Raw genomic sequence first — 72,089 nt, forward strand, 5'->3', positions numbered from 1 at the left:
GTGCCATCCTCCAAGTCATCTGAACATTTGTTGCACTGAGCTACAGCCCTGATCTCCGAACTGATCACCACCATCTGAGGTACTGATTAACCATAAGTCCGACTCAGGGTTCCGAAATAAACGGAACTGGAAGATACATCACCATCATCATCAGACAATCTCTGAGCAGATAACCACAACAATCTCTGAATTGGCCCGGGGAATCCTGAAATAAACGGATCCCCACTGATAAATATCACTGACGGAACTCCGGCGTCTCCGAAATAAATGCCCATAAATCCGACTCATAAATATGACTCTGATCAACGGAACCAAAAGTCACCATCAAAGTCACCATCTGAACATGCATCTGTAAGAATCAACCCTCCCCTCACAGGTAAATTCTAATCAGGTCATCCTAAGGCGGATAATAGTCTCGACAATCGGGCAAAGATACTCAATGGGTTTGCCCTTTCGGGTGTGCCATTGTAGCTCTCTTAAGATCGTCTAAACCAAAGATCCGGGAAAGATCGGTCACCGAAGTCAACAGCTCAGATGAAGTAACTCAACCAAAGTGGATACTCCACAAAGGAAGAGTTCCCTACAAAGAACCTCGTCCGGCTTATGGTACATAACGTTGCCAAAAACATTTTGACCTAACATGAGGGAGGCAACATGAGACCACAGTAATCCTAGGTGTATACTCGGGCCTGGGTTTTAGCCCCACTCAGAACACCCTCACCCCAAAAATAGAGGAACCACCTGTACAGAGGACAGCAACATGATAGTATGATGCATGCAAATATTTATGCAAATATATACACAACAGAATAATAAATGCAATAAATGTAACAAAACAAGCAACCTAAACTATTGTAGAACGCTAGGAAAGACTCGTTTAGGGAAGATGGACCAGCAATAGGTCAACTTCTATGTCCCCAGCAGAGTCGCCAGCTGTCGCATCCGCGAAAAACAACCGGAGGGCTAAAACAAAACAACACAGAGCCGCCATCGTGCGTTATTTATCCCAAAAGAGGGAAAGGAAACGCTCTAAGTAAACCTGGGAAAAGCATGGTCTCGCGACCAAAGAGAATGGGATTGGGAGTCGGTTATGCGAAGGGAATGTATTAGCACCCCTACGCATCCGTCGTACTCGACGGGATCCACGCTCAAAAGATAGAACAAGGTTGCTAAAACAAACATCACACACACACACTGAAGACAACACAGGTGGAGGAAGAGGGGAGAGGGCTCGCTAGGATATCGCATCCTATGCCTACGTATCTCATCTGGAATGAGAATCAGAGCTACCGTAGTTCGGCTCACGCACGCCAAACAAAATACACACAAAACAGGCAAACATGGAACCCGAACGCCAATCACTGGACTTACATCAGCTTCCGAACCAAACAAACCCACACTGGAAACCAGATGCCACTTGATGGACTTATACCGGACTCCAAGCATACAACAAGAGGATACGGAATGCCAATTACTGGGCTTACATCCCTCTCCTACACACACAAGAAGAAACAAACAACAAGTTACTAAGGAGTCGGGAACTCGAGCCTAGCAACTGTCAAGAAAACACACACAAAAAGAAAAAGGGTGCCCGGAGAGATCTCGTACGACCTCCTGCCTACGTACCTCATCTGGTATGAGGATCAGGGCAACGTAGTTCCCCTTAACAGGGGAGAAACTTTCTCCTAACCAGAGACTGGGAAATGACCAACTAGAAGGGAGACTGACTCGAGCCTAATAGTTATCATGTATTCCACAATGGTCCTAGGTTGAGTTTTCTATCTACTTGCACAGGCTGCAAGCTAATCCTAAACAGGCAAGGCAAAGCATGCAAGCATAATCGAAACAAAGCAAACATTAACAATTAGCACACACTATATACAGACAAAGGTGGGCTCACACAAGGGTTAGGCTGCAAAAGCAAGCCAACTGTATCAGGGTGATGTTAGCTCTTAACCCCAACATTGAGAGTTAGGGTGAAGCAGATGAAATAGGAAGTGAGGGGTGTGCCTCACAGCTCTTATCCCTGACCAGGGAGAGCTTTAGACAAAGGAAGTGTGGGTTCAGAAAGTGGGAACCCTTCTACACTTATGACACTGACTCAACTGTACAAATGTACAAGGATCTTGGGTTACTATCCACGATGCATCAACACCAGTTGTGTGAGCAAAGGGATGACTCAACTGAATATCAGGAGATGGATTGCACATCTCTTGTATCTGCCAATTGCCTTATTCAAGGTCTTTTCCTGCTTGGGGACAAAGATAAACAAGCACAAACATTGCCTCTTAAGGAGGACTTCAGACAGGTGCCTGGCCAAGTAACAGGCCAGGTCTTCAAGACTACATGGAGTTAGTGATGCTATACCTCAATTGGTTAAGCAACCAAGCAACAGCAAAAAGCAAGTTCACAATGAACTATAGCAACTAATGTACCTGAAAACAATCTAACATAATCAGTACACAGCTCAAATAGTCAAACAGACAAACTAATGGTCAACAGTTAACTGTACACAAGCAATAAGCAAGCAACAAGTGCAAGCACAAGCTCAACTCAAATGACTTATAAGTCACCTCCAAAACAAACTTAATGTTAATCAACATCAATCAAACAAACAACTCAAGCCAAGTGAATTAATTCCTCCATGCCATATGCCTTTTGTCCTGAAAACACAACTCAAACATGAGAAGCAAACCCCTAGGACAAGGCCTAGGGTCAAAGAGGAAGAAATAATTCAAAACAGAACATGAAAATTGGCACAAATTAAGTTCAATCAACTTAGAACAATGTCCAAGTGGTCTCACATTCATATCACACACCAATTTCATTTCATGAAGCATTTAGTGCAAAGCATGCAATTTCAAAGCTCATTGGACCAAACAGAATGAATCAATCCAAATCCAATCAAAAATAATTCAATAAATCCCAGGAAAAATCATGGCTAAACAGCACTCATTAAAGGATCATCACACCAAATTTCAAGCCATTTGGACAATTGGAAGCATGTCAAATAAAATCCATAAGTCAAGGTATGCATATACAAGCTCACACAAGGCACAAAATCATGCATCAAGTTCAAGCAAGCATAAAACAGAATTGGCATAAGATAAATGCACCAAACCAAAGCCATGGCAAACTTTAAAGTGTCTAGAATCACTCCAAAAAATTTCAAGTCCATCCAATACACAACAAGAATTTCACAAATCATCTAAGATCATGACTCACAAAAGGTCCACAATTGGTCAAACAGAAAGGAAATTCTCAAACAAATTGGAAATGCATCCAAAAATTTCCACAAAAATTCACAAGTGATCTTAACATCCAGAAGAGTCAACATGCAAAAATTCAGATCATTTCAAGTTCATATGGCATGGTAAAGAAATTCCACAAGTTGGACAAGAAATGGTGTGACACACATTGTCACACCTTCATTCAAATGATCATATCTCACAAACCAGGAATGATAAAATCACAAACTCAATGCCAAAATGTCCCTAAAGGTGTCTAGTTTACACATGCAAAATTTCAAGAATTTTGGATCAAGCATCATTATTTCACAATCAAAATGGTAAGCAAGGTGCAAGAATACATAAGCATGAGTAAACCCTAGGCCATTCAAAAATTCACACGTGCACAAATTCTGGAAAAATTACCATAAAATAGTAGACATGGCAAGGATCATGGCACAAAAAATCTCATGTAAATTGGATCATTATTTTGAGAGATATGAATTTTCTAATGAGAAGAAAAAATAAAAAAACATGTGGAATCAAGCATGAACATGTGAAGCATAATGATGGAAAAAATGCTAAAACCAAAAATGTGAAACGCTGGAGCCAGGAATCGATCCACTGGCGAATTCAAATATGGCGTGCTACAGTGAAGCGCAGCGTTTCACTAATACAGGTGGCACGGTATTACTGGTCGCATGGGACAAAAACAACCAACAGCGTGCAAACGCGGATCCTGAAGATCAAAGTAATTCTGGAAAACTAAACCTAACAAGTTCATCGCTTGTTCATCATGTTCATCCAGGTCAAGAACAAACCATCACCAAAATTCATGAAACATACATCATTCGAATCATCTTCTAACACACATCAATAATCCAGGCTTATTTTATGCTAATTTTTCCTAGGTTAAAAGATTCGAAGACAAACATATTCATGCGTCAAACTTCCAATCCATGTAACTTCCTCAATTCGTGATAAAAATCAATGAAACAAATTGCAGTTTACTCTACTAAGAAAGATCTACAAGTTACCTCAATCAATTTCATGAATTGTTAAAGTCGAAAACTAACCTTCACATATTGCAGAACTGGATCTTGGAGTTTTTAGGCCTTGCAAGATGAAAACAGAAACTCTTCAATGCTCAGGTAGTTGATTAGATGAAGGAATGTTGATCAATCTTACTCGATCTTGCTCAATTCCATATTTACCACTGATGAAGCTCACTTTGACAGTTCCAAATTCAGCTTGAAAACCTTGTGATCTTGCTTCCAACAGCCTCAATAATGCACATGGATGAAGGATTGATGAAGATCTTGGCACGGTTTGTGAAGAAAATTGCAGAAAAAGTGAGAGAGAAAAGATGAGAAGTTTTGGATCTAGATCTCAATTTCCAAATTCTGTTATGATTAGCAATGAAACAGTTATGATTTAGCTTTTATATGTGATGTTAATGATGTTGGTAATTACAATTAGTGCTAATGCAAGTGATTAAGTGATGTCAAGTTTTATGCTAAATTGCAAATTGGCCAATTCACCCTCACATGAAAATCAATGTAACAGTACCAATGTTCTGGTTTGGATCAACTTCAAATGATGTTTCTAAGCCAATGCAAGTGGAATTGAGTGAATGCCATGCCTAATTTTCAAAATGCCCTTTTCCCTCCAATTTTCAAAATAGGTTCAAGTGAAAAATGCACTTTTTGTGTGATGAGTTTTAATAAAATGCACTTTTTGGTTGACTTTTGTTGACTGATAGATGAATTGGCTATGCATAGATGAAATTGAGCCTCAATCTCCTGATGAAATGGCTCAAGCATGAAACCCTAGCTTCCATAAGCTCCTTAAAACCATATTATGATCTCTCATCTCAATGAAGACCTCATCTCCTTGACAAGCCCTGATTGGCACAATGCAGATGATTAGGGTTGACCAGAGGTCAAAACCCTAATCTCAAGGAATCTGATCAAGCACAAGGAATCTCTTGGATGATGACAAGACCATGATGATGATGATAGACCATTTCAACCAAGATAAAGATCAACCTCCTTGAAGGATCAAGAAACCCTAATTTGAAGCACACATCCTCAGATGGCTAGTGATCAATCCAATGAAACCCTAGGGCTTGAATCCTTTAACCTCTTTATCTTCTGAACAAGACTTAGGAGGATGACTTACCCAATGTTGCCACATGATATGCAAAGATGCAATGCCTAATGACCTACAAAATGAAATGCAATATGCAAAGCTAGTCCCAAGAGAGGAGGGCAAATTTTGAGGTGTTACAGGGAGTGATTGACTTCTCGTGCTCTGGGGGTGGCATGCCCCAATATGAGTCTTGAAGTAACTTTGCCCCTATCCGGCTGATTCAGAGAGATTTGTAGAATCTCGACGTGGTTGCCCCAAATTGGATGTCTTTTGAAGAGATATGAGTGATGGGATATCAGGAGTTTGATCAATTTTCCCATATGTAAACTTCCTTGATGTTAAATGATTATTCGAATGTAAAATTTTCATTTTAAGAATGATAATTGTAATGTCATGCTCGTGCAAGTTTTGAAAACTCAAGTGTGTTCACTAAGATTATGACATATAGTGAATGAATCACTGATTAGAATGTCATATCAGTATCAATACAAATGACAAGAAAATAATTAAGAGTCAGCTTAACGTGATCTTACCATAGTATGCTTTCGAAATAAACCCTGCTTCAATTAGGTTTTTTTAGGGTTGTAACATGGCATGGTTCACGGTTTTAGAAAGAAATGATATGAGGCTCAAAACCTAACCTAACTCACCCATTCTCCGTGATATTCTCTAGTCCTACGTTCAGTTAGCTTAAAACAAACGTTCGTCTTTCAGAAAAGGGTTTTGAATATCAGCAATGATGGTTAAGGAACCCTGTGAGAGTTTGGAGTGATAGCCACTCACCTTCTGTTTTTGTTTATAGTTACATGGATTTGCTCTTACTGAGGATTTGGATATTGATCCTCTAATTCTGTTGTCTTTGCTTACCCTTATTTTTGCCTAGGCTGATACTTTGGGTCTGCAGCCTACTGGGATACCCTAACTTTTGCATAAGTCAATCTTGTTTTCAAGTTTTTGACTTTGCGGGCTTTTCACTTGTTTTTGATTTTTCATCTTTTCTTTTTGTATTGGAGCAAATCCTATGACACTGCTTTCTCGATTTTTTGCACGGTTCGTGACTATCTCACTCCTTTTATGGGTAAGGGATAACCATTTTGAATTTGTGATTCCATCCTCTCGAGAGGGATATGATATGATTGATCGCTTGATGGGATATCTTCCTTCTGAAATTTGAATACAAGTTCAAACTAACTGAAGACTACCCTTCCCCTGGTTAAACATGAGGGTTTGTATGTATAAAGAAAGAAATTCTTACTTCAAGGCCCAAAGGGGATGACTAGGGATTATCTTCCTTACATCTCCGGTGTTTAGGGATTGAACAATGCCTTACATAATCAACACAACCTTATTCAAAAGCATACATACAATGATTTTGTGTATTTTATTTGCGTCATTCTCTTTTGATTTTATTTGACAAACAGTATGATACTGACAAAATAAAATATGAGTGAACACGAATGGATTTAAGCAAAACATGCACGTTTATTTCATTATTATTATCATCTAAAAACCAGACAAGTTTTACAAATGAACCACAATTAACAAGCAAGAAAATATTACAAATGAGACATGATTGAATCAATATGATATTTCTAGCCTTGATACTCCTCTGAAGAAGCAACTGAATCTGAGTAATCTTCACCACTAACCATGTTCATAATTTGTCCATAGTGGTCTGACAATGGGTAGGCTATGACATTAGGTTCTACCTCAGAGAATGACAAAATCTTCTGATCAATTAGCTCTTGTGAAGTACTGGTGTCGAAGACTCGTCGTCTTTCTGACTAGAGAAAGGACAAAGTGAGCTTTTTCTGGTTGATAGGCAAGATATGTGTGTAACACCTCAAAATTTGCCCTCCTCTCTTGGGACTAGCATATCATATTGCATATCATTTTTAGGTCATTAGGCATTGCATATTGCATATCATGTGATTACATTGTGCAAGCCATTCTCCCAAGTCTTGATCAGAAGATAGGAGGTCATGTGCAAGCTAGGGTTTTATTGACTGATCATTAGCCATCTGAGGATTGGACTGTGAATTAGGGTTTGGTGGTTCTCAAGGAGATTGGTCTTTATCTTGGTTGGAGTGATACATCATCATCATCATGATCTTGTTATCATCCAGAGGTGCAAGTGTTGGATCATATACCTTGAGATTAGGGTTTTGACCACTAGTCAACCCTAATCAGTTGCATTGGGCCAATCAGGGCATAGCAAGGAGATGGGGTCTATGATGGATATGAGGATCATTTCATGATTGTATTGAGCTTATTGAGGCTAGGGTTTCATCCTTGAGCCATTTCATCAGAGAATTGGGGTTCAGATTGATCAGTGCCTTGCCAAATTCATCTATCAGTTGAAAAAGTCAATTGTAGTCAACTGTGCATGATTTGATGGATTTGGAGGTGGAAGTGAGTTGGATATACTTCATTCATGTTGGAACAAGTGTTATTTGACATGTCAAAGCTCAAGAATGAAGAAAATAAAGTCAGAACAAAAATTGCCAAAAATAGAAAGTGACTTGTAATGGAAGTTTCCAAAAATGGAAAGTTTTTGACCACAAAATTACATGTCCAAGGAAGCTTCAAATGAAAATTTGTTCAACATGAAAGTTGTAGATCTTGTTCTCACCTTTCCAAAAAGTCCAAGAACTTGAAATTTCCATGTATGGTTGACAAGTTATGATCCATTCAATTTCAAAAAAGACCTATAATCAAAGTGGCATAACTTTCACATGGAGTGTCCAAAATGAGTGATCTTTTTATGAGAAAACTCCATTTGACATGTACTTTCATGGTGCATAATCAAAATTCATCAAAAATGGCCAATGCAAAAGGTCAATTTTCAAGTGCACTAATTAAAATCCAAGGGCAAAATGGTCCAACTTGAGAAATAATGGGAATTTTGGAATGGGAGTTTTTGCAACACATCACATATGCCAATTAGAAGTGGTTTGAACTGTCATAAGTTTCCAAGGATCAATATTTGGCTAGGCTATTTTTGAACTCTCACTTTAAATGCAAAATTTGGCATGACATAGTGAAAATGAAAAATACAATGTCAATCAACATGGGATCAAAGCCAACACATCACAAATGATATTTAGGAGATGTATGAGCTGTCATACAGTTGTCATGAGCCCTTATGTGAAATACCAATTTTGCCCTTGCATTGAAAAAACCACATTATGCTAATTACATTTCATTTGGTTAATTGGTGATTAGTAAGGTGATTAAGCAAGAGTATAAAGCTCTAATTATAACTGAAATGTTAACCACTTCACATTCTCCAAGAGTTGTAACCACTTTTCCCTCCATTTTCTCTCAAAATCTCAAGAATATTCATTCAACATTTTTGATCAAAACTCCACGAATTCTCCATCAATTTGCATAATTCCTTTTGGTTCGTGTTCTACAAGGCAAGATCTCCATCTGTTTCATCAAGCCATTACCATAACCTTGCTGGATCGTGACTGTTCATCATGAGTGCAACAATGGAGTTTTGAGAGTTCTTGCTTCTGGATCGTGTTTGAGTTGAGATAGCTTCTCCAATCATCTTCCTAAAGCTTCTTCTGCATCTGTTTTGGCAAGATACATCCAGAAACGCCAGATTCAAGCGCTGCCTTCATCATTAGGTACATTTAGTCGCTTACAGTTCTTTAAGAACTTGCTTGCTGCTGCTTGGTTTTTAAACCACTTGAGGTAGGACTTCTATTCTCCATGTAGTCTGGAAGACCTGGCCTGTTACTTGGCCAGGCAACTGTCTGAAGTCCTCCTTAAGAGGCGATGTTTTTGGTTGTTTACATTTGTGCCCAAGCAGGTAAAGACCTCTATGAGGCAATTGGTGGATCAAAGGGATATGCAATCTATCCCCCACTATTCTGTTGAGTCGTCCCTCTGCTCACACGGTTCTATTCTCCATGTAGTCTGGAAGACCTGGCCTGTTACTTGGCTAGGCAACTGTCTGAAGTCCTCCTTAAGAGGCGATGTTTTTGGTTGTTTACATTTGTGCCCAAGCAGGTAAAGACCTCTATGAGGCAATTGGTGGATTAAAGGGATATGCAATCTATCCCCCACTATTCTGTTGATTCGTCCCTCTGCTCACACGGCTGTGTGTTGATGCATTGGGACACAAACTCAAGATCCTGTGTTGTTGCACGATCGAGTCAGAGTCTTGAGCATAGAAGGGTCCCTCCATTCTGGACCCACGCTCCTTTGTCTGAAGCTCTCCCTGGTCAGGGATAAGAGCTGTGAAGTCTAATCTTCACTCACCTTTCATCTGCTTCACCTTAGCCCCGCAATGGCAAGGTTAAGAGCGAATACTACCCATGTACAGATGACTTGCTTCGGCAGTCAAACCCATTGTTTGAGCCCACTTGACTGGTTATAGTGTGTGCTTTGTGAATATTTGTTTGCTCTGTTTGCTTGTATGCTTGTATGCTTGCTTTCTTCCTGGATAGGATTAGCTTGCAGTTGTGCAAGTAGGTAGAAACCACAACATAGGGCAATGATGCATGATAACACTAGGCTCGAGTACAGCTCCCTGGTAGTGTGTCTTCCCTTGGTTTCTGGCTAGATTTTCTTTCCCTTTCAGGGGAACTACATCGCCCTGATCCCCATTCCAAACGAGGTATGTAGGCAGGAGACCGCGCGAGGTCTCTCCGGGCACTTTTTTTCTTTTTGTGTGTGTTTGCTTGTTATATTCTTGTGTGTCAGGATATGGACGTAAGCCCAGCGATTGGCTGTACGTATCCTGATTGTGTTTGTTTGGTTCGGAAGCTGACGTAATTCCATCGAGTGGTTGTCGGGTTCCAAGTTTGCCTGTGGGTGTGTGTGTTGTTTGGCGTGCGTGAGCCGAACTACGGCAGCTCTGATTCTCGTTCCAGACGAGATACGTAGGCATAGGATGCGACGTCCTATCGAGCTCTCTCCCCCTTAACCCCACCTGTGTTGTCTTCGGTGTGTGTGTGTCTGTGGTGTTTTAGCAATCTTTTCTTTTCTTAGAGCGTGGATCCCGTCGAGTACGACGGACGTGAGGGGTGCTAATACCTTCCCCTTGCGTAACCGACTCCCTTACCCTTTCTCTTTGGTCGCGAGACCATGCTTTTTCCAGGTTTCTCTGAGCGTTTCCTTTCCCTATCTTGGGATAAATAACGCGCAGTGGCGGCTCTGTGTTGTTTTTTTGTTTCAGCCCGCCGGTTGTTTTTCGCGGATGCGACAGCTGGCGACTCTGCTGGGGACTGTTGATGTTGACCTGTGCTGGTCCATCTTCCCTAAGCGAGTCCTTCCTAGCGTTCTAGGATAGTTTAGGTTGCTTGTTTTGTTTTATTTATTGCATTTATTATTCTGACTGTGTATATATTTGCATAAATATTTGCATGCATCATACTATCATGTTGTCGTCCTCTGTGCAGGTGGTTCCTCTGTTTTGGGGTGGGTGTTCTGAGTGGGGCTAAAACCCAGGCCCGAGTATACACCTAGGACTAGTGTGGTCTCATGTTGCCTCCTTCATGTTAGGTCAATATGTGCCTGGCAGCATGATGTACCACAAGCCGGACGAGGTTCATGTGATAGTGCTCTCCTCTGTGGAGTATCCACTTTGGTTGAGTTACTTCATTTGAGCTGTTGACTCTGGTGACCGATCATTTCCCGGATCTTTGGTTTAGACGATCTTAAGAGAGCTACAATGGCACACCCGAAAGGGCAAACCCATTGAGTATCTTTGCCCGATTGTCGAGACTATTATCCGCCTTAGGATGACCTGATTAGAATTTACCTGTGAGGGGAGGGTGATTCTTGCAGATGCATGTTCTGTTGGTGACTTTGATGGTGACTATTGGTTCCGTTGATCAGAGTCATATTTATAAGTCGGATTTATGGGCATTTATTGCCGAGACGCCGGAGTGATGTCCGTGTTATTTATCAGTGGGGATCCGTTTATTTCAGGATTCCCCGGGCCGATTCAGAAATGGTTATGGGTATCTGCTCAGAGATTTTTTGGTGATGATGATGGTGTATCAGTCAGTTCCGTTTATTTCGGAACTCTCTTGAGTCGGATTTGTGGTTACATATTCCCTCAGATGGTTGTGATCGGTTCAGAGATCAGGGTTGTGACTCAGAGCGACAGTTGATGATCAGATGACTTGGAGGATGGCCCATTGCATTCATTCATCTGCATCATTCTCATTTTGCATTCATCTGCATCGAACCTATGTCTAGCCATATGGGGAGTATTATTGATTGAGAATCTGGTTGAGAGACATCTTGAATTTCAGAATGTGGATGTCAAAATATTATCTGTCTCGATGAAGCCAGAATCAAAGGACGGAATTTTCCTCATATGGATAGATGTTGCATTCATGCATATTAACCCATTTGCTGTTTTGTAGGTGTCAACCGGTGCGCATAGCTTGTTTGCTTAGATATCCTGCTAGGGGCAACAAATCCAAACTGATGGATTCTCCCAACGCCGACATTCTCGAACTGAAAGAGAAGATGGGAGAGCTGATCAATGTCATGCAAGAGTTCGCCTTGGGGCAGAGAGTAATTGCTGAGAAGGTGGAGAAGATTGAAGACTGGCTAAGGAAGGGGGAGATACAGGGAAACGTTTCGTCGTCTGGACCGAAGAAATCCTTTGGTAACGACCAGCGCAAGAATGAGGGTGAATCAAGTGTTGTGCATGCCCAGAGAGGACACGGTAGGGGTCGTTACTACCAGCACACTGCTGCTGTAACTATCCCTGCTGGTAACCAGTCAGTACGACAGCAACGTCAGCCACCTCAACAAGGAGCTGGGAGCCTAGTGAAAGGAAAGGGGGTCGATCGCCATTTTGACAAGCCGCCCGTGACATATGCTGTTCTGTTTAAAGAGTTGATGGATTTTGGGTTGGTTCAGCCGAGGGCGATGGTTCCGATGAGATCAGATCAGAAGCCTCCTAACTATGATGAGAACGCCCAGTGTGAATTTCATTCTGGAACATCGGGGCATAACATTGAGGGTTGTAGAGCATTCAAGAATGTTGTCCAGGACCTGGTGGATTCCAAAGCCATTAATTTTGCACCGTCTCCCAATGTTAATGCTAATCCCATGTCGGCGCATGGTCAGGCAATGGTGGGTGCAATTGCTGAAGATTCGAATCACGCCTGTGCGGTAGGTGAAGAGACTGACAGTAACTGCGAGTTTGATGGTTGGATAAAGCCGTGCGCATCGGGGATGAGAATCTAGAACTGGAGGGCCTAAAAAGATCATCATTGCCACTCATCCGGAAGAGTAATGATTTCTGTTTTGATTTTATCTGCATGAAAGCCATACGTGTTGCCCGACACGTAATGGTTCATTGTAAGGGCCACCTCATGTTTAAATTTGCATTTTCTGCATCATTAATAAATGGATGTTTTTCAGTCAAAAAGCGGTGTTCCCTGTTTTTCATTTATTTTTGCAGTTTAAAAACAAATAAAAATGGCAATGTTTATTTTCATTTTTCTCTTTTTTTGATTTGTCTCGTTCCGAATTCAAAAATAATTCTCCGGATCTCGTTGATAACAATTTGGTTACACCTCATATGACTTCGACAAACCGAGCTATCATGCCGAAGAAGAAGGCGAAGAAGATTGTGATCTGCTGGAATTAGCCAGGTTGTCAAAACAAGAGGAGAAGGTGATTCAGCCGCATGCGGAGCGGATTGAGATTGTTATTCCAAGCACCGCCGAGGTCAGGAAGGAAGTGAAAACTGGGGCCGCTTCAGAGGCGAGTCAAGAGCAGGATGGTAGCCTTGTTAAAAGAGCTTGTGGATATCTTCACCTGGTCATGTCAGGATATGCCAGGGTTGGATACCGGTGTCGTTGTGCACAAGCTGCCATGGAGAGAAGATTGTCCTCTGGAGAAGCAGAACGCCAATGCCTATATCAGAGAGCCATGGTGACTTTGTTTCATGATATGATTCATCATGAAATCAAATGCTATGTTGATGACATGATAGCAAAGTCCCAAACCGGAAGAGGGGCATCTGGCAGACCGGGCCAAGCTAAGTAGACCAGTTGAGACAATTCAAACTGAGGTTGAATTCAGACAAGTGCATTATCAGAGTGCGGTCCGGTAAGATGTTGGGGTTCATTGTAAGAGAGGAATCGAGGTTGATCCTGCTTTAAAAAAAAAATGCCTGAACCGAGAATGGAAAAAGAGGTTCGTGGTCTCCTGGGTAGATTGAACTACATGTCATAGTTCACATCTCCTCTAACAGCCACGTGGGAACCCATTCAAGAAGAATAAAAAGATCAAACGGTCAGGTGAAATAATGATTGCCAAGGGGCATTGAAGAATAAAAGAATAAGTCGCAGGAACCTCTGATTCCGATACCTCCTGTGGAGGGAGAAATTGTTAATCTGGTATTTGACGGCCTTCGAGGGGTCTACGAGGTGTATTGGCTCAGCATGACGAGTACTTGTCGAAAAGAGCATGCAATTTACCTTAGCAAAAAGTTTACCGACTGTGAAACAATGCATTCACTGCTCGGGGAACTTGATGTACTTTGGCATAGGCTGCTCGCCGACTGAGACAGTATATGCTGGTTCATACCACTTTGTGGATTTCGAGATGGATCTGATCAGGTAGATTTCTGAAAGAGCCAGCAATGACCGGACGGGTTGCGAAAGGGCCAATGATTTTGATGGAATACGATATTTGATATGCCTCTCAGAAAGCAATCAAGGGGTGTATTGTCTGATTACATCGCCCCACAACCCGTAGAGGATTATCAGCCGGTGAAGTTTGAATTCCCTGATGAGGACATCTCGAGGTGCTCTAATCGAAAGATTGAGAGTAACCGATCCCGGAGGAGGGGCCTGACCCTGAATCCGAACGGATTCTGATGTCTGATGGGGAGGTTAAGGTGAAGGAGCTTTTGTTGCCCGAATAACGTTTGGATGCACCGACGGTGTGATTGTGTAGAAAATGGTGGTGACCTACATAGACTGGCATGAGATGTTGCCGTTTGCATTGCATGGGTACCGAACGTCGGTGCGCACATCTTCCGGGGCAACTCCTTTCTCATTGGTATATGGAATGGAAGCGGTGCTACCAGTTGAGGTTCAGATTCCCTCTTTGAGAGTCCTGATGGACGTGAAATTGCAAGAGGCTGAATGGGTAAGGACCCGGTACGAGGAGTTAAGCCTGATAGAGGAGAAGAGGCTGGCAGCCATCTGTCATGGGCAGTTGTACCAGAAAGGGATGAAACGTGCTTTTGACCGAAAGGTACGACCTCGGGTATATCACGTAGGTGATATGGTGCTGAAAAGGATCCTTCCTCCTCAAAACGATCGAAGGGGCAAATGGACACCGAATTATGAAGGTCCATTCGTGGTCAAGAAGGTTTTCTCTGGTGGAGCCTTGTTGCTGACGACCATGGATGGCGAGGATTTTCCATCCCCTATGAATGCGGACGCAGTTAAAAAATACTTCGTATAAAGAGACCCGCTGGACGAAAAGAATAAAATAGTCCAGGCAAAAATGGGCATCCCGGCGAACCAAAAACAGAAAAAAAAGGTTCGGGCAAAAATTAGGGATAAAAAGGAAAAATGTACACCCGGCAAGTCGAAAACCTGAAAAGGCGACTTGGGCAAAAAGGGGTATCCCGATGGACTGAAAACCCGAAAGGGCGGTCCAGGCAAAAGAGGGATTGAAACGAACAACTGCGTCCAGCATGATCGTTCGCTTTGGTTAAAGCATCATGGATAATACCCGGTGGGGATCAGTCGGAATCGTCTTGTTCAGAAGGCAGAAAGCATGGAGAGTCTGAGGACATATGGGGTGTAACCGAGTTGGAACTCGATGAGATTACGGGTTTCGCATTGCCATTAGGATAGATTTTTCCTTTTGTGCGCAATTACCTCTTTTCAGGAATTGCTTCCTTTGTATTGCTCAATTTGAGCCACACTTTTCCAATCAATAAAATGCATATTCAGTCAAATAATTTTGTTTTTTGTTTTTCATTACCGCTTTGATTGCAAAAACATCTGATTATTTTGATAAAGAATCTTGCATTTTAAGACATACAGGTTCCTTCCAATGCATGTTTATAAGATTGAAAGCTTGAAATCTTATTTGGAAGGTCGAGTGACCCAAGTGTTGAAATCTTGGCACGCCTGGGGCATGGTTTTATCTAACTGTCTGTTTTGCAGGTACTGTTAGGTATGTTCCCTCACTTGCAGGTTGTGATGTGGAAGCTTTGTAACAGATCCCCAGAGAGTTCGCTCAGGAACGAACGAATGAAAGAACGACGAAGTGACGTTGAGACGTACGATGACCCTTGATGGTAATCAAGAAGACTCTTCAAAGTCGGAAGACTTGAAAGTTTGTAGAAGTTCCCCGCAGAGTCCGATCAGGGACAAGCAAGTTGGAAAATGATGAAGAGACGTTGAGACGCCCGACGGCCTTTGGAATTAATCAAGAAGACTCTTCAAAGTCGGGAAATTGAAATTTTTGTATAAATCCCAAGAGTATGTTTCTCGTCGAGCGCGGAGCGGTTGGGAATACAAGATGATGGAGCAGAAAAGGTCCAGACGAGTCTGGGAATTCTCAAAAGTGGAAAGCTGATACGAGATTGGGAGGCGGATACCGTGGTTCGATGAGTCGACGGGTGTTCTGTACCAACTTTTTTCCCCAGCTATATCCCCAAGCAGAATTAGAGGACTAACTCCCCAGCAGATCCAAGGTCTGTGGATCCATTAGCCGAGTCGTGATGATTATCCCCGGCAAGTTTAAAACGGTGTATCCCCAGCAGCCAGGCCCGGAGGTTGTTATCCCCGAGTGGAGCGGGTTTCAATGAAATATATCTCCAGCAGTGTTCATCCTACCAGTGGATTGGACGAGTTTCCGTAGCAGACGGATATTTGCATCCCCAGCTGAGTTGATTCTACCTATGGATTGCATGGGTAATCCCCAGCGGAGTGGCATTCGCTTCCCTAGCAGGGTCAGGATGGTTATCCCCAGCAGGTGTCAGATCGATGTTTCCCCAGTCGCCAGGCCTGAAGGTGGCTGTTTCCCAGCAGAGTATCTGTGAGCATTTCCTCAGTGAAGTCGCAGGTATCTGTGAGGTGTTCCCAAAGCAGAGTCGGGATTGATATCCCCAGCAAGTCAAAGACTGTTGTATCCCCACAGAGTGTTGGTGGTTCTTATCCCCAGCAGTTTCTCGAGCGGATTGGGTGCAAAGGAGGTTCTTCCCCGGCAAGGGTTGCCTTATTCCCAGCAGCAGTGCTTATTCCCCAGCAGGGTGGAGATTGGTGTATTGACGAGTTCCTCAGCAGAGTGTCTCGTGCTCCTCAGCAGAATCCCTTGAAGGGGATACTTTTTATACATTCATCATGAAAAAAATAGCATAGCATGTTGCATAGAAAAATAATAAAGCGCGTAGCATTTCCATAATTATGGAGCATTACGCAGAAAAAATCAATCATGCATCATATTGCAAGCACAAGCTAGTCTCAAGCCGTGGTTACCGTTTGAGAGGTGGTTTTACCAGAAGTAGAGGTGTTACTCCGAGGAGTTTGGCCTCATGATTTGATCAAAGGTATTTCCCCAGTAGTGCGATACTAGAGGAGTTTTTCCGTCGGGCAGAGATGGAAAGGTTACGCGATCAGCGCGATTCAAGCTGTGGTTACCGCTTGAAGGTTTGGTTTCATCAGATGGTGAAGATGGTACTCCGAGGAGTTCAGCATCACGACGTCAGATCAGCAATGTTCCCCAGTAGTGCGATATTGGAGGAAATGTTTCCGTCGGACAGAGATGGAAATAATATCAGAAGACGTTACGCGATTCCGGGGTTCAAATGGAGAAAAGGAGACACGAGGTGTTTTCTGGAGATGGGGTTCAAATGAAGAAAGGGAAGTGTTGCGACATTTTCTGGAGATCGGGGTTCAATCAGAGAAGAGTATATGCTGAGGCATTTTCCGGGGTTCAAATGGAGAAAAGGAGATGTTGAGGCATTCTCTGGAGATGGGGTTCAAATGAAGAAAGGGAAGTGTTGCGACATTTTCTGGAGATCGGGGTTCAATCAGAGAAGAGTATATGCTGAGGCATTTTCTGGGGTTCAAATAGAGATTGGAGTTGAAGAATGTATCCGGGATGAGGTCCTTAGGATTATCTTCTGTTCATGTGTCACCTTAGACTCTGGCTGAGGCTAATGGAGGTCGTTATAGGTGTCTTCTGAGGAAGAGATACACATGCTACCTTCCTTTTGTGAAGGTATACCCTCTGACATGTCGCCCTCAGAGTGGTGTTTGGTGATTATTTCCGACGTTGCCAGCGGAATTATCACAAGAAGTTGGAGAACGGGGTTCAATCGGAGAAAGGGAAATGTTGAGGCATTTTCTGGAGATGGGGTTCAAATGGAGAAAGGGAAATGTTGAGGCATTTTCTGGAGAACGGGGTTCACAATGGCGATCGTGAGTTATCGTCAGGCGACTGGGGTTCAAACTGGAGAATGGGGTTCATTATTTTGGCAAACAGGAGAACGGGGTTCAAATGCAGTGATCCGAGGATCATTTGCGCAAGAGAAAATTTCGGGGTTCAAGAAAAGCATAAAAAAAGAAAGGAATAATAATCCCGAGCGGATGTGGTGTTCAGGCCATAGTTATCCCTGCGTTACCATTTATTTTGGTATCCAGGTCGACGTTTCTGTTTTGGGGTTCAAGCCGAGTTTTCTCCGTACCAGACGGATTTTTGTTTCAGAGATTGTTTCTTCGCTGATTCTGACGGGCGTTGTTAATTATTATCCCATCAGAGTGCAAATTGTTCGTCTGTTCTTGGTATTCAATCACTCTTCATCCTGATCATCTGAAAGCCGAGGTTATTCATATCGACAGGTTCACAGTGGATTGAATAGGGGCAGCTGTAACACCTCAAAATTTGCCCTCCTCTCTTGGGACTAGCATATCATATTGCATATCATTTTTAGGTCATTAGGCATTGCATATTGCATATCATGTGGTTACATTGTGCAAGCCATTCTCCCAAGTCTTGATCAGAAGATAGGAGGTCATGTGCAAGCTAGGGTTTTATTGACTGATCATTAGCCATCTGAGGATTGGACTGTGAATTAGGGTTTGGTGGTTCTCAAGGAGATTGGTCTTTATCTTGGTTGGAGTGATACATCATCATCATCATGGTCTTGTTATCATCCAGAGGTGCAAGTGTTGGATCATATACCTTGAGATTAGGGTTTTGACCACTAGTCAACCCTAATCAGTTGCATTGGGCCAATCAGGGCATAGCAAGGAGATGGGGTCTATGATGGATATGAGGATCATTTCATGATTGTATTGAGCTTATTGAGGCTAGGGTTTCATCCTTGAGCCATTTCATCAGAGAATTGGGGTTCAGATTGATCAGTGCCTTGCCAAATTCATCTATCAGTTGAAAAAGTCAATTGTAGTCAACTGTGCATGATTTGATGGATTTGGAGGTGGAAGTGAGTTGGATATACTTCATTCATGTTGGAACAAGTGTTATTTGACATGTCAAAGCTCAAGAATGAAGAAAATAAAGTCAGAACAAAAATTGCCAAAAATAGAAAGTGACTTGTAATGGAAGTTTCCAAAAATGGAAAGTTTTTGACCACAAAATTACATGTCCAAGTAAGCTTCAAATGAAAATTTGTTCAACATGAAAGTTGTAGATCTTGTTCTCACCTTTCCAAAAAGTCCAAGAACTTGAAATTTCCATGTATGGTTGACAAGTTATGATCCATTCAATTTCAAAAAAGACCTATAATCAAAGTGGCATAACTTTCACATGGAGTGTCCAAAATGAGTGATCTTTTTATGAGCAAACTCCATTTGACATGTACTTTCATGGTGCATAATCAAAATTCATCAAAAATGGCCAATGCAAAAGGTCAATTTTCAAGTGCACTAATTAAAATCCAAGGGCAAAATGGTCCAACTTGAGAAATAATGGGAATTTTGGAATGGGAGTTTTTGCAACACATCACATATGCCAATTAGAAGTGGTTTGAACTGTCATAAGTTTCCAAGGATCAATATTTGGCTAGGCTATTTTTGAACTCTCACTTTAAATGCAAAATTTGGCATGACATAGTGAAAATGAAAAATACAATGCCAATCAACATGGGATCAAAGCCAACACATCACAAATGATATTTAGGAGATGTATGAGCTGTCATACAGCTGTCATGAGCCCTTATGTGAAATACCAATTTTGCCCTTGCATTGAAAAAACCACATTATGCTAATTACATTTCATTTGGTTAATTGGTGATTAGTAAGGTGATTAAGCAAGAGTATAAAGCTCTAATTATAACTGAAATGTTAACCACTTCACATTCTCCAAGAGTTGTAACCACTTTTCCCTCCATTTTCTCTCAAAATCTCAAGAATATTCATTCAACATTTTTGATCAAAACTCCACGAATTCTCCATCAATTTGCATAATTCCTTTTGGTTCGTGTTCTACAAGGCAAGATCTCCATCTGTTTCATCAAGCCATTGCCATAACCTTGCTGGATCGTGACTGTTCATCATGAGTGCAACAATGGAGTTTTGAGAGTTCTTGCTTCTGGATCGTGTTTGAGTTGAGATAGCTTCTCCAATCATCTTCCTAAAGCTTCTTCTGCATCTGTTTTGGCAAGATACATCCAGAAACGCCAGATTCAAGCGCCGCCTTCATCATTAGGTACATTTAGTCGCTTACAGTTCTTTAAGAACTTGCTTGCTGCTGCTTGGTTTTTAAACCACTTGAGGTAGGACTTCTATTCTCCATGTAGTCTGGAAGACCTGGCCTGTTACTTGGCCAGGCAACTGTCTGAAGTCCTCCTTAAGAGGCGATGTTTTTGGTTGTTTACATTTGTGCCCAAGCAGGTAAAGACCTCTATGAGGCAATTGGTGGATCAAAGGGATATGCAATCTATCCCCCACTATTCTGTTGAGTCGTCCCTCTGCTCACACGGCTGTGTGTTGATGCATTGGGACACAAACCCAAGATCCTGTGCTGTTGCACGATCGAGTCAGAGTCTTGAGCGTAGAAGGGTCCCTCCATTCTGGACCCACGCTCCTTTGTCTGAAGCTCTCCCTGGTCAGGGATAAGAGCTGTGAAGTCTAATCTTCACTCACCTTTCATCTGCTTCACCTTAGCCCCGCAATGGCAAGGTTAAGAGTGAATACTACCCATGTACATATGACTTGCTTCGGCAGTCAAACCCATTGTTTGAGCCCACTTGACTGGTTATAGTGTGTGCTTTGTGAATATTTGTTTGCTCTGTTTGCTTGTATGCTTGTATGATTGCTTTCTTCCTGGATAGGATTAGCTTGCAGTTGTGCAAGTAGGTAGAAACCACAACATAGGGCAATGATGCATGATAACACTAGGCTCGAGTACAGCTCCCTGGTAGTGTGTCTTCCCTTGGTTTCTGGCTAGATTTTCTTTCCCTTTCAGGGGAACTACATCGCCCTAATCCCCGTTCCAGACGAGGTATGTAGGCAGGAGACCGCGCGAGGTCTCTCCGGGCACTTTTTTTCTTTTTGTGTGTGTTTGCTTGTTATATTCTTGTGTGTCAGGATATGGACGTAAGCCCAGCGATTGGCTGTACGTATCCTGATTGTGTTTGTTTGGTTCGGAAGCTGACGTAATTCCATCGAGTGGTTGTCGGGTTCCAAGTTTGCCTGTGGGTGCGTGTGTTGTTTGGCGTGCGTGAGCCGAACTACGGCAGCTCTGATTCTCGTTCCAGACGAGATACGTAGGCATAGGATGCGACGTCCTATCGAGCTCTCTCCCCCTTAACCCCACCTGTGTTGTCTTCGGTGCGTGTGTGTGTGTGGTGTTTTAGCAACCTTTTCTTTTCTTAGAGCGTGGATCCCGTCGAGTACGACGGACGTGAGGGGTGCTAATACCTTCCCCTTGCGTAACCGACTCCCTTACCCTTTCTCTTTGGTCGCGAGACCATGCTTTTTCCAGGTTTCTCTGAGCGTTTCCTTTCCCTATCTTGGGATAAATAACGCGCAGTGGCGGCTCTGTGTTGTTTTTTTGTTTCAGCCCGCCGGTTGTTTTTCGCGGATGTGACAATGTGAATGCGTGAATGCACATGTTAGGGATGGAATGCAAATAATTATGCAACATCCATAGGTTCAAAGCATCGATGGTGTAATAACTCAGGGTCAAAACTTCGGCATATATACAGCAACGCAAAAATGAAATGCAATAATATATGTTAACAACATAAAACAATCCGGATAATCTGCGTATACCGACCGATGTAGGATCAAAGGTCCGACGTCCATGAGAATAAAGGTATGTAGAGGCTATGGTTTCCTGTAAAAAAATCCAATATCCCCCTCACGGGTATGGACTATGCTCCAAGGTGGTCCCTAGAAGGTCTCTCAGAGTCATCGACTCGAAATGAAAATACCATGTCGTAGTGAATGCACACAGGACAAAAGTACTTCCAAGTGAATCTAGTCTGGGTGTGGTTCTTGTGACAACCCAACGCGCGAAACGCAGGTGTACATGACTATCCACGAACATATCCTATGTGTATACTAAGCTCGGGTATATAGCTTCTCTCTCATGTAATCTATCCCAACCCAACAGGGAGTATAACAGATAATATCCATAATAAACAATATTTAAAGAAGTAAAGAATGCGATAAATAAAGCGAGTAAAGCAATAAAGGTAAACACCTAAACTAAACGGAGAAGCAATCAAAACTAGGCTTGACTCCTTTTAGCGATTAGGAAATGCTCCAAGAAGCAAAGTCCCCAGCAGATTCGCCAGCTGAAGCTAGCAGAAATATACTCGAACACATCGCATGCTCGAACATACAACAGAGTCGCCATCGAACTTTATTTATTCCCGAAGGAAAGTGAAAACATCGATAAAATCCAGGGGAAAGAGATATGCTGGGTAAGGAAGTCGGTTATGCAAGGAGAAGGTATTAGCACCCCAAACATTCATGGTACTCCATGGGAACAATTTTGATTGTTCTCGCTCAAATAGGTGTTATCTAAAGATTACTCGTAAAAAGAATGAAGGGAAAGGAAAGAAATGGATAAAGTGTTCGGTGAGGATTAGGGCCCTCATGCCTACGTATCCTCATAGTGCAATGAGGAATTCAGAGCTCTGTAGTTTGAAGAAATAGTGGCGGGAGATGAAAAGAAGTTGATAACAGTATGGTCTGAACCAAAGGATAGTGTTATTTGAACTTCAACAAGGGGTGACATATGAACACAAGAGTAAAAATGGTATGAACCAACAAGTGAGGGCCTACAACATAATATCACTATATTAGAACAACCGAAAAAGAAAGGAATTAAGTGTTTGGTTTCATAGCACAAACAGATCTTGGTTCACAAAGAGGTACAAGATGGAGCATAAAGAGATAGTGTATCTGGCTCAAAGAATAGGTATACCACGTGAAGTGAATGAAGGTAGAATATGAATGCTTCAATGGAGATGAATGGAGTGAAGTGACCAAAGTCACATAATCAAATATTTGGTAACAAGTGGCTGGAGAGGTATGACTTGAAACCAAAGGTCAGATATACATCGGAATCCATAAGAGAAATGGAATTCGTACCATAGAGGGAAGGTGGCACGAACCATAAGTGAGGGCCTACATCACGGTATCACTGTATGGTTGAGCCGAAAAAGAAGGAATTAAATGTCTAGGGACAATCCAAACAACTCTAGGTACAAATGCGGACTGTCACTATATCGTCCTAAAAGGGTGTATATGGAATTCCAAAGAAAGTATATTTCGGTTTCAAAGAAACGATGCGGCACTAGGTGAACGGTTTATGATCGGAGGTAGATAATGGATCATGAAAGATATGAATGGTTCCCTAAGGCGGAAGAATGAATAATAAATAAGTATGCTCGCGGAGGATTCGAACCCTCGTGCCTACGTATTCTCATCATGCAATGAGAAAATCAGAGCAATCGTAGTTCATCCCACCAAGGCTGAAACAAAAGGGAATGAGATTGATTATCAAGAGGCAAGATAGATTGCTTAACAAGCAAGGATGTGGTATTAACCAAATATGGTGATCAACCACAAGGACAAACGTGATATTGCCAGAGTCTGAACTCCATAGGGAGAGATAGATGAATGTCATAGTCTGAACTAAGCTCAAGGCAAGGAACAAGTTCGAATGCCAGAGCCTGAACTCTATCAGGACAAAAGAGTATGATTCCAAAGTACAAACTATATATGCAATGAAAGAGGTAGCCAGAGTCTGAACTCCAAGGGTTGGATAAATGAGTGCCAAAGTCTGAACTGTAAGGCAGGGTAGTATGTCAAAGTCTGAACTGTATAGACAAAATCAGAATACCCAAAGTCTGAACTCATAAAGCCAGAGTCTGAACTCCATGGGCTAAAGGGGTTTGCCAAGGTCTGCACCTTGAGGCCAAGAAGCAAAGCCAGAGTCTGAACTCCATGGGATAAAAGAAGTCGCCAAGGTCTTCACCTTAAAGCCAGAGTCTAAACTCCATGGGCTAAAAGAGGTTGCTAAGGTCTGCACCAATGTAAGCTATAGTCTGAACTAATAGGCAATACATGAAGCAATTGATTCAGAAATGGGTATGTGAACCTTAGATAATAATCCCAAGAAATGTATGAACATCTAGGAGGAGAGTCTAACATTGAAGGAGGATTGAATGATTGATCGTTAAAATAGAATAGATTGATAAATAAGGTAGCTCGCGAAGAATCTGGATTCTCTTGTCTACGTATCCTTATAGGGCAATAAGGAAATCAGAGCTTTCGTAGTTCAGCCTACTACGGCTGAAAGCAAAGAGATTAAGGAGGAAAAATAATATGATTGAATGATTGAACGAGTGGAATATACTTGATAGTTATTTGATAAGAATTACACTAAATTTTATGAGTAAAGGTGAATACGATAAGCGTTGGGTCATTCGTCCCATACCCAAAGATATCCATAATGGGGGTAGGAATTCTCCGGTCTCATTCCTTCTTTACTACTTAAGGCTCGTGACATGTAATTCTCATCTTAATTTTCAAATCGCGAGAGGAGAATCTTTGTTATTTTTGCGTTGATGAAGACCTTATCAATCGTTCGATTCGAATTGCACTAAAATCTATGAATATAGGTGAATACGATGAGCGCTGGGTCATTCGTCCCATACCCAAAGATATTCAGAATGGGGGTAGGAATTCTTCAGTCTCATTCCTTATCTATTGCTTAAGACTCATGTCGTACAACTCGATTCATGATTGATAAGTTATTGTTGTAGCCCTTTATTTGTTGAACTAATGCTTTGTGGAGAGAGACTTGCTAATCGTATGATTCAAGTTGCGCTAAAGTCTATGAATAGAGGTGAATACGATGAGCACTGGATCATTCGTCCCATACACAAAGATATCCAAAATGGGGGTAAGAATTCTTCAGTCCCAATCCTTCTCTCTTACTTAAGGCTCGTGCCACACACTGTGAATTACGATCAACAAGTGTTGATACCTTTGTAGTGCTTGAGAAGTAGTCCACTTTGCTAGCTATGCTTGATTGATATTGACTTGAAGTCTTGATTTTGCATTCGAACCTTGAGGTCTTGAGCATCGTAGATTCAGCATATCCACGATAGCTTGAGCGCAATGAACTTGCTCTATTAAGTGATCAAGGGTCTTTTGATCACTTGAAATAGGCTTGGGGCTTACAGCACGATTACAAAGGATTTAATTGACCAAAGTGTCCTTTGGTCAACACTAATCAATGAGATTGAAAATATTTGAATTATGTACACAAGAAAACCTAATGAATTAAGTCAAATCAATGCTAATCGATTCTAAACAATACCCTAGAACTAAGGAAGCATGTACTTTACTGGTCATATTGAATATTTTGTTTAGACAAACAAGCAAACAATTTAAGAAATAACCGAACTTACAAGTTATGAGTTAAAGGATGAAAGCAAGCCTACGATCTTAACCTTGAATTAATTTTTCAATTATGCTCTAAAACTTCTAATAACCAAAACTAAATTAGGAATTAAGTGTATTATTTTATTAATCCTAAAAAAGAATTATTATTTCTTAAACTTTTCTAATAACCAATCCAATCCAATCATTAAATAACTAATGTACTAATGTATTAAAAAAATATTAGTAGGGAAATGAGGTACTAATGTGCTAAAAAGTTTGTCAGTAAAAAAATGAGATATAGTATGCATGTGGTGGTGAATTAATGATATAGCATCATATGATGTATGGTACTGCCGGTTTATGAGTATAGCGGCAACTTAAAAAAAACTTGTCATACAGTATGTGATTATGTTATATTAAATCGTATTCTTTTAAAGAATATTTTGATAATAGAAAAAAAAAGTGTATTTGAGTTCATATTTTAAAACATTCAGCATTATCTAAATTATATTTAAATATAATGAGCATTATACAAAATTGAAACAGAGGGACATTATTTTTTCATTTTACCCTATGATATACATCCGTAATCACGGTACGCTACCATTATTTTCAAGTCCAGTTTTGGTACATATTACTGTTTGTAATATATTAAAACAATACTATAGTAAAATAATATAAAACAATATATAGTAAAGGAAATGTAATAATATAATAATAAAATATTAGAAAGAGATAACAAAACAATAAAGATAGCAGTATACACATGTGATATTTCTAAGTTATATATAAAAAACAAATATGGCAGTACTTAGAAAAAAGAATAAAAGGCAATAACAATAGCAGTAACAAATGCATAGGAACAAAGAAAATATCAGTTTTGAAAAAACTTTTGATAATAATTAACAAAATAGAATTCGACGAATTAATATACAGTAGAAATCAGAATTTTAAAAAAAAAAATATATATATATATATATATATATATATCAAATTGCGAAATAAGCTATGAATTATACCAAAAAAAATAAAAAGTAGACGAAAAAATTGATTAAAGAATGAGATGGTTCGCCTAAAATATGTATCGAAATGAAAAATTGATTATATATTCACGATCGGCGCGAAAAATAAATTCAAATGGTATATTCATGTATTATTAATAGTTAAATTGAATACTCATTATTTTCAAGTTTATGTGTCTTATGCCAAAATAAGTGATTATTTAATAAGCAACATCAAAACAGTAGCTAAAATTGATCAACAAGCAAAAATCCAATATTCATGACAAATGTATGGAGAGATAAAGGATTACCGACGGAGCGGAGGTTTGCTCCGGTTAGTGTTGAAAATCGAAGCGCCGAAAAGAAACCGAGAAAACTTTAAGAATAAGCTTCATTAATCCAATTAACTTCCAAACTTTGGTAATTATTCTTGATGATGAATGAATGTAGAAGATAATGTAGTAATTGTTGATGGATGATTTTTTTGATGATAATGCTTGTATTGTTGATTGATAATTGTTGATGATGATGTAGAAATTATTGATGGCTAAGTTCCACCATTTTAGAACTTCAATGTGAAGTTATAAATGGTGATGAAGATGAACTTTGGTGAGGATGAGGGGGAAGATGAATATTGAGAGAGAAATTGAGAAGAAAAAGTGGTGGAAAAATAATGATTAATTGTGAATTTTATAAGTTAGGTTAGTTAACCCCCAAAAATGTGAAAAATAACATGTTTATATAGACTTGGTAGGTGAATGATCATCCTTGGATTGTGATCCAAGTAATTGGTTTATCAATGGTTAGAAATTAATTTAAGCTCAAGTTGCGAATCACCAATTTCAACCATAGGATTAATTGTTAAGAGTGGCTAGGATTGAGTGAAAAAGATGGAAGTTGAGATTTGTATTTGTTTGGAAGTTTTGTGTTAGTTTGGAAGTTATGGTAGTTAAGGGTAATTAGGTAAATTGATGGTTTGTGGAGAAATATGTAGTTAAGGGTAGTTAAAGACGAATGGTGTTGGAGTTTAGCAAAAGTACCAAGTTCGGATGTAAGGCAAAGAGTCACTAGTAATTGAACTTGAATTTTCATGCATGCCTTGATTTTTCTACCACTTTTGGCTTGAATTTTGAGTGGCTTAACCTATGATTTTTAGTACTTTTGAGAAGTGCTATTTTCACTAAATGAATTAAATTTCCCTTTTATTCCAACTTTGCCATTTCCTTTGAATCCAAGCAAACCTCCGAATTAATGGACGGTCGTTTCAATCTCTCCTGATAACCATGAATCTCAAATAAAGAGATGATCACCACCACAAATAATACGGGAAATAAACCCGAATAAATACCAAATAATATCCACCTCGAAAACCCACTTAACCCAATTAAATCTATTATCATCGAACCTTTGGCCTAAATTTGTTATCATATGCAAATGTCGATGAATGCATGATCAAATAGAAAAAAGTGTGCAAATGAACAAAACCATAAGCCAGACAAATTAAAAAAAGTAGGGCAAATTTTGGGGTACGACATATGGCGATCAACTTTTGAGCAGTTAGGAGTCGTCTTGTCTATTTTGTATTTATGCATGAAGTACCCTCTCTCTAATGGGCAAGTGGGGGTTATCCAAGGAAATCGCCAGAAAATATTACGTAGAAAGGCTCAAGTTAAAAAGGGTTCGCACACTAGGCGTGAAAGCCAGAAAAGTGAGCTCACCGGGAGAAACATACAAGATTAATGAGGCTTATCCTCTAACCATGAAGGAGATCAAATATTGAAGTCCTAACAAGAATGCCCTCTGGATCCATCTGTATAGCTGTCATTTTTTTCTTTATTATTGTTTTGCTACTTTGTTGTTGATTTTTATGGGCGAGTATATAAATCTATGTTGATGGTAAGGACAAGTTTATTTTGTGGGATGCACTCTTTTCCCTCTGTGTTTTTCATGGGGGAAATGGTTTTTAATGAGGCCCCTCACTTTATTATTTTAGAGAGTCTATGTTTGTTGGATATCCTCTTTTTGCAGGAAGTCTGAAAGCTCAAGAGAACACTGCCCATGGAGGCGATCAAAACACTAAATCCTTAAGTGGGATCATTGCTTCCCCATGAGGTGACCGAAATGTTGGGTCCCTAAGGGGGATCCTTGTCGCCCATTAAAGCAATTTAAATGTTGGACCCTAAGTGGGATCCTTATCTCCCTCTAAGGCGATCAAAACGTTGGATCTCTATGTGAGATCCTTGTCATCCAACGAGACAATTAAAATGTTGGATCCCTATGTGAGATCCTTGCTTCCCAATGAGTCAATTAAAATGCTATATCACTATGTGAGATCCTTGCTGCCCATTGATTAAATTTAAATGTTGGATCCCTAAATGGGATCCTTTTCGCCCTCTGGGGCTTTCAAAATGTTGGATCCCTAAGGAGGATCCTTGCCACCCTCAGCTGGCCTTTTTCTCCCCTTGATGATAAAACCCTCTGGAGGCTATTATTGTCTGAATAAATAGCCTGGATCCTCTCATATCTCTGTCTCTTCTCCTTAGCAATAATTCTCACAATCTGATCTACAAACCATGCATAGAGGTCACAGATACTGTTTAAAAATACCTACAAAGGAAAATAAGATATTTTAAGTTTACCTAAATAAGCGACAAAATGGTTGTCGCCATACAACCAAAGCTTAATAATTGTACGACATTTCATAACCTCAAACTTCAACAGGAGGTGGACAATCATCTCTTCCTCAAGGGTAAGGAACTCAATGTCATATCACATGATCGCCATAGGATCCTTCGTCTAGGACAAGGGGGAAAAGGGGAATCATTAGCCCCTGACACGCCTAGAGAATCATCTTGTCCCCTCATACAGGCAAATATGTCCTTCCAATACTTATAGTGATTGGAATGGGACGTGAAAAGGGTTTTCTTTAGAAGGCCACCTAAGACCATCTACCTTTCGCAATTTTGGTGATATAAAAAGAGAAAAAGACTCTTACAATAGAAGTTACATCCAGGTCATCGCATATCATCTCAAAAGGCCTTGATAAAACCCCAACTATTATGGAACAGATGGGACGGAGTGACATTGAGAGCCCTTAAAACCTCCATCAAAAAGGGGAAGAGAACCCCCATGTCTTTAATATAAGTGAGTTAGAAGTAAAAATAAGGAGAAAGATGATCAGAGGAGACGGGCGTGGTCACCTTCTCCGATGGCAAACATGCATTTAGCACAACAATATCTTCATCTATTAAATAGGAAACTCCACGTATGATCGGAAATGGAGGATTTGTACGTCATATGTGTGTCAAGTTCCAATATATTCAACATCCTTAGACAGGACGGAAGGGGTAGCCATTGTCTTTTTGTTCTTGGGAAAACAGTAGGTCAAAAAGAAATCACTATCATCGTCTCAACCGTCAAAAGAGTGTGACAATTACCCTCAAAATCTACGGTCCTACGTTAACCTAAGCCTTATTTCGAACGGTTCTTCGTAAACCATACTCACTACAGAAAAAAGAGATAAGAAGGGAGATTCATACCTGAAAGAAGGTTGTAAACGAAGAATCAGGAACGATGAGGAGCTGGATAGTTCATATGAGCTTACAAAAAATAGGAGCAAAATAAGGATAAACGAAATGGAAGGAGAAATATTGTATAAAGGGATTTAAATCCACAAGGGACCTCTTAGACTCCCCCGTAATTTTGAAATGTTTGACACGTTTCTGACACGTGCCATTGGCATTTAAGGTCTAGAAAACAGGTTATCATTGCTTACATTAAATGGGCGTAAGTTGGACTATCTGAATGATTGATTGACACTCCTAGTTAACATTTTAGCTAATTATGAGACATCTGGAAGATTACCCATCCCTCAATTAAGCGCTTGCGCAAAGGAACGGGTCACCTTCAGCTGAGGGACTCGCCCCAAGCTAAAGGACTCACCTCTTATTTAAAAGTTCGTCTTCAGCTAAGGAACTCACCTCTTATAAAGGTCTCTTTCAGGTGAGGGACCCGCCTTTTATTAAAAAGGTCACCTTCAGTTGAAGGATTTGAAATTCTGGTATCAGATATGAGATGTCGAAGGTAATGTCACGACACTAATATCTGAGTAATGCAAACAGAATAAAGATAGAGAATAATACTGCAAAAGACACAAGCAATTGTTAACCCAATTCGGTCCAACTCACCTACATATGGGGGCTACCAAGCCAGGAAGGAAATTCACTAAAATAGAATCAGTTCAAAGACTCTCCATACACTTCAACAAGTTACAGTCTTTCTCACCTAATCTTTACCCGTGCAATTTCTACCTAAGCACTCTTAGATATGAGAACCCACTCACTTCCCTACAATCACACCTGTGATTTTAAACAACAATCCCTTGTGAAAAGAAAACACTTTTTAATAACACACTCTTGATTTTACTTTACAGTTTCAATCATGAAGACACACTCTTGATCTTGCTTAACAGCTTTGATCAAGAAGACACACACTTGATCTTGCTTAACAGCTTTGATCAAGTAGACACACACTCTTGCTTAACAGCTTTAGAGTGACAAATTACAATCACAAATCAGACCAATTCAATCATCAATGGATGACTTGAATGGCTTACAAGTCTCACGACTAAACAAGACACAAACCCTAGCTCTCTCTCAGTATTTCGCTCAGTATTGGTTGTGTACAAAATCAGGTTTTCCATGTCCTATTTATAGAAGCATTCAGCTGGGCTTAGACACCTTGAAAACCCTAAATCTATTTTCCAATCAAATCTTCTCATGACAGCTGGTTAGATCTCCTTGGAAAATAAGTAAATCAGGTTGTAATCAATGATTGAATGCGCCTGCAAATCAGATCTTCAATCATACATAGATTGCCATTAATTGTGCAATCACAAAACACCAGACATTCATACTGAATGTTCTGTGTACAGGATGTCATGACATCGGGTCTGACATCCTGGAACAATCCTGCATAATTCCATAATTCCATTTATAATTTCCAGCAGGTACAACCATATCATATGCCATGACATTGTGTATGACATCCTGAAACAATCCTGCATAATTATGTTTCTTAAATTCCAACAGGTACTTAATATCAGATGCCATAACATTGGTGTATGACATTCTGAAACAATCCTACATGATTATGTTCCTTAAACTCCAGCAGGTACATAGGATATCTTATGTTAAGACATCACACATAACATCTTGTGAACACTCTTTGTTTTACCAAAATTACTGTCAACACTTAGAACCAACAGGATTCTCCTAAAGCTGAGGGACTCGCCCCAGGATGAAGGATGTACCTTGTAAACGAAAGAATCCTTGAAAACACTTTGCCCTTTTACAAAGCCCTTTGTGTATTGTTATATTAGTGAGAGTCCCAAACAAGGGCGACTCCAAGTCCCCCGCCTAGAGTGTTTCCTCCCAGGAGACTCCCATACAGGATAAAGGCTTCTCACCTGTGGGATATACGATGTGTATTGTGTCGTTGTCTCTAGGTAGTTTTGTAAGAAGAATTTGTACCACGGCTCCCTAAGAAATATGTAGTCAACAATTTCCCCTAGTTATGGGGAAGCGGTTGCCGCCACTAAGGGTTTCCTAAACCCTAGATCCAAAAAGTCTCTATAAATAGTTCTCCCTTGAAGGGAAAATAAACAAATCTTAACTCAGACATATGATACTATATGTATCGTTACCACAAAAGAATCACATTGCATACATGGTCTTTCACCTCACGTGAGTAGGTCCTCTAAAACACCATAAAACACCGTCATGTAGGGCTTCTCGTCGACGTGGGTAAGCTTTAACCATTATATACTGTAATAAAACTACTAATGTCTCTGAGTACCCCTGCCCTTATAGAGGTAACATACACACTTTTATTTTTTGACCAGTACAAAAATGTGTGTAAAAATAAGTATTGTGTGATTAAGTTTTTAAAACATCATCTTATAAGTATCGTTGTGATTAATTATTGGGTGATTAATAAATTTTTCTCTTACATTCTATGTATTCATTTTTTTTTTGTAATATAGAAGACTTAATCCCAACAAAAAAAAGAAAGAACTACAAATAAACCACCATAGGGGTAGTTACACCTCTAACGTCATCCTCTAGCAAACTTGAAATAATTTCTGTCACCGAATCAAAATCAATAAACTCATAATCAAGAATGCATCCTACATTTGATAACTCGTTAGCACATTTATTAGATTCTCTAAAAACATGCTCCACCTTCACGGTTGTAATATCTCATATTCCCTTAAATGCTCAATTAGTTGTCCTTTGATCAATCTATTGACATGAATTAATTATTTGATGAATTAAAATATGTCACCAATGGGGTTCAAACCCAAGACATCTTTAGAATGGTATAAGCCTTACCACTAGGCCAATGATTTTGTTGTTGAATACTTATGCAATGAATAAATGTTAATTTAAATCTTGATTAAGATAGATTAATGAATTAATTGAGTGTTATAAATTCGTTTTGGACGCAGTCGGAGTCGTTGGAAAGCTCTTTCAATGCTCTTTCATATAGTTATGAAAAAACATGATTATATGTCAATTATTGATAGTATAATGATGAATATATATATATATATATATATATATATATATATATATATATATATATATTATATTATATATATATATAATGAGTTATTGTTTTGTTGATTGAATATATGGTTCTTGTTCTTGCCATAATTCAAGAACTGTGAATCCGACTGATATGAGACTTAAAGCTTAAAAAGCTCATACAATGAGATATTGCATGGTGATGAGAGACCATGAGATAACCAAGAATTATTGGTAAAGGATAGTGATAATTGTATGCTTGGGTTATGTTTGACTTGTTTGTATGTGACAACTTGAATAACCTAAGAAAATGAGGAGCATGTTGTGAGTCGGATATGTCTAGGGTTTATTATGACATATTATGCTACTATGGGTGTTCTTGTATGATATTTAATATGCTAATGTATATGCTATAAATTGATTGGATGTTGTTGGATGTGAAATAATATGATTAAAACTCTATAAAGATGAGTGAGGAAACCTAGGAGAATAACTTGATTAATAACTTAGAAAGATAATCTAGGTTATGGAAATGAGTATACGGTGATGCTTGGACGCAACGGTGCCTAGGTGCGCATCGTGGACAAGTATTCACTTGGGAAGTGAACCAATATGCATTGTATGGAACATGTGTGATTTATGTATGAGAATGGATCATGTTATGATGCCATGAGAACTGATATGATGTCATGAGAATCGTTTGATATATTTTGGTGAGGAACATTTGTTCCAAAAGTCCTATTTTGGTGAGGAGCATTGCTCCGAAAGCCCTATTGATTATTGAGAATTAATCACGTATTCGAAATTATTTATGATTGTGCACATACCACTTAAAAGGCTTCGATAAAGCGGTAAGTGGGGATGTGGTACCAATGATTCGCGCCTCAATTGGGTTTGAGTCCCAACCATGACAGACATTGGGAAAAGGTGGACACCTAAGTGGGTTAGAGTCTCATATGGTGAAAGATACTCAACATGGGTTCGAGTCCCATACGAGTGATGGTTCTTAAAAGTGGGTTCGAGTCCCATATGGTGAAAGATACTCAACGTGGGTTCGAGTCCCATACGAGTGATAGTTCTTAAAAGTGGGTTTGAGTCTCATACGAGTGATGGTTCTTAAAAGTGGGTTCGAGTCCCATAGGGGAACCTGATATCTGCCGTGGAATTCGAATCATACGGACATGCGTGAACCAAGCCTTGGCCTAGACGTAGGTCCGGTTGGGGATCAATGTTGCGTGAATCCGAATAGTGATTTGCTGAGTTATATTAACTCAAGTGACATGTTTCCATACATTGTGTTTATCCCTCTGTTACTCAAGTCCTAGTTACAAGGTGCAAGTGATGCACAAGTAACGGAAGGTGAATACATGAGTTAGAATTGAGTAGGAACCCTGTAGAGCCGAGTGAACCCATAGGATAGGATAACTCACTGAGATTATTATCTTATCCCATTATTGTTGTTATTTTTCAGGTAATCCTTGCAGGTTGAATCTAAGAGAAGTTGTTTATGGATGTTTCAAGGGATGTTGTTTATCATGATCTTCCATTGTGGAGTTGTGTGCAATGAAGATATTGCACATAGTTCTTAGATTTTTATTGTTTAGGCACTATTGTATACCATATTCCATTGATGTTTTTAGTTTGGACATGTGTATATATTGATGTCATTAGGCACTTATGTTGTGACAGTACCAAAATTTAACACTTGTATGATATTATTCTATATATATATTATACGAGTTGTTATATATATTATACGGGTTGTTACAACGGTCTCATGATTTTCAAATAATCTTTGAATTTGAATAATCAAGTTCAATCCGTCATCCTTTTTCGATCTTTCTTTTTCGATAGCATGCACTATTTCAATGGAGTTCGCATTAATTTCAACCTTACGTAACACTGGCATCTTTGTAAGTTTGAGTCCTTCAAACACACTCCACAACTCTGTCATGATTGCACTGCATTGACCCAACAATTTTGCAAAACCTCCCAATCAAGTGCCTCCCTCATCTCGGATCGCAACCAGCTACATTCTTTTCCTTGCAGACACCATCTGCATTCAGTTTCACCATATTTCGGGAGGGAGGCTTCCATTTAACCATACTAATTGTTTTACCTCTACCCATTGTAGTAATATTCATGCTCTTTGCTTCATCATACTCCTTTAGTCTCTGCGAGATATATGGTCTTGGATCATACGACCTCGGAAACGACTCATCGTGTTCTTCTTTATTCAGCCACGTCCACAATGCATGACATCTCATAGCCCAATAGCACTCTACTTGCTATCTTCCTTATTCCTTTCTTTGATATTTAGCATGATCTAGTCATCCACTATCTTCGAAACATTGAGTCTCCATATCATCCTCCACCATTCATCCATAATCTCCTCATTGAACATAGACAAATAGTGATACATTTCCTTAACTGAAACCTGAGCCTGTCACTGTGAATTCATGATTTTCATAATCATCTTTGGAGAAAGGATCAATTGAATTTTGCGCAGCAACACTTGAGACATCCAGTCTTGCATCATATGACAATTCCACTCACCATTCTCATCAACCAAATCATTCATCGTCACTCCTCTTAGTTCATTAGGAATTTTAATATGATAATCATTAATACACATCCCTGATACCAACCAATTATCACTCGAAACTTTAATACTCCTCTCATCTCTAATTCTCCATAATAGATATATGGTAACATCCTGACGTATTCCTACGTGTCTATATATATTTAATTTTCATATATGTTTAATTAAAAATATAACTTTTCAGTCTTAGGAATAAATATTTAAGAATAAAAATTCATATTAAAAGATAGAGATAAATATTAATAAATCGGAAACAATTATAATAATAATAAGATTAACACAACCATTATTGCATAAAGTACTATAACTCATAGAGTAAGTTGTAATAAAAATTTAAAGGTATCTCTATGATCTCACTCATAATAACAAAAAAAAAATTATCAATTTCAATAAAAAGTAAAAACATTATTTACTATAAATAAGTATATGAATTAATCACATATAAAGATGCATTTTACTTTAAAAGAAAAATATATATTTATAAGTCGATAGTGACATTCTAAATTTAATTTTGTAAATTTAAATAACTCTCAAAATTTCTTTTTTTGTCAATTTCATAATTAAAAAATTATTACAATACAAATACAAATATATATATATATATATATATATATATATATATATATATATATATATATATATATATATATATATATATATATATATATATATATATATATATATATATATATATATATATTAAGAAGTGAAAATGAATGTCATAGAAATATTTGTGATCTGATAAAAATATTGTGATTGATTCGCACTGTCGGCGACCACAATGTATTGATCGAAGTCGAAAAAAATCTTTCTGCAACCACAACGCGACCGGACCTGTATTCAAAACTAGCAATGAACAAACCTTGAAGAACCCAAGTTACAAGATTCTGTGGTCTGCAATATACAATAATTAAACCTGAATTATTTCCATTGACTAAACAACAATCAGCCAAAAGTTTCAAAAGGTAACAAATAAGTTGATACATGAAAACAAAGATTAGTAGTACTATTTTACAAACAAAAATTGCTTATTATTGGTGGAACATATATCTCTTGACAGAAGCAAAAGAGTGAGTTATCTTATGGTGTTTGCAGATTAGAATATTCAGACTCCGAGGATGTCCTGTTCTTAAACTCAGGATGTTTAATTTCCTCTATCATTCTAACAGCTTCATCCATTCTCGGCCTCATATCGGGCGTGTTACCGACACACGCAAGTGCAATCTGAAGCATCTGAACCATTTCCTCTTCAACATATTGTCCTCTAAGAAGTTCTTCATCGAATACTTCAGCTGTCCATTCCTCTCTCACAACGGACTTAACCCATCTCGGAAGATCAACAACATCCTCATAACCAGGATACCTTAGTGGAGTCTTTCCTGTTAGCATTTCAAGTAGCAGCACGCCGAAGCTGTATACGTCGGACTTCTGTGTGATCTTTTTGGAATCGGTTACTTCTGGAGCTCTATACCCGTTTGCTCTCGACATTGTTGCTGGCGCGTTCATCAGAGGAGGTAGTCCAACATCAGAAATGCAGCTATCCAATTCTTGTGTTATTAGTACATTGGTTGATTTTATGTTTCCGTGTGTAAATTTCGAACCTCCTTCTGAGTGAATGAAAGCAATTCCTTTAGCTGTTCCGAGTGCGACTTTTACTCTTGAATCCCAATCAAATGGTGTTCTTCCTGCGCCTTTGTTTCCTATTGTTTGGAGCAATACAATTAAGCAAAGATATATTATAACATACACTATGTGTCAACACAATTCGACCCTGCTTGGATAAAAAACTTAAATAAGCGTTTATATTATAACGTAAGCTCTTATCATATAAATACTTATGTATAAGTTTTTTCTATAACAAAAGATAAAATAAAGTTCAATTGTTCTCGTATAACTATAAGCTGTGTTTTCGTAAGTTATCACGAGAGTTATGGAAATAAGTTGAAAACAGCTTATGGACGAACATATCATAAGTTGTTTCCATAAGTTTTATGTCAATAAATAAGCTACAAAAAATCAATCCAAACAGGCTTACTAAAGCATACACTAAAAATGACATAGGTGAATGCATGCATGTGTGATCTAGCTTAAAATTTAGAAAAACTTACCATGCAACAAGAAAAACAAGCTGCCTCCCGGCATGTAATTGTAAACCAAAAGTTTCTCATCTTTGGAATAGTAATAAGCTCTAAGCGGCATGACATTAGGGTGGCGTCCGAATCTCCCGACAATATCCAACTGTTGTTCAAACTCCTTCTTTCCTACCACAACTTCCTTCAACCTTTTAACCACCATTGTCACCCCCTCCTCCAAAACTGCCTTGTACGCTGTACCATAGCTCCCTTTACCGAGAACTTCAGCAGAAGCCTTTAGTAGATCTTCAAGGTCAAAGGTATAAGAAGAACCTTCAAAGAAAAACAACTTGTTCTTTTCAGCAGCCTGCACTCCACTTCCAAAACTCTTCGAAACTTCAGTCTTTCCAGCGCAAGAAGAAGCTTTTCCTTTCAGTATGCCGCTTCTTTTATTGTTTTTCTTCTTAAGGAAGCATACAAAGAACACTAACACTAGTAGAGATAGTAAGGCGATTCCTCCAATGACTAGAGCAAGTATAGCTGCTATGCCAAAGCTTTTCTTACGGGTCGTCGTATCTTTTTGGTTTTGTGTGAGTGTAGGGGAAGGAGATGGAGAAGGAGAGATTGAAGAGCAATTACTGAGAAGAGGTGGACCACATAAGAGAGAGTTTCCAAGAAAAGAAGTAGACGGGAATGTTTTGATGGAATTTGGAATCGAACCGTTCAAGTTATTATAGCTCAAATTCAAGTATTTGAGACTTGGGAGGTTGAAGTCGGGGATAGGACCCGATATAGAATTGTTTTGGAGATAAAACCAAGTGAGTCTTCTCAGGTTCTGAAACTCGGATGGTATAATACCAGAGAAGGAGTTAAAGGAAATATCGAATACAACTAGTTTAGGAGAGACGGAAGACGGAATTAGACCTGAGAAGTTGTTTTTCTGCAGATGTGCAAATTGGAGGGAAGGAATGGAAAGGATGTTAGAAGGAAGATTCCCTCTAAGACCGTTGGAATGAAGGCTTAGAACTCTAAGAGCATCTAGTTTTCCTATTGTGTTCTCCGGAATTGAACCGGTTAATCCGATTCCTGGAAGATGGATGCCTACGACACGAGTTCGGTTTGAGTTGCAAGTCACACCAGTCCATGAAGTACAAATTGAAGATGAGTCATTCCAGTTGAGCCTCGGTGCGTGTGGAACAGAAGAAGCAAACTCCAATAGAGCTTGTCGGTCCGAGTTCAAGTCAGAATCAGCTACAATCAAACTAAAGAGAGACAGTGACGTGATTAATAGAACAAGAGCAACATTAGAGAATTTCAACTTCATGTCTTGTTTGATGAGAAATCAAGACTAGTCACTGGTGATTGTTCCAAGTTCCGAGCTTAACCGTTCTTCATCCTTTCCTGGTTTTGTTTTGCAAGATACAACAAGTTATTAGTTGGTCATGGAGCTATGAATCTATAACAGTTTAAACTAACTAGTTTTTATTCAGACAAATATAGAAGCACTTTTGCATGAATCAGACCTAGAAACAGAATTCAAACAAAAAACTAGCAAGTTTACAGAATGATTATTGAACAATATGAACCGATTTTTTCTCTGAAAATTTAATAGTAAGAAATGTTTCTGTTCTCGCAGATGACATCACTTATTGCAGCTTTTTCTTAGAAACAAAAAATAAAATAAAATAGACGATCTTATACATACTTACCGTTGAGAAGGTTTTCAAGGAAAGAGAGCTCGTTCTGTCAGATGCATAAGTCTATTATGCATTTTCATTATTTCAATGCTTGAAGTGTTATGCTGACTCTTCCATTTAAAAAGAAAAAGAAAAAAGCCAAAGGTTTTGCTGTGAACTTTAAATTTTGAAGGATTAAAGTGCATTTTTCATGAAGAATAAAGAAATCATATCACAAATTGGTGCTTATATGTTTCAGCAACAACCAAATAAAAGCACTGTGATAATTGAGAATCCAAGAAAAAATAGAACTAAAAAAGAAAAAGCTAAAGTTTGATTCTCCTCTGTACTTTATAAAGAAAAAGCACTCTTTAACAAAAGTGGACTGTATAATGTATTCTAATTTTAAAAAGATGAACATAAATCATTGGTGTTGATTTTTTAACTTTGCCACCATATATCTGGTCAGTGAATACTGCAGAAAGTTACAAGGCCACGAGATATATACGCGCGCACAATATCAGGACTACGAAAAAGAGATAAAAACTTCATATAATTAAGAAAATTGTTTCAAGTTAAGGATAAGTAATCAAATTAGAAATTTGACAGCAGTGAGAGAGATACTACCTTGGCATGAAATTCAGCTTTAGGACACAAAGAACACATCATAGAGTGAAGCATCACATCACAAAAAAGAGCAAAGAGATATCATTGTGGTCAAGAATAAACCAAGTTTCAAAAAGAATAAAGCATCACAACAGTACTTAACTTTAGTACATTGAACACTTGGATGACTTGAAAAACATTAGCATTAAGAAATAAGGTTTGTTTCTCTTAAAGATACTGAACCGTTTGAGTTGGTGGCAGAAAAAAGAGTCGTTAACTATAATGACAGCAATAATAATCAGAGAGTTTAAGATCAAAGTCTTTAATATAACTTACACTAGTGCCGGTGTAATAATGTTGATTTGAAATTGAAAATAGTTCGGCAGAAAAGGAAGGAACAGTGATGGATCTAATCTAATAGTATGAAAAGAAGTACCTAAGAGTAGAGGCACATAAATGAGGATTTGATGACATGCCAATGAGGTCCCAACCCAACTAACTAACTCTTTATCACCCCATGATTATTGCACTCAACAAGACTCAAACTTTAACTCTTTTATTTCTATCTAAAGTAAAATACCAAAACTTTGGCTAGTGAGTGACGTATGGGTCTGTCAGAACTTACATGAACAACTATTAATAGTTATGATGGAGATGGAAACCTTTCACAGAGTGAGTAATTAGTAATTACAGACTTCAAAAAGAGGACAATCATTGTGTTTTGATTTCATAAATTCATCACAATGGTCCCTACATGAGGATAAAAACCGAATTGCATCGGATTCTGTTCCTATCTTATAGACCATATAGAGTCTGTTATTTATGAAGGACTGGTTCAGCTCAAAAGTCAAAACAGACCTATTTTTGTTAACAAGCTATCAATATCATTGATAACAGATTCAACACATACCATAGTCCATTGATCAATAACTTCGTTTCAGCCAAAATTTAAATTCGAATATGCACGGTCGATTTTGCTACTGTGGTTTGACTGGAGAGGAATAAGACAAGGGCTGATCACAAACCGTTTGTTAAGCATAAACTGAACATTTAAAATTTGCACATGTTGGCTAAGTTGGTGAGAGGATGGGGACTAGACCAAGATGGGACCAACCGTATAATGAGCTATTCATGTAAACACAAAGAAGGTAGTTGGCTGTTGCATATAATATAGGTAGGCTGTCACTTATATTTCATTATGTCTACATTAACCATCTCTGGCACTTTCTCTATTTGGATTTTTGAAAATAGAACATTAAGTTTAAGTTTACATTGTTGGTTTATGTTTCAAGGAGTTGTTTTCCTCTTGGCTTATATTCCATGATAAGGATGAGGTCTCAAGAAGATTATTTCATGATGAGACTTGTGAAAGTGAGAAGATTAAACCAAGTTTGCTGATAATGATCATTTTATAAGCTAGAAAAAAATAATTTATTCGACCAAAAAAACTATTTATCGAATCAGTCTTTGACACTCGGCATTCGCCTGCGCTTATTATTGCTTTACTAATTAACCATGTCATAGACAAGGATTGTACACTCAAGACAAGGCAACATAGAAACCAACAGACGGTTGAGTCGGTTTTAATGTATGTTGATACCTGTCATCTTTATTGTATCCACTTTGGTTCAGATAAACTCAGCAATTGGTGTTACAAGATACTGTAAGCCTTGGAAAAACTCAAATTAATACAAAATTAATTTGTCCTAAACAACAAAAACAACTCTTTTAATCAACAAGAGAAGAAACCGGAAGAGAAACATCATGGATGATTATTACTTGGTATCACTACTATTTTCAACCTTTTCAATTTCTTCACGAATCTTTCGTTCGGCCTCCTGACGTTCTCTTTCAGCATCCTCCTCTGCCTCAATCTCGTCAAGATCATCAAATTCTTTGGTTGCTGCCATTGCTTTCACTACAGGGTCTCTAAGCACAGATATCAGTCCCCCACCAACTCTGTACTCTTCTTCATCCCCAATCAGATACAAACGCTGGTCTGGGCCAGACGCCATGGGAACATCAACGGCTAGCAGCTTCATATCATACTGCATATGAAAATAACAAGAAAGGTGGAGTAAGCAAACCTTGAGGCATGAATTTCCCCTCTGCTTTATACATTTCTTTTCCTCTAGGAAATCATTTTGCTAATATTTCACACATAATAATTATTTATTTTGCATTATATATTTCTTTCCTATGTTATATCTCACACAACACACACGCACGCGCGTGGAGGAAGAGGGGATGAAAATTAAAATAAACAAAAAAAAAGACAATTCTCTCCCAAAGTCTCATAAGGCGATGTAGACAGCATGCAAGTTTCGAATCTTTGTTATATCAGTACATAAGGAGAGAAAATTAAAAAAGATTATTGAAAGATTTCTCCTCTTTAGCAAATTTGTCAAAATTCATAATTGTTGTTTTAAAAAAATTGAGCTACGTTGAAGGGCTATAAGCACGGGTCGGGAGGTACGATTTTAGAGGTTGTTACTTGCTATTCTGCTGTTTTATATCATGCCAAAGATAATGCCCAATTCAACAAATTTTGATAATGGCTCAAGCCAATTCACTTCAGATAGAATGCCAAATTCAGAGACGGTTACTCCTCCCAATTTCCACTCCAAAACCAAAGGAATAACTATGAGTTGGAATCAAAAGTACAAGCTCTACACCCACTGCAAACCCCTCGGACCACTCATCTATGGTGCAAACCACCATGGTCATCCTCCTCATGCACCTGCAAATCTGAACAACCACTCACAAATCGAGTACGAACATCCCTCTCTGCTGTCTGTCATCAACTTATGGTTTCTTCGTCAACCTCTGTCTCACGAATAGGTATTTCCTTTCCAAAGAGGGATCGAAAACAATTTGGGAGAGAATTGTCTTTTTTGTTTTTTTTTTAATTTTCATAGTCTCCCAGACGTAAGATTAATTTACTGGTTGAGATTTAATGTTGTAGAGTGAAGGAGAGGTTAATTGGGGAAGAGGATCTGGATCCAGGAAAGACAAACAATCAAAGATAAGTAGGAAGTGAATTATTGAAAAATTAAAAGAAAATGAACAGAAGTCTCCCCAAGGGTTCTTCTTTCACAAACAGTATCAAATGTACAGGATTATATTTGCTATTCTTTCTCCTATTTATACATGGTGTCTCTCTAATTAACAAACTACCCTAACTACTTTAACCGACTTTCATTCTTTACCCTAACAATGTACCATTTAACTCTAAATCTCTCCTAATATAACAGAATCTCTCCTAATATATAACAGGTTCCTTTAATCTTCCCCCACCTACATGGAATCCTCCTTAACAAACAAGGAAAATTAACAAGTAACATAAAAGAATCAACAAAGCAAAGTAGGTCAATCCCTCAGCAAAGTGTTATATAAATTGGCCCAGACCGACGGGAAAACGGCTCGCTGGTTTTTGTGGTAAAACTGGTGACCGGTTTATAAATTCTGTACAAGTTTGCATTACCTATAAACAAGTGCAAAGAAAACCACAAATTATTCCAATGAAATTACAAAAAAAAAAGTTATTACAACAACAACAACCAAGTCTTATTTCACTTAGTGGGGTCGGCTACATGGATCAAACGACATCATAATGTTCTATCAAATATCATACTTCTATCTAACTCATTAATCTATAGATTTTTTATAATAGTTTCTCTTTTAGTTTTTTCTAGATCTTCCTCTAACTCTAGCGGTTTGACTACCCTTCATCTGATCTACTCTCCTTATTAATAAATATCAATTTTGCTAGGTGGTTATTTATTCTCTTAATTACTACTATTAATTATTATTAGAATTTTGGGTTGGTCTAACTCAACTTTATAAATCAGGGTTGTAAGGTGAAGGTTGCCCAACCTTTATAAACATCACACAAGTCATATCTATCTCTAAACAATGTGAGACTAAAATCACCCCTTCACACTCAACACAATGAAGGTGTTGGAGGCTACAATGAAGGCAATTGATAACCCAAATGCTGCAATTAGATTGAAGGTGGAATTTCCAACACCTGCCCCTCACGCTCGAGCCCAAATGAGTCTGAAGAGTGGACAATGTAGGAATCCCAACATCAAATCTAGGATAAACTCGGACACTATCTTTGAATTTTGGGTTGCGAATAACTCCACCTTTTAAAACCAGATAGTAAGGTAAGGGTTGTCTGAGCTTTATAAACACTACACAGGCCATATTTCTAGGCAATGTAGGACGAAATCCACCCCTTCACGCCCAATATAATGAAGGTGTGGGAGGTTGCAATGAAGGCAACCCAAATGCCACAATTAAACGGCTAGGGGCAGACCGTAATGAAGGTGGAATTTTCAACAATTTAAAACAATGTTCTATATTAGAAACATGAAGTTAAAATAAACTAGGAACATCTATTGAAGTATAGTATGAACTTTTAAAGCATTAATTTAATTTTTTTAAGTATGCAACTTTATAAGATAAATAGATTCATGTGACTCATTGGTTCGACCAGTACCCTCGCCAAGTTGGTAATTGGTCCAAGTTTTTAATAACATTTTGCCTCCTCTTATATGTAAAGGCAATGTTGCAGAAGAAAACTACAAGATATAATATCATTCATGAGCTCTCAACTAACAATAGTTAGATCATGTCATGGTATCAAATGCCAAATATAAGCTAAACCTCTAATAAAGCCTATATCAGCTTCAATGTCAAAGAAACTTCCTTAAAATATGACCATTATGCTCCAATTAAATGTACCAAAAGGAACACTGATCACATAATGTCTAAAAGACTTAAACTCGCTGCTATGTTCATTAAAGCATGCAGTATATTAGTATCTTACAATCATAGGCAGCACCCTGCCCTATCCAAGAAAACAAAGTTGAGGCTGGCTAACAAATCTCATAATAAAATGGGTAAAACAAAATGTACGAAAGTTTACAATTTTAGTAGAATTTAATGCAGAATGGAAATATGGCGTGAAGCAAAATACGAGATAAAAAAAATTTTAGTGTAAGACAAAAACTTCTATCAAGTAATTAATGATATAAACAAGACGAGCCTTAGTTTACCTTGCCCTGCTTTTTCTTGACTTCGACATTGACTAGACCCTTTCTCTCGGAACCTTTTATGGGAAAAATGAGAAAACAACGTCGGCTCCTAAGACTCGGTTTGATTTTCTTTAATGTAAGGCTACCCCCTGACATCACATAGGCTCTTAAATCAGTTCCTGTAAGAGGGGCACCCATAACTTCAAGAATCTCAGCAGAAGTGTTAAGTCTTGTCATGGCCATTCTATAAACTTTATCAGGGTTGATTGTGAACCTCGAGCGGATATACAAACCCTTAAAGATGTTAAAGATAAAACAATTAGACAACAATCCATATATCAATGCAGAATTCACTAATAACATGTTCCTCCAGAAGCAGTCTGCATATACACCTCAAAAGGAAAACTCACAATTTTCATCCCAATCTAAACAAAAACATTATTGAACTAGATATCATCACAATTCACATAAAAGTCACAATACATAATCGGTTTATTCAAATTCCGCTACGCTACACCACAATGGCACCTCTATAGCCGTAAATGTGTTATCACTTGAATAAAAAATTGCATTCAATTGTTGAAATTGAAAATGAAGGAAAGGAACTTACAGTAAAAGCAACAATGGCAGATGAAAGGGCAAGGAAACCATACTTAGCCATGCCTTCAGAAAGAACAACAAAAGTATTAGCAACGCCAAAGAGAATCCTCCATAGCAGAGCACAGAAAACAACCCCAGCAGCACCAAACAGAAAAAGCTGATTTCTCTTGAAGAAAGCCTCGAGCTGCAAGACCATGGCCTCACGGTAACGCGAGAAAGCAGAAGTCAACGCGGCCGTAGGTTTATCGAAAACCTTCTTGGCATTGAAGCCGAGGTTAGGTGACTTTGAGGAGAAGAATCTGAAAGCGCCGAAACGAGCGGCGGAGGGGTAGAAAATCGGTGATGAGTGGAGAAAGGAAGAGAGTGTTGATTTAGGGTGAGGTGCGAATAGTGAAGATGATGAAGAGTGGTGAAGTGGAGGAGGAGATGTGGAAGTGAAAGGTTTGCGGAGAAAAAGTTGGTGGAGTTGGGTGATTCTTTGGGAACAACCACCGCATCTTCCTCTTGACATTTGCATTTCCGATCTGCGATGGGAACCGACCGCCGGTGCCGCCGCGAATAGTAGTTACAGTCGGTCGAGGCGTTCGTCGCTAAAAATGATTATAATTTATTCGTCAATTGCGTGTCATTGTTGTCTTCCCTGTAGCTATGTTACGCAGGAACAATCAATTGTATAAACCACAAGAGAATATGTAAAAAATAAATAATAAATAAAAGTTTATGTTTTTATTAATTGATTTTATAAGCAAATTTAAGGGAAAGTCCTTTTAAAAATTTGATGAATAAAAATTGTTCAGCTAACAAACTAAAAATGATTGGTGAGATGAGATTTTACATAGGTGGAACAAGTTCAAGTGCGATAGAGGGAAGGTTGGTCTACCGTAAAGTTAGTACTCTAACACTAAGTCTGTGAGAGAATAAAGAGTAATGTGAGATTAAGAATGATTTTAAACCATATCTTTTTTTCACGTCACACACTTTATATATGAAAGTCGGTTAAGGTGTTTCGTGTTTCACGACTTAGAATGTAGGAGACTGTTAGATGATATTCAATGGTGTGTATCTGAAAAGAAAATAAATCAGTAGAGTCTGAAAAAGTTCTCTCCGTGGACAAAATTGCAAAGGAAATCAATACTGAACAAGTGAAACAATGGCCCAATAAAGGGTTACTTTCTTGTGGAAATTGAGTGTGAAGTATGATGTTTTGAACAAGATAGGTGCAGCAAATTAGGCACCCATTAATCACAGTTCAAGCATCACTCCACTTGCCAAATCTGATCTTTCAAATTGGAACTAAGTCCAAGCTAAACTTTGGAGAGTATGTGTTTGACCAGACCATGAAGCTAAACTTTGGCCAATCTGATTTTTCTTGCTTAATCGCTAGCATTATCTTGGAGCAACCCCCTAAAGTTTTGCATCCTCAAGAAACTCCAATAAAAAAGTTTGGATCTCTAATCCTTGATAAGAAGTTGTTTGAGGGGACACATATCACAAACATTGTGGTGGAAAAGCATCAAGGTCAGACTGCTGGTGGAAGTTTTTCACTTGTATCCAAAACCCACTAAAAAAGATGTGTTGTCTAAGCTGATGAAAATTTTAAAGGCTCTGCAAGAGACTATTATTGCAAGTATCGTTAGGGAAAAGAATGTGGATGGATTGACCAAAATGTTGTCCAATGAGAAAGAAGCAGAAGAGGGAGAAGAAGAAGTTATTAGTGAAGAAGAACAGGAAACTTCCAATGAAGAGGAAGAACAATCGGTTGGGGAGGAAGAGGAGGAAACCTCTGAAGAATAAGGTCTTTTGGATAGTTGATGTTGACTAAATTCTTTTTGTAGTTTTAATTCAGTCTGATTTTGGCCCTTGCATATGGACATGTTTTTTTTCTGGGGTTGTAATTGCTCTTTAAACAATGTCATTGGATCTGCACTAATAATGATTACAACCCTTTTTCAAGATGTGAATTTCAATTATGATGATTGATCATGTGAGTGGTCTGTTCTGATCTGATTTATTTCCTTCAATACCTTTGTCAAATTATGGCAAAAAATGTAAGTATATAGTGCACCTAAGAGAGGGTTGAATTAGGTACTTTGATCGATTTTTTATTTTAGTGAAATATTACTTTATATTAGTTCCTCTCAGAATCCGAGAGTACGTCTAGTCCCCTTACCACATGTAAGAGATTTCACTATTTATTAGAATCTTTTACAAGCTTAATCCTATCCTCTATACACAAGTTACTAACTAAATCAATAAGATGCACTTCCTTATGATTTTACAAAGTAGAAAAAGAAAGCAATCCTCTCTTTTTCACTCTCTTGTTTCCAACAACCCTGGACAACAAGGTACATATACAAATCTGAGTTTGACAAGAAGTTTGAAGTTGTAAGACTATTATGAATTACTTGAGTTGATCTTCTCTTTCACGTAGATAATTCACAAGTATGTTACACAAGTGCCCAGAACTGAATTTATGAAATTTTTTAATGATGTAATGAAATTGAATGCATAATGTTTCACACAAAAATTTATGACACAAGGCACTTGATAAAAATAAAAGTTTGAGTTTGAATTGTAATTAAAGAGGTGAGAAATGAAAATCGGATATCACAAGTATTTATACTTGCATATTACCTTTTTGAAGAAGCATGATCTCATGAAATAATGCCATGATTGGTAGATGCATTTTAAAATTCGTTGGAATCATATATTTTTTTTCCAAAAAGTGTCATTGCTTCAGTGGTAACTGGTTAACACATAATTGTAATCGGTTATAACTGAAGCAAGTCATAAAAATTAAAAAATTCAGAAGGTGTAACCGGTTACAAGTTTTTGTTAACCGGTTACACCTGATGCATTTTTGAAAAATACTTAAAGTTTCGTTCTGGTAACCTGTTAAAACTATTGTGTAACCGGTTACACCTGATATAAAAATGAAAAATACTTTAAGTAATGTGACAATGCAAAAACATAACTTATCAAAATGAGTTTTATGCATCAAGGTGAAATGATTATGATGTTTCTGAGCACTATGGTAAAACACATGATTAAATTGTAACTTATACATTAATGAAATGATCAATTTTCTAAGGTCCAAGAATATCTTGACATTGATGCTTGTGACACAAGTCTTGTTACGATAGATTTGAACATTAAGCTTTTTCTCATCCTTTGATAATGCACATGAACTTGAGAGAGTATACTTGTCTTCATCAAAACACAATGTTAGAGAAGCTTAACTTCACAAAAAATGGGAGTAGTAACCTAACTACTAACTATGTTTGTAGAGCATTGTTTAGCTTGTGATACAAGGTGTGTATGTGCTACAATATAAGTATTGCAGTATTGATGTATATGTGCCTGCATGCTGGAGCTTTTGGCATTTAAGCATGTGTGAGTTGATCTACTGATTGTGTATGAACTCTAATATTCTGATGTTTGACGTGTAGTGTAGTTGTGTGTTCTTACTCACTACTGATTATACTGATAACTACTGATTGTGTTTGTGCATGACTGGATGTGCTTGACTTATTACAGGAGCATCATTGTGTGATTGACTGACTGATGTGTAGAAACCATTGGATCTTCTGATGTTTTGTGTACTATTTATGCTGCTACTGTTGTTTGATCTGATTGTTTTTCGTTTCGTGTGTTTAATGTTCAACTTATGTTGCACATCTTGTATTTTTTTGAAAGTGTTGTTTTTCCAAAATCTTCCAAAGGGATAGATTGTTTATCCTTTTTAGATTGACTACATTATGCAAAACAACATGGTATGTTCAGGTTGTTTTTATGAACAAATGACACATGTGGGAACAGATAATAAAATAAAACATGTATAACGCATAAATCCTTCAAGTAGGATACTACTCATATAATAACAAAACATACATGAACCACATAATTGAAAATGAAATCGTTTGATAAGCAGTAAAAATTATTAAACACTTGGCATGAAAAGCCTTGGTGACATTATTAGTTTTAAAAAATGGTTCCTCATCAAAAATCAAAGGAAAGATATGCAACATAAAATAAATAAAAGAATAGTTTGTTCTCCTCGTGTTACATATCAAAGAGACACCAACTATAAGACTCGATCAAAAATAAACTAAAGAGGCATAACACCAGACTCAACCTCAAGATCCTACTCAAGTACCTGATTGTCTATACTCTAGAGGAGGACATAAGCAACAACACAAAAAGGGGGTGAGAATACGTTCAAATAATAATTGGTGCACAAAATAATCAGAGTGGATTCACACATCACAATTATGCACAATCAAACATGCATCACAACATTATGTATTCATATTTCACCCACATCACGGTGAATCACCAACCACACAAATCATACAAGAGTATTCATCAATACACGAACATATCATTCTCACAACCATTATGTAATGCAATGCAACATCGACTCAACTCATGCTCGTCACAGACTCCACTTTGAACCAGACTCACAACTCAACTTTATATGTATGTGGTACCAACTCAACATTTGGTTCTTCATACGATCCGGGTCCCTACTCTGAACCCTGAACCCCCACTATGAGCTCCAAGCCCCCACTCTGAGCTTGGGACAAGTCACTAGTCCCAACTCTAAACGTGTGACTCGCCTCTTTCACAACAACGACAACATATGATGCATGGAATATAACAATTCAATGACAATAACACAAAAATGAATGCAACCTCGCTCTGACTGTATGCAATCACACAACAAAAACAACATATAAATGAATACAACCCCACTATGTCTGTAAACAATCATGCAACAACAACCACATATCAACGAGTACAACCTTACTCTAATTGTAAATGATATTGCATTCAATGCATCACCAGTAGTTCTCGCCTGAACTACTCGTATCATCAATCGTCAGAAAGTATGTACCCTAAATTACGTAATTAAACTTTCATTTCATAATATAAACACCACATCAAATACATATCTCCACACAACACTCAATCATATTAAATCATCTTAAATTAAGCATGTACAATAATTCACACATCTATGCCTACAGTTCACAACATTTATCCACATATTGAACATGCATCCTCACATCAATAAAACATGACAAATAATCTCACAAGGCACTGCCATGAGGTAGTCATGCGCGTTAGCTCTCCAACGCTTCAAACGAAACCTCATTTGGACTTACAGAACTAAAGTTATTATAAAAATAGTTGGAAACAAAAAAACAACATTTATGGAAAACACATAAGTTGTAACCAGTTAAGCAAAACCCCTAACCGGTTATAGTCACGAAAATTTCAAAAAAAAAGTTTATCAGCTTTAGCTGTAACTGATTACACAAATGCGTTAACTGATTACCACTGTACCGAAACGCAAAAATGCAATTTTCACCATTTAAGCACTTCCAAAGCTCCGATTTCGGTCCCCAAAACACCCAATTGCACATAATTCATCATACATATAGTATATCACATTGAACATGTTGATTTCACACAAATTAACACCTTAACTCACCATTTAATCTTAGACTCAAGGTTATGTCCATACCCTAAAACATCCAATTTCAACAAAAAAATCATCATTTAATCAATTGGCTCATGAAACACAAAACAACACAACATCAAACACAATTATCACATCAATTCATGATGAAAACGGAATCATAAGCATCATATATCATGTTCATATAAAACAATATAGAAAATAAAACCTTATTGGAGGTTAAGGAAGCCTCTCTACCCTTTCATGGTTAGGACACCATTAGATGAAGAACCCCCCCCCCTCCCCCTACCTTGTAATTTCAGCAAAAACAACCTCCTATGTGATCTCCTTTCCAAAGCCCTAGCTCTCCCTTCCAATGCTCTTCCTCTCTAACCTTCTCTTTTCACGTTCTGTCAAAATGCTCTCTAAAAACCCTAATTTCCTCTAATTTTCTAATTATATAATAATCTAATTAACTTTCTCATGATTATAATTTTGGCACAACTAGACTCGTGCCTCTCTCCTCTAACCACCTAATTCTCTATTATTTAGCTTTCTACCCCCAATCTTCATTCTTCTCTCAGTTTCTATTAATTAATTAATTAAAATTCCACCAAAACCAATTACTCAAGCACAATTCATCACAAATGTCGACACCGGCCAAACATGTCATAATTCACATAAAATAATTATTTAAATATATTAATAAATTAAATCAAATAAATAATTAAATAGACGATCAACTAAATCGGGGTGTTACATGCAACATTTGGCCCTTGTCAGCAGGTCAATGTTGTAGTTGTTCTGGGCATTATTTTATGGTTGTTTGAATCAGATTTGTTGATATCTGTTAGCAATGCATTTATGTGGATTTGTTTGATTAGATTGGACATGATCAAATCAATTTAAATGGATATTTAAATTTGAATCAAATCAAATATTTTTGGAGGATATTTGGAAAACAAATCTTAACAAGATATCCTATAATTTTGAACGTGATCAAATACCCATTGCAAAAGCTCAGAAGATGCATTGTTATTTAAGGAGACTCAATCCTAACATTCGAGGTGTTTAAGTATTTAATATTCCTTGTGTTAGGGTTTATCTATTGAGTCTTTATTTTTTTAATTTTATGCACCACTCTAGCGCTTTCATTCATATCTCAAAGCATAAAGTTTGGTTTGTGTAGTTGAGTTATAATTCAACATTCTTTAAGTTGTTTATTGAAGTTGATTACATGAGATTAATGATTGAGAGAAAGTGATATGTGTTCTCATATTTAGGAGGACTCCTAAATATAAAGTCATTTGGTAGTATTATGAAGAGGATGTGAACAAGGTGTGTTCATGTAAGACTAAAGGTACTAATAATATTGATAGTGAATTTCCTTTCTTCGGTTGGATGCCCCCCAGATATAGGTGTGGTTTGTTGGAACAAAATTAGTTGATACCATATACCTTGAGTTTTGATTAGTATTTAAATAAAAAATAAGTGTTATAACATTTGTTCAAGTATGTAGGTTTATAAAACTAAGAACATATGAAGAGAAGCTTGAAGATTCTGAATCTGAAGTTCAGACTTTAGCTCTGATGGAAGATCCAGACTCTAAAGAAGTCAACTCTGAAGAAAGTTATCCTCTGGTGATCCAGACTTTGAAGCTTCAAAAGTCAAGAAGCAGACTCTAAAGAGATCAGCCTCTAAAGAGTACAGTTTGAAGAAAGTCAACCTCTGGAGGTTGTCTTGTCTCTTCAATCGAGGAATCTCTAACAGTCTCAGAGGTATTTTATTCAGGTGAAGACTTAAGGAAACATATCTTCGTTCTTGTCTGAGCTTCAATGATAATTCTCTTACAGAAAGGTTCTTTGTTGATGTGTCCAATCAAAGTACAAAGTACAAAGGTTATCCAACCTTTTGGTGAAAGTCTTCCAACGTCTCTTTTCTTTCTATTTACAAAGGAGCGGATGGGCTTGAAGAAAAAGATTAATACACTGTAATGCAAGACTTTGGACCTTGACAATTCAAAGAGAAGTTACTCTATAAAATTAGATAGACTTATAACCTCTTACCATTGTGTATATTTTAGAAGTTTTGAAAGTCTTAAGAGTCTTAACAAGTTGTACTCTATCTACATCTCTGATTGCATATCAAGTGCAGTTTTACCTAAATCTCTTAACAGTTTGTTATAGAGTCAGAAGTCTCTTACTTTAGTGATTGAGTATTTGAAGTCTCTTGTTTGTGTGCTTGATCATAAAAGTCTCTTACTCGAGGGTTTGAGCATAGGAAGTCTCTTGCTTGTGTGCTTGAGCATATAAGTCTCTTACTTGAGGGTTTGAGCATTGGAAGTCTCTTGCTTGGTGTTTGAGCATTTGTAATCAGTTTGAGTATAGTGAAAATCCGTTAGAAGTACAAGGGAACTGGACTAATCTCAAGTTGTAAGAGGAACCAGGATAACTGCTTATGTCTTTGCTTTACTTTACCTACTTCTAAACTATTTTTCCACTTCTACTATTTGTATATCTCTGAGTCAAATTATGTTTCAGAATCTGATAAGGATATACAAGAGATCTGACTCTGAAGTGATTCTGATTCAGACTCTGAACTAAGTATTCAGAATATGATTGGGATCAATTAGAAGCAGGAGAATAAAAATCCTTAGAAGAAGAAAAAGCCAACATAATTCAACCCTTTCTCTTTCTTGTGTTTTTCTCACCTTAAGTTGGAATCAGAGCAAGGTATGTGCTAAACACTTAACAGTGGTACAAAAAATATCATGAGAAAAACACCTTTTATATAATGGTTGATTATGGTGTATCTAACTATGGTAAGGTTACTCTTAATCCTTTTGGTGATGTTAATCATGATTACAATACCTTTGAGAAAAGTAATTATACACCTAGACCTCTAACTTTCATTGGAGATTCTGCTGAGTTTGAATGGTGGAAGAGAAAAATATATACTCATATCATAAGTCTTTATGATGAGTTATGGGATATTTTGGAAAATGGCATTAATATTCAAGTCAATATAGTTGGAATGGTTCCTGGAAAAAATCTCTCACACCTGCTCAGAAAAAGATTTACATAAAACATCATAGAGTTAGAAGCATCATGGTTGATGCTCTACCTCATTCAAAGTACATCAAAATCATTGATAAATATACTGCTAAGACCATTTTTAAATCCTTATGTGCTACATATGAAGGGAATCAACAAGTTTAGGAAGCTAAGGTTAACCTTCTGGTTCAGCAATATGAGCTATTCAGAATGAAGGAGGATGAAGACATTGAAACCATGTGTTATAGGTTTCAAATTATTGTGTCTGGAGTTTAAGTTCTGAATAAGAGCTACACTACCTTTGATCATGTCAAGAAGATTCTTATGAGTCTTCTTGTCAAATACAGACCCAAGGTAACAACAATCCAGGAGTCTAAAGACTTAAACACATTAAATCTTGAAAGTCTTATTAACAATCTCTAGAGTCATGAGACGGAGCTCAATGGAGATGAGCCTGCCAAGAAGTCAAAGTACCTTGCTTTGAAATCTTTTGCAAAATTCATAAAGGCTCATAAAATCTGGAATTCTGAAGAAGCTTATCAATCAGAAGGTTATGAAGAAGAATCAGATGATGGGGGAATGGCCTTTATCATTAAAATATTTCAACACTTGGGCAAGAAGAATAAAAGATTCTTAGAAGCAGTGGCTTTAGAGGATCAAGTTCAAGAGATAAGAAGGATGATTAGAAGGGCTTCTTCAACTGCAAGAAGTCTAGTCACTTTATTACTTACTATCTAGAGCTGCAAAAGGACAAGTCAAATAAGGGAAGGTTCTAGAAGGACAACTTCAGAAATAGGTTAAAAAGAGTCTCATGGAAACATGGGATGATCTTAACAATGAAGAAGACTCTGAAAAAGATGAATAACTTCAGAAGCAGAATCTGACTCGGATTCTGGTTCATAACCCGATGAGGATGAAATATGCTTTAATGGAGAAGCAAAGCATTAGTCATGGTACCTGGACAATAACTGCTCACAACATATGACATGAGAAAAGCATATGTTTTAAACCCTCACTCTAAAAGAGGGAGGAACTTTGGGATTTGGAGGAAACCAAAAAGGGAAGATCATAGATACAAGTACTATTGGTAACTCCTTTATATCTATTAATAATGTCTGGTTAGTAGATGGACTAAAATATAACCTACTTAGCATAAGTCAATTTTGTGATAGTTGTTATGAAGTAGTGTTTAATAAGAACATATGTTCAGTCATGAATGAATCTCATAAATCTCTAGTGTTCAAATGTAATAGGAAAGACAATGTTTACTGCCATACCCCAAAATTTGCCCATTAATATTTCAAGACATTTTTCAGGGCACTCCGACTCATTTTTATGACACTGATCTTAAAGGAACAAAGGCCCAGCTCACGAGTGGCCCAATCCAGAAAATGGCTCAAACTGGCCTGCTCGCTAGGCGAGCAAATCCTTCGCCTAGCGAACGTTCGCTGCACGCTCGCCTAGCGAACGTTTGCTACACGCTCGCCTAGCGAAGCTGGCAGATAACAGAAAATTCTGGGCTTCACTCTGAGCCCATTGGGTCATGAAAAAAGGCATTATAAATACCACAACTCCAGTCAGAAAAAGGGAGGACGAAAAAGGACGAAAGGAGGACCCTAGCAAGCAAACCCTACCGCTCACAGACGAAAAACCCTGGAGGCTAACCCTGAGAATTCCGAGTAACCCTAAAGGAAACCCTGAAGGAAAAGCCGGCGGCAGCAAGGTCACTTTCGCTCAATTCGATCCGATCGGCCAATTCAAGGTTACAATTCGATTACAAACAGGTTGGCATTGCTATTACTACCTTATGTTCTTAATTTGCACATGGTATCATGATTGAATTTATGAAACTATCTTAAGTTTTACATATGAATTTAAGTATGCATGAACATCTGAATGTCTAACCACATAATCTCTGTAATGAATGCTATAAGGTGTGAAGCTTGCTGCCATTATATCGTTATTAAAACCGGAATCCGCAGCCGCTCGCTAGCACATCGCTAAGCGAGCATGCAACAAGTGTTCGCTAAGACTTCGCTAGGCGAAGCAGGAGCGAACGCGACAGCAGCCGACTTTTCTGTTCTGACTTTTGCCCACCTGTCATGTTTTTATCATAGCCATGCATTGTTTATCTGACCCTACTGTTGTTCTGGTTTCTTTTGTGGTGTAATTCTCGATTGCACCCTGATTTGGTATTCTGACATGTTTGCTGAGTTTTGCAAAGGTTCACACATCGTCGGGAAAGCTAGCTAGATAGGTATTCCACTTTATTTGTGGGATGCCCTTTGTGGAGTTTCACCCTAAATTACCTAATTAATTTTAATGTATTAATTTTAATGTGGAGATTCATCCTCAATTACTTAGCTGATTTTAATGTATTGATTTTAATGTGGAGATTCATCCTAATTGCCTAATTGATTATAAAATACGGCCTTTAAATATGTGATCTTGGACCTCTCTTTGCTGCCCTACGGTATTACGGTATAACGGTTGTGTCCCGCGAATGTAGGGATACACTTAGCAAAGACCCTTCGGTTAAATCATCATAAAATAAATCATGGTCCCTCGGATGTTGCCTTCGAAAATACGATTTTGTCCCTCGATGACCCTTCGGTGTAGCCTACGGTTAAATGATGATCGTCCCTTCGAATGCTAAGGTATCCTTACAACCGTTGCCTTCAATGACCTATCGATGACCCTACAATGACCCTTTTACATCCAAAGGATAAAACTACTTACTTCTCAATAGTAAGGACAGTTTTACCCTCATAAGGATAGGAAATGCCCATAACGACCTTAGGAAGGTATAACTCTCAATTACTGGATCATAACCTAAAACATTTTCCACCCCTCACACTTTGCAAGTCCTAGAAAATCACCACTTGGTATACATTCATACTAGAATCATTACCAAGTTATATTTTTCTAAACTGTTTTTCAAAATCAAACGAGATAAATACTTTGTATACATTCATACGAGAATCATTACAAAGTTAAACTCTCTTTTCGAAACATTTTTAAACAATTCACCAACACTTTTCAGACAAAAATATAAGTGATCCAGCAATTAAGAGCCCATGGATGACCATGGATACAAAGGGTGCTAATACCTTCCCTTTGTATAATGTACCTCCCGAACCCTAAATCTATTGAGGTCTTTCCTGTTCTTTTCCACCTTTCCTTATTGGATAAAAGAAAAGTCGGTGGCGACTCTTGCTATCCGCGACATTGCGATAAAAAGCAAAATACCCCAAGTCAGTTCACCGTATGACAGAACTGGCGACTCTGCTGGGGACGATTACAAGAGAGGTTACCTTAAAAAACAAAATCACTTATTTAAAATTGTCTGATTTACTTTTAAGGGATTGCTTGGGTATTCTTGAGTGAAAGATCCTACACCCGGATCTAGCGTACCTTAGGTAAGTAGCAATAGATCATCGCGACTATCCGGCGTATACTGGAATGGTTAAAATGATGGCTACGGTTAATGTGACACTTTGGATGTCCTGATGTTCCTCATGTTTACTTGAGGAAAAATTTGGCTTCCGCGTGGTGTCATCAAAGCATTAACCAGACCTTTAGAACCCTAATTGACTCATCCTAGCCATTAGAAAGTAGTGAGATAACTGACTTCGGTTCCGACTGGGGTTGGTTGAGACTCGATACTACACTCTTTGAGGTTGGACTTTAGGGAAGCTTCGGTCAACCACTTGGTGTTGCACTGAAGTGGACTTAAAGGAAGGTCAATGATTTGAGATCCTTCTAGAACCCGGTTACTATTCTAGGACAGGTTGAACCAACCAAACTTCAGTGGGAAGGGTACTTACCTATGGAACTCATGCAAGCCTTAAAACCTAGGAATGATTGTGGTGTGACTTGTTTGTGCTTGTTACTTACTTAACATCATAACATCATAACATCATAACATCATAACATCATAACATCATGACATCATGGCATTGTACTAACCATTTCAAGGATTTTAAAACATGGAAAATATTTCATACATGGCATAGCATAACATCACATTGGATAACAGGTACTCTAAAGGGATCAATGTTCTCACGGTTTTCCTCCAAACAGAAAAATGGACCTCGAACAAACTGTCAAAGATCTCCATGCTCAGAATGCTCAACTCCAGGAGATGATGCTGAGCTTATCCAAGGGGCAGGAGGAACTGAAGGCTCTCTTGCTCGAGAAGAAAAAGGACAAGAAACCTGTGAGTTACATTAACCCGGGAAGAAGGCTTAAGGGACGAGCTGCAGGAGTCAAGATTAGAATTCCGAAGGATCAAGAAGAAGAGACAGAGAATGATTCGGAGGAGAAGAATGTTGATCTCTTCAATCATGAGGACGACGATGAAGATTATGAAAATGAACAGTACTCTCCAAAAGATGATAAGTATAACTTGCTGGAAGAACACATGCTAGCTATGGAGGGTCAAAAGGCGCCCGGTCTGGATTTCGAAAGCTTGGGATTGGTCTCTGATGTGGTCATTCCTCGCAAATTCAAGATCCCCACTTTCACTATATACGATGGGGCATCTTGTCCTCAGATGCATCTGAGAGCTTATGTGAGAAAGATTCAGCCGTATACCACTAATAGGAAACTATGGATCCATTTCTTCCAAGAGAGTCTGTCTGGCACACAGTTAGAATGGTACTATCAGCTCGAGAGCTCTAACATCCACACCTGGACTGATTTAGCGACAGCTTTCTACAAACACTACCAGTATAATTCTGAATTGGCGCCTACTCGGCTACAGTTGCAGAATATGACTATGGGATCTAAAGAAAGCTTCAAAGAATATGCTCAAAAATGGAGAGATTTGGTTGGCAGAGTCAAACCTCCTCTGACTGACAGAGAGTTAGTGGACATGTTCATGAGCACACTGACTGGCCCATTCTACAGCCATCTACTGGGAAGTTCTTCATCAGGTTTTACTGAACTTATATTGACAGGTGAACGTGTTGAAAGCGGCATCCGAAGTGGAAAGATACAGGCGGCTACCTCTGCAAGCACCAAAAGGTCCTATCAGGGGAGGAATGAATCAAATGTTGTGTACGGTCAAAAGGGTCGTAACAAGAAAAACCGTGACCATGACAGCGGAGCAGTTACGATTGCAGCACCACCATCTCAAAACTTCCAGCCCAAACAAGACAGGCCAAGAAGGCAGTTTACCAGGATCAATATGACCTTGGCACAGGCACTGCAGGGAATGCTAAAGGCAAATTTGATCACCCTCAGAGATCCTCCTACGAATCCCAACACTACTTCTTCTCGTTATAACCCTAATGCCAGGTGTGCATATCACTCCGATAGCCCCGGGCATGATACAAACGATTGCTGGTCATTGAAGAATAAGATTCAGGATATGATCGAAGCTGGAGAAATTGAGTTTGAGCCTCCGGAGACCCCTAATGTCATCACTGCTCCTATGCCTAATCATGACAAGACGGTTAATGCCGTGGATGACGACGATCACGTTTCCAATGTGGCGGACTTAACATCTCCTCTCCCGATCATAAAGAGGAATTTATTGCAAGCTGGTTTATTTCCAGGCTGTGCTGAAGATTGCAATCTCTGTATATTCCAACCAGATGATTGTTGGGAATTGAAGAATGGTATTCAACGGCTGATGGATGATCGTACAGTTCTCTTCGAAAAGATTCCTAAGGCGGAAAACCCTATTGAAGAAATATCTGTGATTGCTAGGTCCAAAGTTCCAGTGAAGATTACCGCTACTAGGGTGCCTGTGAAGATTATTGTTGAGCCCAGGGTAGCTCCCCTAATCATTACTGCACCTGGCCCGATCCCGTATTCCTCAAGCAAAGCTATTCCGTGGAATTATGGCGGTGATGTTTACGTCCATGGCGTAAAGCAAATTGACAATTCTACTAATCCTAATGGCATCGTTGGGACTAGTAAAATTACTCGAAGTGGAAGGATCTTCTCTCCAGAAATCTCACCTCCTGTCCTTGAAACTCGAGGAAAGGAACCAGTCAATCCTTCTCAGTCAGAGACACCGGTCGAAGTTACTCCCGAAGATGTTGCCAAACAGGAAATGGAAGAAGTGCTGAAAATCATCCGCAAGAGTGATTTCGATGTGGTAGAACAGTTGGGGTATACCCCGTCTAAGATCTCGATGTTATCCTTGCTGTTATCTTCTGAATCTCATGCCAATGCATTGATAAAATTCTTGAAGACTACTCATGTGCCTCAGGAAACATCTGTCGATCAGTTCGAAAATTATGTTGCTCACTTGGCTGTTGACAATGGCCTAGGCTTTTCCGATGCTGACCTGACACCAGCGGGAAAGAATCACAATAAAGCCTTGCATATCTCCATTGAGTGTAGGGGAATCACTTTGTCTCATGTGTTGATCGATAATGGCTCTTCCTTGAATGTGCTGCCAACAGTTGTGCTGGATAAGCTGGACTGTAAAAGCATCGAACTGAAACCTAGTGACATTGTGGTACGTGCTTACGATGGTGCGAAGAGTGTTGTCCATGGCGAAGTAGTCCTCCCTATCAAGATAGGACCTCAAGTCTTCAATACTACCTTCCATGTAATGAACATTCGTCCTGCCTATTCCTGCTTACTGGGACGCCCTTGGATTCATGGGTCAGGTGCTGTAGCTTCGTCTCTCCATCAAAAGCTGAGGTATCCCACGGAGGGCAAAATTGTCACCGTGTGTGGAGAAGAAGAGTACATTGTCAGTAGTGTGCATGCCTTCAGATACGTCGAGATGGATGGTGAATTCATTGAGACTCCTTGTCAGTCATTTGAAGTAGTTCCTCCGACCAATCCTGTCCTTAAGCCAACTTCAGGTGTGCCCAAGGTTATTCGGACTCCTCCTGCTATGATTTCACTGAAGGACGCTCAAGCTGTGGTTGAAGATGGTGGCTGTACTGGCTGGGGTCAACTGATCGACGTACCGTACAAGTCTGACAAATTTGGCCTGGGGTTTAGCTCTGAGAAGGTAGCCAAGAGTCAAATTAATGCTGTAGAAGACGCTGACAGCGATTGCGACCTGGATAGCTGGGTTTCCACAAATTGGCGACGGACTCAATAATTGGAAGGCTGAAGACACTATCCCGATTTCCTTTAGTCAGGAGTAATTGTTATTGTCTATTTTGGTGTTGCAAATTTTTGTTTTTTTTACAATTGAACTTCTCCAAGCGTTGTGTCTATGCCCGGGGCACAATAGCTAATTTGTTAAGGGTTTTGTCATTTTCATAAGCATATTCATATTCAATAAATCAATGGACTTTTTGCATTCAAATATTGCGCTCTTTGTCTTTTCTGTCATCTTCCAAACAAGCTATGTTTTCTTACACACACTCACGTAACGAATTGCAGATCCATACCCACTCTGGATCCTTTTGATAATAGTTCTACTACTGTTCATTATGACTTTGAAAATCCGATCTACCAAGCCGAGGATGGAAGTGTGGAAGATTGTGAAGTACCTGGAGAACTTGCCAGACTGTTACTGCAGGAAGAAGAGAGGACTATACAGCCGCACGAGGAGTCAGTTGAGATTGTAAATCTGGGTACCGAAGTAGACAAGAAAGAAGTCAAAATAGGAGCAGGCTTGGAAAACAGTGTCAAAAGAAGGTTGATTCAGATGTTACATGACTATGTAGAGATTTTTGCTTGGTCTTATGACGACATGCCAGGACTGGATACTGATATAGTAGTACATCGGCTGCCAACGAGGGAAGATTGTCGTCCTGTTAAGCAAAAGGTTCGTCGCATGCGTCCTGAAATGTCTGAGAAAATCAAAGCCGAGGTTATGAAACAATTTGATGCAGGTTTTCTGGCTGTTACTTCTTATCCTCAGTGGGTTGCTAATGTGGTACCAGTGCCGAAGAAGGATGGCAAGGTGCGAATGTGTGTAGACTACAGAGATTTGAATAAAGTGAGTCCCAAAGACGACTTTCCACTTCCGCACATTGATGTTCTGGTAGATAACACCGCTCAACACAAGGTATTCTCATTCATGGATGGATTCTCAGGTTATAACCAGATTAAGATGGCGCCTGAGGACATGGAGAAAACTACGTTTGTAACGCAATGGGGCACGTTCTGTTACAAAGTAATGCCATTTGGTTTAAAGAATGCAGGGGCAATGTACCAGCGTGCTATGGTGGTTTTGTTCCATGATATGATCCATCGTGAAATAGAAGTGTATGTGGATGACATGATAGCCAGATCTCATACTGAGGGAGAGCATCTCGATCATTTATACAAACTGTTCGAGAGGTTGAAGAAATACAAGTTGAGGTTGAACCCGAACAAATGCACCTTTGGAGTAAGATCCGGCAAACTCTTGGGCTTTATTGTCAGTGGTAAAGGGATTGAGGTTGACCCGGCTAAGGTGAGGGTTATTCAAGAAATGCCAGTTCCCCGTACAGATAAAGAGGTTAGAGGTTTCTTGGGACGTTTGAATTATATTGCCCGATTTATCTCCCACTTGACTGCTACCTGCAAACCCCTCTTCAAACTACTGAGGAAGAATCAAGAGATGAGATGGAATGATGAATGTCAAGAAGCTTTCGACAAAATCAAGGAGTATCTTCAAAAGCCTCCCATTCTGATGCCACCAGTTGAAGGAAGACCTTTAATCATGTATTTGACCGTGTTAGAAAATTCAATGGGGTGTGTGTTGGGACAACATGACGAGTCTGGCCGAAAAGAGCATGCCATATACTACCTTAGCAAAAAGTTTACCGCCTGTGAAGCAAGATACTCACTGCTCGAGAAAACTTGCTGTGCTTTGGCCTGGGTTGCTCGCCGACTAAGACAGTATATGTTGAATCATACCACTTTGTTGATTTCTAAGATGGATCCCATCAAATACATATTCGAGAAACCTGCCCTCTCCGGAAGAATAGCGAGATGGCAGATGATCTTAACAGAGTACGATATCCAGTATACTACCCAGAAAGCAATCAAAGGAAGCGTGCTAGCTGATCATTTGGCTCATCAAGCAGTGGATGATTACCAATCTATGAATTTTGAGTTCCCAGATGAGGATGTCATGCTTGTTACTGATTATGAAGAACCTGGACCGGATGAAGGACCCGAACCGGGATCCCGATGGACTATGGTTTTTGATGGATCTTCTAATGCATTGGGCAACGGTGTTGGTGTTGTAATTATATCTCCCCGGGGTTGCCATACGCCCTTCACTGCCAGACTATGCTTTGATTGCACCAACAATATGGCCGAGTATGAGGCATGTATTTTGGGACTCAGAGCTGCTATAGACCTGAGAATCAAGTTTTTGAGTGTGTACGGAGACTTAGCATTAGTAATCAGTCAGATCAAAGGAGAATGGGACACTAAACATCCGAATCTCATCCCTTATCGAGAGCGGGTGTTGACATTAATCCCATACTTTGAAGAGATTACATTCGAACATATTCCACGAGAGGAGAATCAGTTGGCAGACGCATTGGCCACCATGTCATCTATGTTCAGAGTCAGATGGGACAATGAAGCTCCCAGGATCACCATTGAACGACTAGATGAACCAGCGTATTGTTATGAACTTAACACTGAGGGAGTACAGGAGAAACCTTGGTTCCACGAAGTAAAAAGATATTTAGAAGCTCAGGAATACCCTGAAGAGGCATCTATCAATGACAGAAAATTTCTGAGGAAGTTCTCCGCTAAATTCTTTTTGAGTAATGGATTATTATACAAACGTAATCATGATTCGACTTTGCTTCGCTGTGTGGATAAAAAGGAAGCAGAAAAGATTATAGAAGACATGCATGATGGTATTTTTGGGACTCATTCTAGTGGGCATACGATGACCAAGAACATTCTGAGATCAGGGTATTATTGGTCTACCATGGAAGCTGATTGCCATCATCACTCCAGAACCTGTCACAAGTGCCAGATATATGCGGATAAAGTACATGTGCCTCCTGCTCCATTGAACGTGTTGACAGCACCTTGGCCCTTTGCAATGTGGGGCATTGATATGATTGGAGAGATTAAACCTACTGCTTCTAACGGGCATCGTTTCATCCTTGTTGCTATTGATTACTTTACAAAGTGGGTAGAGGCCGCCTCATTCGCTTCTGTCACCAAGAATGTGGTGGCACGATTCATCAAGAATAATATCATTTGTCGATATGGCATCCCTGAAAGAATTATTACTGACAATGGTACTAATTTGAACAACAAGATGATTACTGAACTCTGCACGCAGTTCAAAATAAAACACCATAACTCTTCTCCGTACCGGCCAAAGATGAACGGTGTCGTGGAGGCTGCTAATAAGAATATCAAGAAGATCATACAAAAGATGACGGTGACGTACAAAGACTGGCATGAGATGTTACCGTTTGCTCTTCACGGTTATCGCACTTCAGTATGCACTTCGACAGGAGCAACTCCTTTCTCTTTAGTCTACGGAATGGAAGCCGTTTTACCAGTGGAAGTCCAGATTCCCTCTCTAAGAATCATAAAAGAGGCATGCTTAGATGAAGATGAATGGATTCAGACTCGACTCGACCAGATAAACTTGATCGATGAGAAGAGACTTGCGGCTGTGTGTCATGGACAGATATATCAAAAGCGCATGACCCAGGCATTTAACAAAAGAGTCAAGAGACAGGTATATCGAATTGGCGATTTGGTAATAAAGCGTATCATTCTACCACAGGGTGATCCCAGAGGCAAATGGATTCCCACGTACGAAGGGCCGTTTGTAGTTAAGAAGGTATTCTCTGGTGGAGCCATGATACTAGCTACAATGGACGGCGAAGACTTCCCGCATCCCGTGAACGCAGACATAGTCAAAAAATACTACGCATAAAAGAGACCTGCTAGGTCGACGTACCTAGGCAAAAGTAAGGGCATCCCGGCAAACCAAAAAGGTTCGGGCAAAAATTAGGGATAAACATAAAAAATTGTGCACCCGGCAAGTCGAAAACCTGAAAAGGCAGCTTGGGCAAAAAGGGGTATCCTGGTGGATTGAAAACCTGAAAAGGCGGTCCAGGCAAAAATTAGGGATCAAAGCGTATGACTATGTCCCGTTCTCAGACAGCTTCATCCAAGTTCAAAGGACTGAACAAGCTAATCACTTCTATCCGACAGCAGGAGATGAGAGGCTTGAAGACATAATGGCAGTAGGGGAATTAAAGTCAATAGGACGTTTTCGGCATAGCTTTCTCTTTGTTTTCTTGACAATTTCCTCTTACTAGGATTTCTGTCTCCTTGTACACAAATTGCCTGTTTATAGGCCCTCTTTCGAAATCAATATAATTTTAGTTTCAAAAAAAATGCTTTTGTTTTACTTTCTCTGTTTTGTTTGCATAAGCGTCCATTGATTTAATTCGAATTAATATATGCATTTGGATATGATCGATGTTTACCAAAAATGCGTGCATAAAATAGAAATAGCGATTACTACTAGACTTCAGGATCGAGGAGAAGGTCTAATCATGCTTTCCAATGAATCCGTTGCTAATCCTATCCCCCAGCCAGGCTTCTGTTGAACATTTCTACCATCAGACAGAAATCAAGCATCCCCGGCTAAGAAAGGGTCATCGATACCAGTATCTCCCAACCAGAAGATTGAGATTTGTTTTCCCCAGTAGAGTCCTCTGGAAGAACTTTTCAGATGCATAATTCATTCATTACATCATTTCACAGCATACGCATGCATACATCGTTCGCAGTTATTTTCGAAAGCATAAAACATCTCATGCATCATGACATGGCATGAAGCTAACTTTATTTTTCAGGTTAATTATTCCCCTGATACAGTCAAAACAAAGGTCCATTCAGACGGACATCCTCATCAATTACGTTCAGGATTCAACTACATCTTTCAGATATACTCCATGTCAACATTCATTCTGACATCCTCCTAACGATGGCATCTATAAGCCCATCCCAGACATTTATTGCAAATACAACTTATACAAATACTATCAGATATAGCCTAGCGTACGGTTCATTCTGATTCAGCTCAACATATGACTCTTTCAACTCAGATGCGATCTAACGTACGATCCATTCCGACCTTCAATAACTCCAATACGGTCTAGCATACGACCCATTTGGACCTTCAAGGCCTCAAATGCTACCTAGCGTACGGTACATTCTGAAGTGTAGTCTGGCGTATGACTACCCCCTTCATCATCAGGTACAGCCTAACGGACGGCTCAGTCTACAACTCAGATACGATCTAGCATACGATCCATTCTGATCCTTCACCCCCAGTAACGATACAGCCTAACGGACGGCTCGTTCCGCAACTCAGATACGATCTAGCGTACGATCCATTCTGATCCTTTATCCCCAGCAGTGTATGACTCATTCGGATTCTTATCTCATTTTGATTCGGCACAACATATTACTCCTCCAACAATACGGTCTAGCGTATGACCCGTTCGGATCTTCATTCCTCAGATACTACCTAGCGTACGGTACATCCCGAGGTGTAGTCTAGCGTACGACTACTTTTCGTCAGATACAGCCTAACAGACGGCCCATTCTGCAACTCAGATACGATCTAGCGTATGATCCATTCTGATCTGTTATCCCCAGCGGCGTATGACCCATTCTAACTCCCCAGTGAAGTCGACGGCCTAATGAATGACTCACTATACGGTCTAGCGTATGACCCAGTGACACCCATGACTTCAGATATCTTCTAACGTACGACGTACTCTGAAGCTCTCATCATCAAACTTCCTAGATGGCATCTTTAAACCCTTCTCCATCAAGACTAACTAATTGACAAGTGCAAATTCTTGGGGCATCCTAAGTGTTCAATAATCTTCCACCTCCAGACCACGAATGGCGTACATACCATTCTGACTCTCTCGGTTCAAGAATATTGAACAGGGGCAGCTGTCATACCCCAAAATTTGCCCATTAATATTTCAAGACATTTTTCAGGGCACTCCGACTCATTTTTATGACACTGATCTTAAAGGAACAAAGGCCCAGCTCACGAGTGGCCCAATCCAGAAAATGGCCCAAACTGGCCTGCTCGCTAGGCGAGCAAATCCTTCGCCTAGCGAATGTTCGCTGCACGCTCGCCTAGCGAACGTTCGCTACACGCTCGCCTAGCGAAGCTGGCAGATAACAGAAAATTCTGGGCTTCACTCTGAGCCCATTAGGTCATGAAAAAAGGCATTATAAATACCACAACTCCAGTCAGAAAAAGGGAGGACGAAAAAGGACGAAAGGAGGACCCTAGCAAGCAAACCCTAGCGCTCACAGACGGAAAACCCTGGAGGCTAACCCTGAGAATTCTGAGTAACCCTAAAGGAAACCCTGAAGGAAAAGCCGGCGGCAGCAAGGTCACTTCCGCTCAATTCGATCCGATCGGCCAATTCAAGGTTACAATTCGATTACAAACAGGTTGGCATTGCTATTACTACCTTATGTTCTTAATTTGCACATGGTATCATGATTGAATTTATGAAACTATCTTAAGTTTTACATATGAATTTATGTATGCATGAACATCTAAATGTCTAACCACATAATCTCTGTAATGAATGATATAAGGTGTGAAGCTTGCTGCCATTATATCGTTATTAAAACCGGAATCCGCAGCCGCTCGCTAGCACATCGCTAAGCGAGCATGCAACGAGTGTTCGCTAAGACTTCGCTAGGCGAAGCAGGAGCGAACGCGACAGCAGCCGACTTTTCTGTTCTGACTTTTGCCCACCTGTCATGTTTTTATCATAGCCATGCATTGTTTATCTGACCCTACTGCTGTTCTGGTTTCTTTTGTGGTGTAATTCTCGATTGCACCCTGATTTGGTATTCTGACATGTTTGCTGAGTTTTGCAAAGGTTCACACATCGCCGGGAAAGCTAGCTAGATAGGTATTCCACTTTATTTGTGGGATGCCCTTTGTGGAGTTTCACCCTAAATTACCTAATTAATTTTAATGTATTAATTTTAATATGGAGATCCACCCTCAATTACTTAGCTGATTTTAATGTATTGATTTTAATGTGGAGATTCATCCTAATTGCCTAATTGATTGTAAAATACGGCCTTTAAATATGTGATCTTGGACCTCTCTTTGCTGCCCTACGGTATTACGGTATAACGGTCGTGTCCCGCGAATGTAGGGATACACTTAGCAAAGACCCTTCGGTTAAATCATCATAAAATAAATCATGGTCCCTCGGATGTTGCCTTCGAAAATACGATTTTGTCCCTCGATGACCCTTCGGTGTAGCCTACGGTTAAATGATGATCGTCCCTTCGAATGCTAAGGTATCCTTACAACCGTTGCCTTCAATGACCTATCGATGACCCTACAATGACCCTTTTACATCCAAAGGATAAAACTACTTACTTCTCAATAGTAAGGACAGTTTTACCCTCATAAGGATAGGAAATGCCCATAACGACCTTAGGAAGGTATAACTCTCAATTACTGGATCATAACCTAAAACATTTTCCACCCCTCACACTTTGCAAGTCCTAGAAAATCACCACTTGGTATACATTCATACTAGAATCATTACCAAGTTATATTTTTCTAAACTGTTTTTCAAAATCAAACGAGATAAATACTTTGTATACATTCATACGAGAATCATTACAAAGTTAAACTCTCTTTTCGAAACATTTTTAAACAATTCACCAACACTTTTCAGACAAAAATATAAGTGATCCAGCAATTAAGAGCCCATGGATGACCATGGATACAAAGGGTGCTAATACCTTCCCTTTGTATAATGTACCTCCCGAACCCTAAATCTATTGAGGTCTTTCCTGTTCTTTTCCACCTTTCCTTATTGGATAAAAGAAAAGTCGGTGGCGACTCTTGCTATCCGCGACATTGCGATAAAAAGCAAAATACCCCAAGCCAGTTCACCGTATGACATTTACAAAATTAATTTTTCTGAATTGGCTGATCAGAAGGTACTTTGCCTTCTATTTGTGAAGGGGGTCTAGCACGGAATGTTAGGTCATGCTAATTGGAGATTAATCTCCAAGCTTAATAAGTTAAAACTTGTTAAAGGACTGTTAGATTTTAACTATCATTCAAACGCTCTATGTGGATCATGCCAAATTTGTAAAATTAACAAAACCTCTTTTAAAACAAAGAACTATGTATCTACCTTCGGATCTTTAGAACTGATTCACATTAATTTGTTTGGTCCTGTAAGTACCGCATCAATCAATGGGAAGAAATATAGACTTGTCATAATTAATGACATTAGTAGATGAACTTGGGTTAAATTCCTTAGAACCAGAGATTAATCATATGATGTGTTTAGTGTCTTCTGCATACAAGTACAAAATGAAAAAGGGTCAAAAAATTTAAAAGTGAGAAGTGATCATGAAGGAGAATTTAAAAATGAACCTTTAAAAAAAATTATGAAAAATATGGAATCCTCCATGAATCCTCTTCTCCTAGAACTCTACAACAAAATGGAGTTATAGAGAGAAAGAACAGATCCTTGCAAGAAATGGCCAAAACCATGATTCATGAAAATGACTTACGTAAGTACTTGTGGGAAGAAGTTGTAAACACAGTATGTTATGTTCAGAACAAGATCTACATCATAGTCATTCTGAACAAAACTGCATATGAGCTTTTCAAAGGAAGAAAACCTAACATTTCTTATTTTCATCAGTTTGGATGTACATTTCATGAGTCCTCTTCTCATAGAACTCAACAGCAAAATGGAGTTGTAGATCCTTGCAAGAAATAGCCAGAACCATGATTCATGAAAATAACTTACCTAAGTAGTTATGGGCAGAAGCTGTAAACACGATATGTTATATTTAGAATAGGATCTATAGCATACCCATTCTGAACAAAATTGCATATGAGTTATTCAAAGGAAGAAAATCTAACATTTCTTATTTTCATTAGTTTGGATGTACTTAAATAATAATTTCTATCTAAAGAAATTTGATGCCAAAGCTTAAAAGGTTATCTTTTTAGGATACTCTGAATGTTGAAAGACATACAGGGTGCATAACTCTGAAACTAAAATGGTTGAAGAGTCTATACATATCAAATTTTATGGCAAAGAGCCAGATAACAAAATGTCATAGGTAGGTGAAATTTTTTCAAATTTTCATATATCATAAGTCTCTCCAAAAGCTTGTGGATCATAAGCTATAATTCCTTCAGAAGTTGAATGTTCAGAAGCTAGAGCTTCAGAAGCTAGATGTTCATAAGTTGGAGATGTAGAACCAAACTCAACTTCTGAAACACATTTAAAGGAAGTAAGTTCGGAATAAGCTCTTTATGGCTCTCAAGAAGCTGCATAATCCAGAAAAACCTTTAAGTACAAGTCTTCTCATCCATAAGAGCTAATCATTAGAAACAAAGATAATCCTCTGAAAATAAGATCTGCATTTAGAGAGGAGCATTCAATGTTGGGGCTTATCTCCATGATTGAACCAACTTTTGTTGATGAAGCCTCATCTGATGATGGATGGATTATATACATGCAAGAAGAACTGAATCAGTTTCAATAGAATGATGTATGGGATCTTGTACCCATACCTCATTAGAATAACATCATTGGAACAAAATGGGTGTTCATAAACAAGCTTAATGATCAAGGAGAAGTGATAATAAACAAAGCCAAACTGGTAGTTCAAGGTTATAGTCAGCAAAAAGGTATACATTTCTCTAAAACCTTTGCACCAGTTGCAAGGTTATAGGTAATCAGGTTACTTCTCTCCTATGTTATTAATCATGACATCATTCTATATCAAATGGATGTTAAGAGTGCATTTTTAAATGGTGTCATTTCTGAAGAAGTATATGTAAAACAACCACCTGGATTTGAGGATTCAATCTATCCAAAACATATTTTTAAACTTAAGAAGTCACTTTATGGACTCGTACAGACTCCATGAGCTTGGTATGAGAGACTAAGTAACTTTCTTTTAGAAAATTATTTCCAAAAAGGGCAAGTTGATACTAAACACTTCAGAAAAACATTGAAAATGATATCTTAATTGTTCAGGTGTATGTAGATGATATTATTTTTGGTTCTACTAATGCTACTCTTTGCAAGGAGTTTTCTAAGATAACGCAAGTTGAACTTGAGATGAGCATGATAGAGGAATTGAAGTTCTTCCTTGGAATTCAAATCAACCAAATCAAGGATGTAGTTTATGTTCATCAGTCAAAATATACAAAAGAAATTTTGAAGAAGTTCAAGCTTGGTGACTGCAAAGTCATGAACACTCATATGCATCCAACATGCAATCTAAACAAAGAGGAAGGAAGCTCTAAAGTATGTCAGAAGTTGTATAGAGGTATGTTATCTCCTTACTCTACTTAATAGCTTCTAGGCCAGATATTTTGTTTAGTGTATGCATGTGTGTAAGATTCCAATCAGATCATACGGAGAATTATTTAACTATTGTTAAGAGGATCTTAATGTATCTGGAGGGAATAACTAATCTAGGGTTGCTTTATATAAAATCCCTATATTACAAGCTAGTTGGATTTTGTGATACTGGCCATACTGGGGATAGAATTGAAAGGAAATCCACAAGTGGAAACTGTCAATTCATAGGTGAAAACCTAATATCCTGGGCTAGTAAAAGACATGCAACTATTGCTATGTCCACAGCAGAAGCATAATACATATCAACTACTAAATGTTGCACACAGCTCATCTGGATGAAATATTAGTTGGAAGATTATCAGATTAGTGGAAGTAGTATTCCTATCTTCTGTAATAATATTGTTGCAATTTGTTTAACAAAAAATCTAGTTCAATATTCTAGAGCCAAGCACATGGAAATAAAACATCATTTTATTAGTGATTATGTTCAGAAAGGTTTAATAGATATACATTTTATTGATATAGATTATCAATGGGCTGATATATTTACCAAGCCTCTTACAATAGAAAGATTTGATTTCATTAAAAAGAATCTGAATATGCATTTTTTAGAAGATTAGTGCTTGCTTCTGAATGAAGGATCAGAGTCTGATGATGATCAGAAGCTACTATGATCAAAAGTTGTGAACAACTTTTGATGTATAATAACTTCTGGAGCATCTCAGTCTCTGATGCTCAGAACTTGGCTAAATGTTTCTAATGGCATATAAGTGATTTTTCTATTGAAACAATCTT

General features: G+C 38.7%; 2 protein-coding genes across 4 annotated transcripts; both read right to left on the minus strand.

Moving 5' to 3' along the window:
- Positions 1-36,356: 36,356 nt before the first annotated feature.
- Positions 36,357-40,274, minus strand: LOC127080855 (probable inactive receptor kinase At5g58300). 3 transcript variants are annotated; one of them, XM_051021145.1, is made up of 3 exons: positions 40,145-40,274; positions 37,563-38,927; positions 36,357-37,154 (listed from the first exon to the last, which is right to left on the minus strand). In XM_051021145.1, exons 2-3 carry the CDS (start codon positions 38,848-38,850, stop codon positions 36,535-36,537), a joined length of 1,908 nt encoding a protein of 635 aa, XP_050877102.1. In that variant the 5' UTR covers positions 38,851-38,927; positions 40,145-40,274; the 3' UTR covers positions 36,357-36,534. The 3 variants fall into 3 exon arrangements, with proteins under 3 accessions (XP_050877102.1, XP_050877101.1, XP_050877100.1); XM_051021144.1 differs by lacking the exon at positions 40,145-40,274 and adding an exon at positions 39,830-40,115; XM_051021143.1 differs by lacking the exon at positions 40,145-40,274 and adding an exon at positions 39,236-39,802.
- Positions 40,275-41,339: 1,065 nt separating this feature from the next.
- On the minus strand, positions 41,340-46,127 carry LOC127080856 (uncharacterized). Its single transcript, XM_051021147.1, has 3 exons — positions 45,461-46,127; positions 44,872-45,144; positions 41,340-41,856 (listed from the first exon to the last, which is right to left on the minus strand). The coding sequence occupies exons 1-3, from the start codon at positions 45,965-45,967 to the stop codon at positions 41,584-41,586; spliced, it is 1,053 nt and encodes a 350-aa protein (XP_050877104.1). The 5' UTR covers positions 45,968-46,127; the 3' UTR covers positions 41,340-41,583.
- Between the last annotated feature and the right edge of the window lie 25,962 nt (positions 46,128-72,089).

The sequence above is a fragment of the Lathyrus oleraceus genome, chromosome 5 (genome assembly GCF_024323335.1).
Source record: "Lathyrus oleraceus cultivar Zhongwan6 chromosome 5, CAAS_Psat_ZW6_1.0, whole genome shotgun sequence".
NCBI classification, from domain to species: Eukaryota; Viridiplantae; Streptophyta; class Magnoliopsida; order Fabales; family Fabaceae; genus Lathyrus; species Lathyrus oleraceus.

Excerpts from the sequence above, each read along its gene's own strand:
- LOC127080855 (XM_051021145.1), bottom strand. The coding sequence starts at position 38,850 with ATGAAGTTGAAATTCTCTAATGTTGCTCTTGTTCTATTAATCACGTCA. Across the intron at positions 37,155-37,562 it reads CTTGTTTTTCTTGTTGCATG|GAAACAAAGGCGCAGGAAGA; the intron begins GTAAGTTTTTCT and ends TCCAAACAATAG.
- LOC127080856 (XM_051021147.1), bottom strand. The coding sequence starts at position 45,967 with ATGCAAATGTCAAGAGGAAGATGCGGTGGTTGTTCCCAAAGAATCACC. Across the intron at positions 45,145-45,460 it reads CTGCCATTGTTGCTTTTACT|GGTTTGTATATCCGCTCGAG; the intron begins GTAAGTTCCTTT and ends AACATCTTTAAG. Across the intron at positions 41,857-44,871 it reads TCAAGAAAAAGCAGGGCAAG|TATGATATGAAGCTGCTAGC; the intron begins GTAAACTAAGGC and ends TTTCATATGCAG.